Source organism: Miscanthus floridulus, chromosome 11, assembly GCF_019320115.1.
Source record: "Miscanthus floridulus cultivar M001 chromosome 11, ASM1932011v1, whole genome shotgun sequence".
In the NCBI taxonomy this organism is placed as follows: Eukaryota; Viridiplantae; Streptophyta; class Magnoliopsida; order Poales; family Poaceae; genus Miscanthus; species Miscanthus floridulus.
The window spans coordinates 48,987,381-49,059,469 of NC_089590.1; the positions used below are offsets into that span (position 1 = coordinate 48,987,381).

Sequence of the window (72,089 nt, forward strand, 5' to 3'; positions counted from 1 at the left end):
CTCGGTGGCGACTGTCTCCGCTGCGGCTGAGAAGAGAGGAAGAAGAAGAGAGAGAGAGAGCAAGGGCCGAATGGCTAGGGTTTTCTAGGGCGCCGACCGCGGCGAGCCTTTTTGATCCGCGTGAAACAGCCGCTCGGTCGTCGGATCAGATCGAACGCCTGAGATGCGCTGGGCCAAGTCGAGGCCCAGGCGGGTGTGCGCTGCCGAGGCGCTTTGCCGACCTAGGCCCAGGTTGCGGCCTGGGTGCGGCCTGGGCGAGACGCGCAAACTCGGGGCCGCCTTAGGCCGCTGCAGCGCGCGCTGCTGGCCGGGCCGCGCTGCTGGGCCGAACCGGTTTTCAGCGCGTTCTTGGGCCGCGCTGAGCTGAAAATGAAAAGAAGAAGAAGAAAATTTTGTTATTATTTTCCAGGAGTAATTTAAATGCATATTTTGATGAATTTGAATGATTTTGATGCAATTTTCTGTGCAAATTTTATCCAACAATATTTTGCTCAGAAAAACAGTAAATTTTTAGTGCTTCTGGAAAATAATAATATGAAAAGATTATTAATGTTTTCGCTGTGCATGATAATTATTGTTCTCTTTGATTAAATTTGAACCAACGGGATAATTTAATTTTAAGAGAAATGAATTTCTGATAATTTTGATGCGATTATGATATTGTTATTTCCTGACCAACGTTGTTAATAACAATATTATAATTTTTGATCCATGAGAAATTATGTATTAATTTTACTTCTGTCCAACGGTGATGTAAAATATTTGCATGGATGAATTATAAGTTTTAATTTGACCAACGTTGAGTTAAAGCATGGAATTTTATGTATAAATATTTCTTACTCTGGTGTGATTTCAGGAGGCAAATGCATTGTGAACATTGCCAACATCCCGACACTCAATGGAACCAATCACCGTGTGTGGCGGGAGAAATATGAATTGGAACTTACGTTGGGAGAGGTCGATTTTGCCATTACCTCACCGTGTCCTACTGAACTAGAGGACCCGGTGAGAGGTGACAATAAATCTGATGTTGATTTCGCTTCTCGAAAGCGTGATCATGCTGAAATAAGAATGAAATATGACCTTGAACATAGGCAATGGACTCTCTCCAACCGTAAGTGCCTGTTGGTAGCCAAAGCCACCATAGAAGAACAGATAAGGAGCTCAATTCCTGAATGTGCTACTGCCAAAGAATATCTTAAGAAAATCAAGAGTCAGTTTACTGGGACTACCAAGGCCACAGCAAGTTCACTGATTAAGAAGCTTGTGAATGAGAAATTCACTGGTGGTAGCATAAGAGAGCACATTTTGAAGATGAACACTACGGCATCTAAGCTAAAAGAAATAAATTTGAAGGAGGAGGATTTCCTGATTCATTTGATTTTTGCTTCTTTGCTGAAAGAATATGACACCTTCATTGTGAACTACAATATACAGCCTGAAAGATGGGGCATAGAAAGATTCATCTCAATGTGTGCTCAAGAAGAGGAGAGGATAAAGTCCTCACAAGGTGAATATGCTCATTTTGTGAAGGACAACAAAAGAAAGAACTTTAATGGCAAGAATTCTAAACCACAAGAGAAACCTAAGTGGGATAAGACCTCTTTCTCCAGTTCACAGGGAAAGAAACCCCAGAATTCTGAGAATCAGCAGTATGGTGGAGCTAAAAAAGATCAGTGCAAGCATTGCTTCAAGAAGGGACACTACAAGAGGGATTGTCCAGACTTTCTGAAATCTCTGCTAAAGAAAGGTGATGAATTTATTACATTTGTAGATAAATCTCTGTATTTATGTTATGATAAATCCACTTGGTGGGTTGATTCAGGAGCAACTACTCATGTTGCAAATTCTTTACAGGGGTTAAGTGGGACGAGAACCTTGCAAAGAGGAGAAAGAACGATTAAAGTTACAAATGGACTACAAGCCAATGTTAAAGCCATTGGATATTTTTCTTTAGAATTGAATAATGGTTTTGTACTTAGACTTAAAGAAGTACTTTATGTTCCCTCTTTGTGTAGAAATTTGATAAGTGTTTCGAAACTTGATGCTGATGGAATTGATTGTCATTTTGGTGATGGTAAGTGTAAGATACTGGTTAATAATAAATGTGTTGGTCTTGCCTTCTGACAAGACAAGCTTTATTTATTATCTCTTGCTGAGAATGCGAACAATGTATGTGATGAGAATGTGAATGATTCCCCATCTGTGGATGTAACTAAGAAGCGAAAGAGAATTGATACTGTCTCTTCGAAATTATGGCATTGTCGCTCGGGCCATATTTCGAGGGGGAGAATGGAACGATTGGTTAAGGAATCAATTCTCCCGCATTTAGAATTTTCAGATTTAGAGCAATGTATTAATTGCATCAAAGGAAAGTATGTCAAGAAAATTAAGAAAGATGCCAAATGAAGCATAGGAATTTTAGAAATAATCCACACAGATATATGTGGTCCTTTTCCTGTGAAAAGTGTGGATGGTTATGACTCGTTTATAACATTCACAGACGACTACTCTCGTTATGGCAATATTTATTCAATTAAAGAAAGATCGAAAGCATTGGATAAATTCAAAATATTTAAAGCTGAAGTTGAAAATCAGCACAATAAGAAAATCAAGATAGTATGATCAGACCAAGGTAGAGAGTACTATGGGCGACATACCCCATATGGCCAAATTCCTGGACCATTCACAAGGTTCCTACAGGAAAATGACATAGTTGCTCAGTACTCCACACCGGGGGAGCCTCAGCAGAATGGAGTGGCTGAAAGACGTAATCGTACCTTAATGGATATGGTAAGAAGCATGATGAGTTACTCCACATTACCGATTAGTTTATGGATGGAGGCACTAAAAACCTCCATTCACATACTTAATCGAGTACCAAGTAAATCGGTGCCTAAAACACCGTATGAATTATGGACAAGAAGGGAACCCTCACTTAACCATTTGCGTGTGTAGGGCTATCCAGCTGAGGCAAAAGTGTTTAACCCAAACATAGGAAAGTTAGACTCCAAGACAGTCAGCTACCATTTTATTGGCTATCCAGAAAGATCGAAAGGATATCGCTTCTATTGTCCTGACAGACATACGAAGATTGTAGAAACAAGACATACTGTGTTCTTGGAGGATAACATGATTAGGGGGAGCATGGTAGCATGAGAAATCAGCCTACAGGAGAAGCGGGTACATGTGCCCACTCCGATGGTTGAAGAACCATTCTTCACGCTACCTGCTGCTGTTGCACCGACAGTGCAGGACACTGTAGTGCCAACACCTGTTGCAAGTTCTCCCATAGCGACAATGAATGAACATGAGGAACCTGTCCTTGAGGAACCTATCCTTGAGGAACCTATAGAACCAAATGTTGCACATGAGGAAGAACTACAACAGCCAAATGTGGAACAAGTGCCGGAGGCACCTAGAAGGTCTCAAAGAATAAGACGATCAGCTATTACCGATGACTATAAAGTTTATGAAACAGAAGAATGTCAGATGGAGGATGATCCCACCTCATTTGAAGAAGCCATGAAAAGCGACCACTCATCAAAGTGGCTTAAGGCCATGGAAGATGAATTGAAATCAATGAGTACCAATAAAGTTTGGGACTTAGAAAATATTCCTAAAGGAGCTAAAATAGTAGGCTGTAAATGGGTCTACAAAACGAAATATAACTTCCAAGGGAATATAGAAAGATTTAAAGCGCGACTTATGGCAAAAGGCTTCACGCAAAGAGAAGGGATTGATTACAATGAGACGTTTTCTCCAGTCTCATGTAAAGATTTCTTCAGAATTATAATGGCACTTGTAGCCCACTATGATTTGGAGTTACATCAAATGGATGTAAAGACGGCTTTCCTAAATGGGGATTTGGAAGAAAATGTTTATATGGCACAACTGAAAGGTTTTGTCGTAAAAGGAAAGGAAAATATGGGATGCCACCTGAAGAAATCAATCTACGGATTGAAGCAAGCTTCAAGACAGTGGTATTTGAAGTTTGATAGAACGATAAAAGATTTTGGGTTTGAAGAAAATGTTGAGGACAATTGCGTTTATACAAAGTTCAGGAATGGAAAGTACATATTCCTAATTTTGTATGTGGATGATATCTTGCTTGCTAGCGGTGATATCAATCTACTAATGGAAACGAAAAAATTCTTGTCCTCAAATTTTGATATGAAAGATCTCGGTGAGGCCTCGTTTGTTTTGGGAATAGAGATTCACCGAGACAGGAGAAAAGGGGTTCTAGGATTATCGCAAAAGGCATACATAGAAAGGTCCTGAAGAAATTTAGTATGCATGCGTGCAGTCCTTCACCTGCTCCTATAGTCAAGGGCGATAGATTTAGGGAACATTAGTGTCCCAAGAACCAATATAAAATTGACTGAATGAAAGCGGTACCGTATGCTTCAGCTGTTGAAAGTTTACAATATGCTCAAGTGTGTACACGCCCTAACTTAGCTTTTGTTACCGGGTTACTTGGCAGATATCAAAAGAATCCAGGAATTAAACATTAGAAATTAGTGAAGAAAGTCCTGCGTTATTTGCAGGGTACGAAAGGCCTCATGCTTACGTATAGAAGATCTGATTCCCTGCAAATAGAGGGGTATTCAGATTCTGATTATGCGGGAGACGAAAGAAAATCCACGTCAAGATATGTATTTACTCTCGCAGGAGGGGCTATATCGTAGAAAAGCTCCAAACAAACCGTAACTACATCATCGACAATGTATGCCGAGTTTGTAGCATGCTATGAGGCAACAGGGCAGGTGAATTGGCTGAAGAAATTCATACCCGGATTGAAAGTGATTGATGATATAAATGAACCACTGAGGTTGTATTGTGATAACAATCCAGCGGTACAGTACGCTCACAACAATAGGTCAAGTGGTGCTGCCAAACACATTGACATAAAGTACTATGTTGTGAAAGATAAAGTTCGGGATCATATAACAAATCTTGAGCATATAAGTACAGAGAAAATGCTCGCGGATCCGCTCACAAAGGGCTTACCACCCAACGTGTTCAGAGAACACGTAGCCGGCATAGGTTTAAGGGAAAGCCTATGATTCCCAAACATACGAAGGGCCCAAAGAAAGTTTACATTTCAAAACGGAGAAGTGTATTGTGGCTGTTAGTCTAACGGCACTAATTGCTGTGACGATGGGACAGTTCTATGCACTAATCTGTGATGAAATAGGAAGAAAGCAAGAAAAATATGAATTGAAAGTTTTGAGTATGAAATTAAAGAACGAAGAATAGATGAGAGATCAAGGGAGAAAATGTTAGGATTGATCTCCCACCAGTTAGGCCCAACGGCCTAACTGGGCCTTGTCCTCGTGCCCTGATCGGGGGCGCCCAACCCTACATGGTTGGTGGGCCCTCGTCGCACAGCGCTATAAAGGAAAGGTGGGGGTCGGGACTCGCAGTACGAGGTTCACCGCGCCGCCAGTCACCCCACCGACATCCTAACCCTAGACCCGATCGAAAGAAGGGGCGCTGCCAGCGACGGGAAGCACCACCGACGCCGGCAACGCCACCGAGACGCACACGCCGCCGCCGAGGACGCCACAGCGCCGACTCCCTCTCCACCGAACGTCGCTGCCGGCGCGCAACGAAACCGCGGCTGGAGCTTCAACAACTACGGCATTCGATAGTTTGCAACCTATCACCCCTCTCTCTCTGTGAAATCCGAACACATATTACTACTATGCTAAGTATCCCGATCCGATGAATATACCTAAAACGAAACCTAACAGTGTTAAGATCCCTCTTACCTCTATATCACGCCATCACAACTGTTACTTTGGGAAATGGAAAGTCCACTTCCTTCTGGAATGACGTCTGGTTTGGGGACGATGCAATCGCTGATCGTTTCCCGGCTCTATACACACACTGCACTCGAAAGGACGTCTCAGTCAGCTCAGTGAACTCCAATCTTCAGAATGCTTTTGTAAACAGGCTCACAACACAAGCCGCGGTTGAACTTGGACGAGTCCAGCTGATCATACAACAAACAACGCTCGATGTAGATAGCGAAGACACAAGGCAGTCACCTTTCAGCTGCGGTCATGGCAAGCTCGATACTTCGGCAATTTATAAGCTGCTGAAGGCCTAGAGGACGGCTCTCCGACCCGCCTTCAGAGTTCATCTGGAACAACGCTTCGCCACCAAGGGTACAATTGTTCATGTGGCTTGTCATCAAGGGTAGAATTCAGTGCCGTGCGAATCTGTTTAAAAAGCACGTCGTTGACAGCCCGTCATGCACAATCTGTGGATCACCGCAAGAGACAACGGGACACCTCCTCTTCCAATGTGCAAAGGCTGCTTGAATTCTGGGCATCTCTAGGTGTACTGGTCCCCCAAAATGCCTTTAGTACAAATGAAATTCCTTCTACAATCAAAGTCGGCGCAGTTCCGCAGCAGCAGCATAACATGTTCGTGGCTTTATGCTGCTGGCAGCTCTGGAAGCGAAGAAATGGTGCCGTCTTCCGTGATGAATTATCCTCCCTAAGACAGCTATTGATTGACTGCTCATCTGAAGCCAAGCAGTGGAAAGCAAGGCTGCCAAGAAGGCAGACTCGCTGATGCATGGTGTAGTTTGTTTCAGGGAGCTTTACAAAGATCTTTGTAATCCTTGATGTAAATTCCGAACCCTCAAATCCTCCTACATATGTAAGTTGCCAAAGCCAAATTGCAATGATTTTCAAATAAAATCAGGTGGGGAATTTCCCCCGATGATTTTTTTTTAAAGGTGAAGCCTATATGCTTATTTTTACACATATTTTATCCTTTTAGTGATAGGCAATATGGCTATCTATGCTTATTTTTACATAAATCTTAAGATTTGTTGACTTGGTCTTTGTAAAGGTAGCTTTAGGACGTGAATATTCATAGAAATAACTATGCGCAAGCATTTGAATCGTCTTTGTTCAAGTTTCGCCAAAAAAAAGGCAATACACCTTTGGATACCGCTCCTTTTGTCAACAGATAAGGGGTTTTAGTTTTGGCATAAATCAAACTTTCTTTTAACTAAAGTTATATAAAATTCATATTGACACGTAAACAGAAGATAAATAGACATATTAATTCATATTGACACGTAAAATTCATAAGACATATATTCACAAAGGAAAAAAGAACTTCGCACCGCAGTGCAAAAGAAAAGGAAAATCAACCCGGCACATCGGGCAAGCCATATCCTGATATCCGCATGTCGATGCGGGACCCACAGGATACTCCGCAAGGGGGAGAGAAGATCTAGTCCAACTAGGATTCTTCCCATGTAATCTTAGTAGTAGTACTATTCAATAATCCTACTAGGAAATCTCATTGTAAACCGACTAGGACTCTGGCCTCCTGACTATATAAAGGAGGGTAGGGCTCCTGAGAGAAGGAGAGAGCAATTGTACAACACAATATTTCACAAACAATCCAACGCAAAGGCTAACGTCGACTGGACGTAGGGTTATTACTCGATCTACGATCGAGGGCCTGAACCAGGATAAATCGACTGTCTCTTGCGTTAACCATCGAGTTCAGCATACACCGAAGCCCGAACATACTGCCCCGGGTACCCCCGTGGTAGGCTATCGGTGGTAAAACATTGACAGCTGGCGCGCCAGGTAGGGGCTTTCGGCGACTTTGCATTCGAGAGCTCGGTGGACCTCGATAACATGATCTTCCCGACGGGATAAACTTTCATTTTCGGCTCATGGATCTGCGAGGCGGACAACTACGGCAAGCTTCAAGGCCATCTCAAAGATCCGAATCATTATGAAGAATTTCCTATTTCGACAACTATGACGGATCAGCTCACCAGAAGATTCGCGCAGCTCATAATATCCGATTCAAATCAGATTTCACGGCTACGCGCATCCGACTCGAAGTCAAGTTCCGTGTCTAAGGTGAAGTTTCATTCGAGTTCTTTCAAGAAACCGAGTTCTTTTTCGGCAGGATTCCAGAGCACAACCCAAAACAACTCGGATTACATTCAGAGTTCTTTCAAGAAGTCGAATTCTTTTCCGTTTGGGCTCGACAACATGGCAAAATCCTATCAGGGACAATTTAAAAGATCTTTCAATCCAATGCTTGGGATACCACTGACAGGAGCCCAGGAGGGACTTGTGCTAACGATAACATCGCAAGATTGTATCATCCACTGGCCAGGTTCCATTCCTGAAGATAGCGGAACCCAACTAGTCGGCACAACAACAACAGCTATTCTACCTTACCAAGAAGGAGACTTGATCTGCGACATCGAAACATCTACAGAAGTCATCAGCAACTCCGACAGTATGAAAACTAACACCAATAACAGAACGGCTCACGCACGGGAAGTACTCATGGTTCGACGTCCTCGGTCGCCATTAAATCCCCCAGAAGCACCCGATGTCAGGTCATCGGATGAATCAGAATCCAACATATCACCCTTTGCCCAGGGCTACGATGAAGAAACAGAGAGTCAGAAATAAGCTAGAGAAAGGAAAAACTAGTTGAAGCAAGGGCGCCAACACCGTGCTAGGTAGCGCAGGGAAGCCTGGATCAGATATGAGTCAGAGTTGGCTGAATACGACAGAAGAAAATCACAACGAGAAGTCGAAGGAAGACGCACGGCAAATACGCCTTACGATAAGATTCGAGAAGCATTAGAAGAATTCAGAGCAACTTCACATCTCGATGAGAAGTATGAACAGCTCCAAGACTTACTCCGGTCAACGATCCCAAGAACGCATGAAGATAGAGACCAATCAAGACTACCCGCCAGATCAACAACCCACAGGCAAGAAGATCAAAATCAAAGGAAGTCCGCCTTCGAAAGACTTGGGCCAGGTGGAAGCCATAACGGAGGAAGTAGGAAGGAACATAATCAAGGCCACCAATTTGAACAACCAAGAAAGACCAGGAGTAAGGTGCCTACCCGGACAATCTCGCAGAGTTATTCCCATCAAAACAATAGTTGGCCAGAAGGAGGTGCCGAATCCGAACGCACAATAGATTCCCCTGTTTCGCGAACAGGCTTGCATCAGTACGATTACCTCACAAGTTCAAACCGTCTAACCACTCCAAGTATGATGGCAAAACTGAACCAAGGCAATGACTCAGAATATATTCACAATCAATTGAACTAGCCGGAGGAGACGATGATATCAAAACCCTGTTCTTCCCCATGGCACTAGAAACTTTGCCCCTCCAATGGTTCGATAAATTGAACCCAGGATCGATCAGAAATTGGGAGGATTTGCAAAGAGCTTTTTGTGAAAATTTCACGGGTAACATCACACACCTGATCACTCATGCAGAACTGAAAGGACTCAAGCAAAAGGGAGGCAAAAGTCTTAGAAATTACTATCGACAATTCGGCGAACTACGGGCTCAAGTGCATGACATCACCGAACGAGAAGTAATTGAAGCTTTCTCTCACGAAATCATGGCTAGGTGGTAATTTCAAGACTTCTGCAAAGAAAATCCAAGAAACAATGAAGAATTCAGACGAACAGTAGAAAAGATGATTACTGCAGAAGAAAAAACACGAGAGAGGTTCCTGGATAGAAGCAACCAGGACAACCCGAAACAAAAAGCAAAATGGCTGAAAACATGCATGAGCATCCCGCCCGAGAGCAAAATAGCTGAAAAGACGCTTGAGCCCACCGATGAGGGTAGCTAAAAGCTAACACCCGAAACAAAAAGCAAAATGGCTGAAAACATGCCTGAGCATCTCGGCCGAGAGCAAAATAGCTGAAAAGACGCTTGAGCCCGCCGATGAGGGTAGCTAAAAGCTAACACCCAAAACAAAAAGCAAAATGGCTGAAAACATGCCTGAGCATCCCCGCCCAGAGCAAAATAGCTGAAAAGACGCTTGAGCCCGCCGATGAGGGTAGCTAAAAGCTAACACCCGAAACAAAAAGCAAAATGACGGAAAACATGCCTGAGCATCCCGGCCAAGAGCAAAATAGCTGAAAAGACGCTTGAGCCAGCCGATGAGGGTGGCTAAAAGCTAACACCTAAAACTAGTTGACCGAAATTAAGCTTCAAAAGACCCTCCAGCTCTTGCTACATCCAGATAGGAATACTTTTTCCTCAGAAAAGCACAAGCGCCACTCAAGAAAGCACTCGGATGCCGAAGTTTGTCAAGGCAACATTATATACCGAGTCGTTTTACATAGCGCAGACGAAAGGTTGCCAACACAAAGATTTACATCTAACAAGTCATAGCGCGGACAAAGCACTCGACGGATCACAAAAGAGGAAGAAAAGAAAAGTACTCGACAAATCGAGGGATTTCGTCAAGATAACGCGCAGAGTTGTTTACAGAGCAGAGACGAAAACGGGACAAAGTACTCAGCAAGTCAAGTAACTCTGACCACACTCGAGCAAAGAATACATCAACGAAAATAAAGAATCTTCATTTGAAGAGGAGTATAATATTACAAGAGGCTGGTCAATTGGATCAGGCATTGTCATCAGGAAGGGAAATATCAATATTAAGACTGTCTACAACCCTACTGGCTAAATCTTCAACCTCAGGCTCCATCCTCTCAACGACATCAAGGTATTCTTGACTATCAGCTTCCTCCGCTATCTTGGACAGAGGCGCCTCTGGAGCAAGGACCCAGACCTGGGCCAGCACATTCTTGGTACATACTTGAGCGCACTTCTTCGCGAACTCTTGGAAACGAGTCGGAATCCGAGGAATGAACTGAGCCCAAGATTGCCCGTCATTCGCTGGAGTTCGGAGAACATCAGCTACTGAATGAAAGGATTTCCACAAAATGTTCCAATTTTCAGTAGCCGTCGCCAGCTTCCTAGACAAGTCTTCAATAGTTTTTTGGGCCTGCACAAGATCTTTATCAGCTCCACGCCTGATCAACTTAGCAAGGGCAAGTTCTTCTTCAGCACAAGTAGTTACCTCCTCAGCCTTGTTATGACTTGTACGAACAAGAGCCTTCATTTCATCAATGCCCTCAGAGAGCTTTTTCCTTCAACTCAGAGAGCTAGACAAGACACCAAAAGTCAGCAGAAGGGAAAGGTTTGAATACTAAAAGAAACAAAAAGAATCCGGAATACCTTTACATTCTTTCTTTACGGCTTCCAAGCACTTCATGGCCTCCAAGTTCTTTGAAGCCTCCCGGATAGCAGCATCTTTCTGTTTCTCCAACTCCTGGGCAGCAGTATCTCTCTGTTTCTCTACCTCTACCACCCGGGCATGAAGAGCCTTTTCCTCCTTTTGATGCGACTTACGCTCAGTCTCCAACTCGGCCCGGAGGAGGTCAAGGTCAGTCTTCAGAGAACTTACCTCGAAGGACAACTTCTTCTCGGTTTCAGACGAAAAGAAGAAGCCGGTATGGTCATGAGAGAAAGTCTAAACAATTAAAGAAAGAGAAAAATAAGGTGTAAGGACGAAGGCAAAACAAATGGCCTAAGAAAGAGTCTCAGAAAAACTTACGTGAAGCTTCTCCCCGAAAGAAGTCGCAGAGGACGCCAAGCCCCCCCAGGCTGCGGTCAGCTCTGATAGCCGATGGGTGGCATCGAACTGTTGCACCACGTCACCGATAAAAGAGGGACCGCCGGAAGCAAGAGAAGGGGAAGAAGAGGCCGGCTGGGGCGAAGAAGGAACGACCAAAGCAACCTCTAGGGAAGCCAAAGCCAATCCCTCAGAAAGACCCGACGCGACTGCCACAGTCACCTCCGGGGCGGCCAAGTCCGCAACTTCGCCGGGTAGCTCTGAAGCCCCCACAACAACTTCACCAACAGTATGTTGCGAGTCTTGAGGCCCGGAACTCGATGGCACGGCGGAAGGCTGAGAAGAAGTCGATGAAGAAACGAGAGAAGATGAAACACTGAAAATTGATAAAAGAAAGCACCGGTGAGAACCAGAAGAAGGAAGACAGAAGCAAAAAGATGAAGCCAGAATCTACTCACCTGACCACTTTCTTCTTCGCGAAGCCAAAAGAAGGCCTCGCAGGGGGACCACCACGGCGAAAACGTCCCCGCCACCTGACGACGGGAGCGGGATGGCAGATAACGAAGCCATGGAAGAAGCCAGGGCTAGAGCCGTGAAAGAACTCTGCACTAGAGGAGCGGTAGAGCTCGGTACCGAGGCTACCAAAGAACTCGACATCGGAGCTTCAGAAGAAGTCAGCGCGGGAGCCTCAGAAGAACTCATACCCGACGTCCGGTTACTTCAAAAAGGTTCAAGACTAAAAGTCAAGACAAAGAAGAGAAATTCAATGCAACAGGAATATAAAAACAACTCACCGCCGCATGATGAGAGGTACTTCATCGTCCTCCTCTCCCTCAGCCAAGGAAACCAGAGCACCTGCTGAAAAAAGAATAAAAAGTACTCGGTTCAAGAGAGAAACAGGAAAACAAAGGAACAAAGAGTATTAAATGTGCTCACCTAAGAGCATGCTAGCAATAACTAGAGTACCTGAGAGAGTACTTGGTTTGCGAGGCTTCTTGGAGACAGGCAGGCCAGATGAAGACCCATCCGTTCGCCCCCTCTTCGGGACACTATGAGGACCACGAGGGACTAGACGAGGAACATATTCTTCATATACATCAACAAATCCGGAAGAAACTCCAGGAAGCACTGTGGAGGGTGGGGACTTACTAGTTGTAGAAGTTCCAGCAAGTTTATCCCCAGTCTCCGCCACGGTAGGGAGAACATCAAGAGGGGATCGGGTCAACAAAGTTCCGCCCAAGCTCCTATGAAAAAGGATAAAATAGTAAGACAAGGAAAAGCTAAGCAAAAATGGATGCAGCAAGAGTATATAAAGTATCCAAACAAAGAGATAAACAACTCACTGCTGGGGGCGGGTTGTTGGCAGAGAACTCGGAGACAGCGGGAGGAATAACGCTCACTCCTTTCAGCATCTTCTGGAGACGCTCGAGTACCTCCTTATCGGTCAGCTCAAGAGCTGGGACCATGCGTGAAGGATCCTCGGCCCCAGAATACTCGAAGCCAAGGTGCTTCCGCTCTTTCAAGGGCTGAACTCAGCGACGAAGAAAACTCGAAACAATACCGAAACCGGTTAAACCCTGTTGTTTCAGCATGCTAATCCTATCAAGGAGTGGCTGGATCACTTGAATCTCAATAGGTGAATCAAGTTTCTTGTCCCATCGGTCATTCACCACAGGACCAGATCCAGAGTGGACGACAAGGGAAGGGATCAAATTGGCAGCATAAAACCAGTGGGCATGCCAATCTTTTACAGAATCGACTAGGTCATAGTCAAAAAACTTAATCTTAAGACCTTGGCGAAACTGAATCCCGCAACCGCCAAGAACGCTGGTTTCTTCGCGGCGGGGTTGAGGTTTTAGACGGAAGAAATAGCGAAAAAGAGATAGAGAAGGAGGGATTCCGAGGAAAGCTTCATAGAGATGAACGAAAATGGAAAGATGGAGAACGGCATTAGGGGTTAGATGGTTCAGACTAACCCCAAAATAACCAAGAAACTGATGAAGGAAGGAGGAAGCAGGAAGGTAAAGTCCGACGCGGACAAAGGAAATGAAGAGGACAATCTCACCAGGACCCGGAGCAGGAACCCGATGCTCACCCAGAACTCTCCATTCAGCAATGACTTTGCTTTGGATCAAGCCATCGCTGACGAGCTCGCGCAGCTGATCTTCGCTTGTTGTTGGAGCCAGCCAAACTTTCTGAGCAGCCCTCATTGCCACGAACTCTTGGTTCTCGATCAAAGAAAGGGATGACTCCTCGTCCACGAAGGTCGCCTGGGACTTGCTCGCGATTTTCTTCCTACCCATGAACTAGCGGAAGCAAAAAGGTACTAGGGAAGATGAAGCTAGATGGTGGCGCTAAGGACGGCGGCGGCAATGGCGACGGCGAATGATTAAGAGCTAGGGTTTAAAGGCAAAAGAAAGGCAGTAAAGAAAAAGATGACGAAGGGTCTATAAATAAATTTTACAGCGTTAGAAATGGCCCACCAGGCCCGTTAAAATACCGTGTGAGAATGCAACGGTCCATTTACCAACGCCGCTAAAACGACGGAGGGCACAAATCCACACAACGGTACAATCCAATGGGCAGATTTTAGACTTATCCATCCAGCACCACGGCAGGGTTATTAGATCACTACAAGAACAACCCGTCAAACAGGAAGAAACGAAGGGCTACCTCACAAGGAATAAAAGAACCTGGTTATTTAAGAAAGAACTCGGTAATCTCATGAATGATAGGGATCACAGCAGAAAAGTAAAGGACAACTCAGAAGACAAGATTCGTTCCATTACAAGTGACTTCAAAAATAGAAGATTACAAATCTTACAAGACCCAACGAACTCGGCACCACGAAAAGCAAAGTAGCAAAGAGGAACACGGACATGACTAGGCTCTGGAATGACTACGTGTCCCAAATTGCTACTCGGAAGGACAAACCGCTATCGGCTACATTGTTTTCTTCAAAGGACGGACATAGTGCATCCAAGGCGGAAATCGACAGCACGACAAGACAACATGGAGCAGAGAAGGCCGGCGGGCATCTGTCTACCCAAGACCGATGTGATGCTAGATATGGTGTTGATCTGCACTAGACAGTCTCAGGACAGGCGACGAGGATCAACCCAGAACTGCCAGATAAAGGAACGAAGCCCACATCACAAGACTTCCTCCAACTACCACCACGTACATCCTGGCACAATGCTGTCGTGGGATTAGCCTACCTCTAATCCCTATCACAAGACTTCCTCCAGCTACGATAAGACACACAGGAACTACAAAATATGCCCGGGGGCTGCTCTACTTCACAAACTACCATGTTCGTGACCACGAAGGTTTTAACAGAATGTCCAATGGATGAAAACAAGCACTTTGGGACAGTATTTATAGATCAAAGGAGCGGCGCACATGGACTAGGAGTACCAACGAAATAAGCCTAACAAAGGACACAGTGAAAAGACAGGACTCAATAATGGATGACTCAGGCGAGAGGGAACAGTACTCGAAGACAGGCATATTCGGAAGAATATACCACCACAGTACAACCCATGAACAAAAGGCATTTACACTCAACCACCACCATACAACTACATCTGATAACAGCAGACTATCAAAGAATACGCCAAGACCTCGCATCCGAGTTCTTCCTGAACAAAACAACAAGGATATACGCTCGGAGGCTGCATGCTGTGAAACTACTCGGATGATGGTTTAATCCAAGACTAAAGGGCTGCTTCGGAAAGATGCCGCAAAACTACTCAGATGATGACATAATCCAACTCTCAGGGACTACTTCAGAACACAAATTTTCAAACAACATAAAGATTCAAGACCCTCCAACTTTTTGTTCCAAATAGCAAGAGGCTCGGGGGCTACACTCAGTGAGTGCACTTTTTCTTCGAAAAAGCGCACGTCACCAAAAGACTTCCTCAACGCAGACCACTTCAAGCGACAAAAAGAACCCGGAACGAGCCATATTCGAGTTCTTTTTGATAAAACTTCAACGAACAAACAGAATAACTTCAAGACAAGATCCTCCAGCTCCTTGTTCCAAATAGCAAGAGGCTTGGGGGCTACAACCAGATGGATGTACTTTTTCTTCAAAAAACAACCAGATGGATGTACTTTTTCTTTAAAAAAGCACTCACCACTCGAAGGTCCCAAGAAGCGCTACAAGGTTTCACTCCAGAAAGCACTCGGATGACATTTGTTCCTACTCAACAAGACTTGAAGGAGCAAAATGAGACTTTCAGAGCTCAACCATGAAGTGCTCGGGGGCTTGTCGATGCGGGACCCACAGGATACCCCACAAGGGAGAGAGAAGATCTAGTCCAACTAGGATTCTTCTCATGTAATCTTAGTAGTAGTACTATTCAGTAATCCTACTAGGAAATCTCATTGTAAACTGACTAGGACTCTAGCCTCCTGACTATATAAAGGAGGGTAGGGCTCCTGAGAGAAGGAGGGAGCAATTGTACAACACAATACTTCACAATCAATCCAACGCAAAGGCTAACGCCGACTAGACATAGGGTTATTACTCGATCTACGATCGAGGGCCTGAACTAGGATAAATCGACTATCTCTTGCGTTAACCATCGAGTTCAGCATATGCCGAAGCCCGAACATACTACCCCGGGTACCCCCGTGGCAGGCTACAACAACAACAACAACAACAAAGCCTTTAAGTCCCAAACAAGTTGGGGTAGGCTAGAGTTGAAACCCAACAGAAGCAATCAAGGTTCAGGCACATGAATAGCTGTCTTCCAAGCACTCCTATCTAAGGCTAAGTCTTTGGGTATATTCCATCCTTTCAAGTCTCCTTTTATTGCCTCTACCCAAGTCAACTTCGGTCTTCCTCTGCCTCTCTTCACGTTACTATCCTGACTTAGGATTTCACTACGCACCGGTGCATCTGGAGGTCTCCGTTGCACATGTCCAAACCATCTCAACCGGTGTTGGACAAGCTTTTCTTCAATTGGCGCTACCCCTAATCTCTCACGTATATCATCGTTCCGAACTCGATCCGCCTATGGTGGGGCGCCTTTGGTGTCACAGCATAGCAGGTCCCAAGCCCTGGTAAAGGAGGAGGGTTGTGTTAGGCGTGGCGAGCCAATGTAAAAACTTAGCCACTTAAATAGAGATGAAACCCGTGGTAGGCTATCGGTGGTAAAACATCGACACCGCACCTCCACAGGCAGAAGATCCTGATCGCCCTACATTTTTCTTTTTGTTACTCTCTCCGTAAAAAAAAGCAATCCTACGGTTCAAATTTTGTAAAAAAAATACAATCCTACAAGCCTGGTGTAGTGGTGCCATCACCTCCACACATTCCTGCCTTCTTAAATAATCCTACATAGGTCCATTAACTATATACAAGGGCATTTTGGTAATTTCACTAACTGCCATGGTATACACGCTTGGTCCCACAATTGCTTTTTTTGACGGAGGAAGTATTTTTCTTCTTTGTCCAGGGCTCCAGGGTCAGCTCCAAAGCCCAAACCTTTCTCCGTCCCTATTCTTCTTAGCCGCCATAGGCCCTATTGAGCTGCTGCCCGGCTCCTCCAAAAATAACTTCGACTCTAACTTCTCTGAAGAGGGAGCTTCTTTGAAGGAGCTGAAGCTCTTTAGAAAAATATTTTGGCAAAATGGCTCCTCCTATTCTTTTGGAATCGATAATGATATGGCTTGGGCGTTCGTCATGTCACTTTCCATCCGAACTTTACTCATCCTCATCCACTCACCCGCGTCACTTGCGTGACTTCCCATCCGGATCTCATGGCTCATCTTCATCCACTCGCCCACGTCGCTCGCGCGCGCTCTGTGTTGTGCGTCCCCGCTCGCGGTCGCAGGACAGATTTTGCCCGCGTTGCTCGCCGGCGGCGCCCTTGCCTGAGCCGCGCACCTCTGGCTCGTACTTGCGCCTCCCGTCGTGGCTACGCTCCATCCACCTGCCACGACCACTGCTGTGGTCCGTGCCGTCGACGAGCTCCGCACCGGCGACCTCCGCGCACTCCATGACATCGAGCTCTGCGCCGGTGTTGATCTCCACAACGATGAGCTTCATTCGTCCAAACAGCATAGTGACAATGCGCTTGCGCTAAAAACGTATATTTCAAGTGTTTCATATGTCTCAGAGGTATGTTGCAAAACGTTTCGTATGAATGTTGTAAAAGTAGATTGGGATGTTGCTATGTTGCAATGGCTGTACACGTACGTTGCAAACGTATGTTCCCAATGTTTTATCTGTTTTTTAGACGTATGTTGCAAGTGTGTTTATCTGGATGTTGCATATGTTTTACATATAAGTTGCAAACATTTTATCTGAATGTTGCGTATGTGTTGCAATTGTTTTTAAGTTTTTTTGCAAGTGTTTCATACACATGTTTTAAATGTTACATCTATCTTCAAACGTATGTTGCAAGTGTTGTATCTGGATGTTTTAAAAGTAGATCGGGTGTTGCATCTTCCTTCTCGCTTTTAGTTGCCTTGCCTTGGTGTCTCCTCCTCGCCTTTTCTGCTGCCTTGCATCCTTCTTAAACCGAGGAGGGGGCACAGCGAGGGCTAGCGAAGAGGGTGCGTCGGGGGCCGACGAACAGGACGTGCCGGGGGATTGTGGCGTGGAGGCGAGCGGACGCTATCCCTTTCCATTACGCAGGCAGATAGCGCTTCGGTCCCCCTTTAGTTTTCTATTTTACGCGGGATGCTGAGATGGTCCCATTGGTGGGCTACGACGCCAGCCTACGGTTCGGTTGGCTGGCGACTTCCGGACACCGGTGCCCCCTTCTACGAAAGATACCAAATGTCTAAAGTGTCCCTGTACATAATTTTGCATCAATTAATCATAATATTGGTTATAATTAAGTCTAACATATTTTTTGAGATTAAGTTGAACATATTTAAAATATTTTTTAATAAGGAAAAAATGAGGAAGACACCGTTTTGGGCCTAGGCCCATACGACCTGCATTTATCTCTCTCCTCCTGTCCTCCCTTCCAAGACCGCTCGCGCGATTCTGCTCGCACAGGCCGCCGCCGCCACTCGCCACCCGGTGCCTGCGCCGCCATTCTCCCACGCTGTGCTTGCCCTCTCCCACGCCGCCGTCGCCCGCACTTGGTGCCTGCGTCGCCGCTCTCCCACGTCGTGCTTGCCCTCTCCCTCGCCGCCGCCGCTCCCACACAGCGCTCGCTCGCGCCGTCGCTCGCCCGTACAGCACCGCCGGCTCCAATACCCCGGCGTCCCCAGACCAACCCAACGAGCGTGACCCTCGATTGCCTGAATCTGACGCCTCCGGGCTCGGGCTACAGCTCGTCAGTGCCGACGGGGCCGGAGGAATGGCGTGGCGGATGCTGCGAAGGAAGGTAAGATGGAACGAATAACTGAGGGCTTAGCCTTTGCGCGTGCGGAGCCCCGATTTTCCCTTCGATTTTTCCATTCATAAGCTCTTGTGGCCTCCGTGCTGACGTCTGCGTATTGCAGGATTTTCACACGGGTCTTGTGAATTTGGCGTTCCGTAAGGATCATGGGGTCAAAAAGCATTTCTCCAGTGGAACAATCGGAAATCTGGCCCGTAAGTTGATCATAGTCTCGCTCTCATTGTCATGTTTCAGTGGAAATCTCTCATAAAGTTATGGATTGGAGTTACATCTGCTTTGGCTTCCAAAATGCAGAGGTCTACCACGGTGATAGGCCCAAACGTTCTGCTAGTTGTATGCCCTCTAACCATTTCACTATCAGGTACGTTTACATATGTGCTTTGCATGACTACCTATACATGTTCTGCAACTATTCAAGACATACATGAAGCATCCAACACATGTATTTCAAATAATTGTTTGGTTCTATTAGAAAAGGGTTAAAGTGTGTTAGATCCATCAAAAATCGTCTCTGTGGACGGAACTTACTTTGACTTTATTGTTAATCTTCCAAACTTCTGAGTGGTGCCTGATGGCTGCAACCTTTGTATGCAACAATTTGCATCTCATATTGTTTGACCTTTCATGTGACCGCAAATTTAGAAAGTAAGTTGATGTGATACTCATCGGTGAAGCTCCTTTTTGTTCAAATTTCACACTTGATTTATATAGATGCTGTGTTGACACGTTGTATGCGACTACTAATATCTTATTTGGTGCTAGATAAGTATGTGAATTCCACCACACTTGTTAACACTGAAAACATGTCATGGTAGTGCTTCATATTTTGGTTTATCTCTGATTCTTAAAAATCATATATGTGACTGATGAGCACATGGATGTGAACTTTTGATTGTTTTAGATCATGAAGATTGTTGGGTGGTTTGAAGCTAACATCTCTCTAAAGAGAAAACTTAGAGGTAGATTGGATAAATGGACTTCAAGGCATGATGCTCTATTGTATTTTGAGCTGGCTTACATGGCATATTTTAAACATGAATATTTTTCTTGTCCTCTTATGATCAACCTTTGAGTTTATGATATAGGGTACTGTTCTGGTTTAACAAATGTGGATCACAATGATTAACATTATGGTTGAACAAATGAACAATTTATTTTCCTTGGTAACTACTCAATTCAGATTTCATAGTTTGCTCTTGTCTCATTCTTTATCCTTCTAGTCTCATTTATTTGTTTGTCTTTTGAAACAGTTGATGTTAATCGTTCAACATTGAAGTTTTGGCACCATTTTACTAGGATTCTTGCTACTGTTACTTTTATGTTGATTTCAGGTTTCATATGTCAGGTGACTATACCATCTTCTTTATAGGAATTTTCATGCAGGTGTTTATATGTTAGCATGGAGTCGGAAAAGGGAGGATGTTGTAGGTCTGAAAGCTCCCAAAAAGGAGAAGCGAGTGAAGAAAGAAAATAGAACGCAACCTCCTGTAGAAGCACCATATATTGCACCAAAACCGAAGACATCTATCAAATCGTTACCAGATAAAACTGTCGAGATTTTTGATGGGATGACTTTGCTTGACCTTTCTAAACGAACTGGTGCATATGTTAGTACACTTCAAGGCATACTTGCAGATCTTGGTGAAAAGGTTGAATCTGAGTTTGACTCTATCAGCATTGATCTTGCTGAGTTGGTTGCTATGGTATGTCTTAATTTTCTCTCTTCAAATTACATAAACTGGTATTTTTCTATCTGTTAATTGCTGAGGCATACTAGAAATGGGCTATAGATATATGTCTTCACTCCTTTTCATTACATCCTATGTCGCAGAGATAGGTCTGCTTAGCAAACTTGGTTATCTTTGAAATGCAGATTGATCAGTAGCATACCTTTGCCCCCATTCTATTATAATCCATCTGCAACAGTTTAAGCTTATATTATTTGGTGCTTTCTTTCAAATGATATAGAAAATGTGAAATATTGCAGGCTGTGGCAGTGGTTTATTCCATTAGCCGGCAATAGCAAAATTAGTTATGCATTACTACTGATTTTATTTTTTTATTTGAACCGACACATGTCAGGTTTCATTTATGTTGCATATTTCCATTTTCTGCATTTTTCTGGCAAGTTTTGCCATGATGTAACGTTTCAAGTATCGCTAGAAAAATTATGTTTCTTATAATAAGAGTCCATTGTGTTATGCTTCTTGCTCAGGAACTTGGTGTTAATACCAGAAGAATGCACACTGGTGAAGGCACGAATGAACCACGTCCTGCTGTTGTAACGGTAATGGGACATGTTGACCATGGTAAAACATCACTTTTGGATGCTCTCCGTCAAACATCTGTTGCTGCCAAGGAAGCTGGTGGTATCACTCAGCATATAGGTGCCTTTGTTGTTGAGATGCCTTCAGGAGCATCTATCACATTTCTTGATACTCCAGGACATGCTGCCTTTAGTGCCATGCGGGCTAGAGGTGCTGCTGTTACAGATATTGTAGTCCTTGTGGTTGCAGCAGATGATGGTGTTATGCCTCAGACACTGGAAGCTATGTCTCATGCAAAAGCAGCAAATGTTCCTATTGTAGTTGCAATAAACAAATGTGACAAATCTGGAGCTGATCCTGAGAGGGTCAGAATTCAACTTGGTTCAGAAGGTTTACTTTTGGAGGATATGGGTGGGGATGTGCAGGTTGTTGAAATCTCTGCAGTAGCAAAATCTGGTTTGGATAAATTGGAAGAGGCTTTACTCCTTCAAGCTGAGATGATGGACCTGAAAGCCAGAATAGATGGCCCTGCTCAGGCTTTTGTGGTGGAGGCAAGGGTGGACAGGGGCAGGGGTCCACTGGCAACAGCTATAGTCAAGTATGGCACATTAGTTAGTGGGCAACACATTGTTGTGGGGGCAGAGTGGGGGAGAATTAGGTCTCTTAGAGACACAGCAGGGAATATAACGCAGTCTGCAAAACCTGCAATGCCTATTGAGATTGAGGGGTTAAGGGGCCTTCCAATGGCTGGGGATGATGTTGTAGTTGTTGATTCAGAGGAAAGGGCAAGAATGCTTAGTCATGGGCGGAAGAAGCAGCAGGAGAAAGACAGGCTTCGAAAGATTGATGAAGGCATGGCAGAGGAGCTAGAAATTAAAGAAGAGACTCCTGAAAGAGTTGAAATGCCCATTATTGTCAAAGCTGATGTACAAGGCAGTGTTCAAGCTGTCACAGATGCTTTACGAAGTCTTAATAGTGCACAGGTATTTTCTCGTAGAGATTTAATGCCCTATTTCCTTCTTCTGGAGTTAGTGTCACACAATATGACACTATCCCGTTCTTAAGTTAAACTCCCAAGTGGCAGTTTGAATCTCTTGCTGGTTATTCTGTTTACATCATGCCATCTTTTTTTTGATTATAAGTTTGTAAGTTAATACATAGTACGTCCTCTGCAGGTGTTCGTGAATGTTGTTCATGTAGGTGTTGGCCCAATCAGTCAGCATGACATTGATCTGGCACAAGCATGTGGAGCATATATAGTTGGTTTCAACATTCGCAGTCCACCTAGTACTATCACTCAAGCAGCAGCAAGAGCCAACATAAAGGTACCATGTTCATGAATCACTACTTTCCTAATGCTAGTTGTGATTATATGCTTCAAGAAACTTTGTTTTGTTTCTTTGAGTTCTATGCTGTCATTGAGTTTCAGACTTTCAGTGCGTCTTTGGCTAAGTGTTCCATCCATTTTGGAAAATAGAACTTTAGTTAATCTTACATGGAAATTACTTTCTGGATTTGAATAATAGCCTGAGCTTCAAATCTGCTTGCTTCTTGTTGTATTGCTTCAGCACCTCATATGCATTTATTCTAACATTAACTCGAGTCTTCCCCAGAAAACATACTTCATTTCTAATCAGTATCATTTCACAAAGAGGCAATTATCTGTTGAAGTATTGCAAATCTGGTTTGCTATTGTTGGTCACATCATGTGTTGCTTTGATTGTCGTGAAATGGGATCCAACCTGTTGGTCTCGTTGTACTTCCATTTGCTGAAGTATCAACGACCACTATACACATTACTGGAGTTCCACGGACTGATTTAATTTGTTTGTATATGCTCAGTTGTAATCTTTGTATAATCTGAGTGAATTTATTTAGCTGACATGATAATGTTTATTCTTTAGGTTTTGCTTCACAAGGTCATCTATCACCTCCTTGAGGAAATGGGAAGGGCCATTGTGGAGAAGGCACCGGGAACTGCTGAAACCCAGGTTTCAGGTGAGGCTGAGGTTCTGAACATATTTGAGCTGAAAGGGCGCAGCAAGTCAAAAGGATCGGATATCAAAATTGCTGGCTGCCGTATAACTGATGGCCACTTCAGCAAATCCGGAACCATGAGACTGTTGAGGAGCGGAGATGTCGTCTTTGAGGGTCCATGTGCGTCCCTGAAGCGGGAGAAGCAGGATGCAGAGACAATCGAAAAGGGTAACGACTGTGGACTGGTGATTCAGGATTGTGATGATTTCCAGGTAGGGGATATCATACAGTGCCTGGAGCAGGTGATTAGGAAGCCCAAGTTCATCTCGACGCAGAGTGGTTCGGTTCGGATTGAATGCTGATATAGTAATCGTTGCGGCTGACATTGTTCCATTTTCTATTAATTCAGCTAGTTGTGCTGAACTGACCAAAGGTTTCGAGTGTAACAAGATTTTGTTCGCTAGCAACTTGTTGCAACTGCAACCAAAATCCTTTCTAAACTCTGATATGAGATAATTAGGACAAACAACTAAATTTAGTTGCCTTTGTAGTCTTTTGTGTCACGTCTTCATCATAAAGATCAGTGGATTGTATATTCCGGTTCATAATTTATCCAAAATTATGTCATGTGAATGCAAAGTATTTGCTATTGTAATCGCCACACCATTCAGTTTTCCACATTATGGATTCAGATTAAATCTGTTTCTATGTAAAACAATGTATGCGGTATTGCTTGTGCAGTCGTGCCCCTCTTTCTGAAAACACTGTCAACTCAACCATATGCTGTGAAATTTGAAGGTGCATCTATCTATAACTTGAATGTTGTATCGTGTTGGAATAGGTCATCAAAATTGCACTTGTTACTATCGGTTGAAAACGCTAGTTTCATGGGTGCAGTAAGTATTTTCATCTGCTGTCCGGATTTATCCAATTTCGAAGGAAACCGTTATTTCCTCTGCTGTTTTCGGCTACAGAGAATTTGGGACATGCATTTGGAGACGGTCAGACGGATGATTTCATCAACCAACAAAGAATATTTCATTGCCAGCTGTTCCCACATGAACACAGGATGAAAGATTTCTGGGTGATATAGCATGATCTTGATCACTGCGTGACTGCAACAGTCCTAGCCTGCTCTAGAATCCTGACCAGTGGTCTGCTGCTGCATCTCCGCCCTTCGTCCAGCGGCGTGTTTCCCCACCTGCATGCAGCCATGTCATTGCGTCAAAGAATGTATTCCATTTAGCAAAAAAGAAAAAAAATAAGAAAATAAATCTCGCAGATTTTCTACGGGAATCGCATAATTACTGCTACGCACCTGTCTTTGGCCAGAACATCTACTAAGAAGTCTACGAGCATGCCGGCGACGAGGTGCAGGCCCTCGGCAGCAGCGACGTGGAGCGGCGTCCTCTGATCGTAGTTCTTGCAGTTGGGGTCGACGCCGAACCTGAGCAGCCTCTTGAGCAGGACGATCTTGCCGTCCGTGACGACCCTGCACAGGTACCCTCCGGCATCTTCTAGATTCAGGGCTGCACCGTGCTTCACTAGGAGAGAGGTGATCCTCTCATGTCCTGATTTCAGTGCTAGCAGCAATGGTGAATTCCCAAACGTATCTGCAGTTTCAGATACGGCTGTTTATCATAGGATGTACAGGTAAAAGAATGTGTACTTTACAAAACATTTTTCCTGCATACCTATGCTGTTGACATTGGCTCCCCGCTGAATTAGGAACCTGACGATATCTTCATATCCTCTTAACGCAGCAACATGCTGTAAGGAGAGATTTTGGTAAATCGACTATTTTTTTTCCTAAAATTACATATGTTTTTACTTTTACACTTGGTTTTATCCGCAAAAGAAGGAAGTAATTTAAGCTATGCTAGTTGCTAGCCAAGCTAGCCCATATCTTCAGAAAGAAAAATGTGCTTCATGTTGCAGTCGGAATAGTAATTACAGTATGGGAGAGTTCACATACCAGTGCAGTCCTTCCGTCGTGATCGGGTTTACTCGGATCTGCTCCTGCACTGATCAGTCCTTTCAGACGGAACAAATCTCCATGGTAAGCGGCATTGTTCACTCCAAGGACCAGCTCTACTTCTTGCCTTGATATCAGGTACGTGATATCTGATTCCAGCTGCTTCCCCTTGGACTCGGTTGCTCGCCCCTACAGAACAATTTGTTTTAAGCTAAATTTTGGCCCGGGCTGCGAAAAAACATTACTCTCTTTGATTGACATGCTTACCTTGAGTAGGTTGCTCAACATCTGACGGCTATCCTTGAAGTAAATCTGCAGGATGCTGGTCAGGGACTGCTTGTCGATTCTCAGGAGGCTACAAAGCTCACAGACCCTGACTGTGTGTGGCTGTGGAACGCTGCACACTACAGAGACATCGCCGATGATGTCATAGGGCAGAAGCGCTGAGATGATCTCTGATAATCCACCTTCTCCAGTGGCCACCTCTTCCTGCAACAGTCGCAAACGGGGGTATATAGGATATTAGGATGACTGAAGGTTAGTTGTTTTTGCTTATGCAGTGGTGCAGCTCAGTTCTGTTTTCTCATAATTCATGTTTTTTTTTTCTTGAAAAATGACAATAGAATTATGGGCGTAAAAGTTCTGTTGACAAATCATACCAAGCATCCGTGTGCCACAATATAAATTTGATCCACCACAGTGCCTTGCTCTAAGATAACCTCCCCAGGGAGGAAGAATTCTTCATGTAACTTTACCACCTGAAAGGATCATGTAAGGATTTGAATGGAATACTATGCGTGTTCTATTCTATTTTGTATTACAAATGAAAGAAGCTTCTGCTACATTTGCAAATAAATCTTACAATCTGGCTAAGGAAGTCTTCCGAGCATCCATTGAACAGGTGCACTCTTGAAACCATGTCCAGATACAGTGTCTGGGACATCTGCAAAACAAAATACAAGTTCAATATTTTCAAATGAAGCTCTCTTCACAACTGGAACGAGGTTCTTTGCCGAGGGCCGGATACGCTCGGCAAAGAAGCCTTTGCCCTCGGCAAAGGCTTTGCCAAGAGTTGCTCTCGACAAAGGCCGGTCGGCACAGTACCTCACGGCAAAGGCTACTTTGCCGAGAGCCGCATCTCGGGCTCTCGGCAAAGGATTTGCCGAGGGTTAGCCGGCCGTCGGCAAAAATTTTCGCCGTGACGGCGAGAGGTCACGGTAAAGTTGGTCTTTGCCGAGAGCCTTAGCAAGCTCTCGGCAAAGAATTTCTGAATTTTTTTTCCAAAAAACTTTGCCGAGCGTCTGTCAGAAGAGCTCTCGGCAAAGAATATTGATAATTTTTTTTTAGACATTTTTTTGCCGAGAGCTATGGCTCAGCTCTCGGCAAAGGCTTCCTCTTTGCCGAGCGCTATGGTCATGCGCTCGGCAAAGCTGGGATTCTGTGTGTTCCAGTATTCCCAGCTTTGCCGAGGGCATGACCATAGCCCTCGGCAAAGCCACAGCCAGTTTTAATTTTTTTTTGTTTTTTGCATTTCCAGTCAACAAATAAACATATATATGACATCCACATCACAATATGTACATCCACATATCAATAACCACATCCACATCACATAATTCACATCCACATCACATAGAAGTCTCGAAGTTTGAAGTCACAAACAAATCTCGACACATAGACAACCACAAGTGTAAAGTTCGACAAGCAACATAAGCAAGAGGCATAGGAGGCGCCAAACTGGTCATAGCGACGGTCCGGGCTGAGAAGGCGCCGCGTGCAATCCTGGGGAGTTGACGAGGAGAAGGTTAGGGTTGTTCGACGCCGCCGACTGACGCTACACAAACAAAGAAGATGCAGAACATGTTAGACAACATAAATAGATAACCAAGCACTACATGTACTTTTTACCATCACGACCACACCACCACCAACCACGCGACACCACCACCACCACCACACCACCACCACCACACTACTACTACCACCACCAACAAGCACACCACCACGCCACCACCACCACCACCACCACGCCACCACCACAACCACACCACTACTACCACCAACAACAACCACACCACCACGCCACCACCTCCACCAACCACGCAGCCACCACCACGACCACGCCACCACCACCACCAACCACCATCACCACTAGCACTAGGTTTCACTAGGTTTCACTAGGTTTGACATTTAGAGAAACTAAAATATTTGTCATACTCACCGGAGTAGAATCAAGCTGAGGTGGAGGTGTAGCCTGCAGCTGACCGAGCAGGAACTATGGGACCGTTTCACCTTGGGTCATCGCAAGACCCCGCACGTAGGAGAGCACCTCTGCCATCTGCCGCTGATCCTGCTCCTGCTTGGCCTCTAAAGCTGCCAGCCTCTGCCGCTCGAGCTCCTGCTCGGCCTCCAAAGCTGTCAACCTCTGTCGCTGCTGCTCCCGCTCGGCCTCCATCGCCTACAGCTGTGCCTGCAACATTTGACGCCAATGTTTCAAGATTGCGGAGCTAAGGTATGTAAAAGTCAAAGAACTAGGAATGGAAGAGAACACTTACCTGGAGTGTCGACACCACGGTCGGGCGCTGGCGTATGGCCGGCATTGAGCTCGTGCTCGCTGTTCGGATCTGGTGCAGCGGAGGAACGGAGGTCGTGTCGAGGACACCGTCGCCAAGCCAGAACCGCCCGTGCTTCTTACCTTGCCCCACCCTCATCACGAGCTCTAGATCAAGCGGCTCCTCGGTGGTCGGGTCATAGTCTGGCCCGTGGACTGACCTTGCCATCTCTGTGTACGCAGAGATGCGAGGGGCAATGCTGGCGTTGGTGAACGACTCGGCAGGGACTTCCGGGGTCCAGTCGGTGGCGGGCGTCGCCTTGCCCAAGTGGGACAAGGCATATGCCTTGAGGTGACCACAAGGGCGGCCACCATGTGATGCCGACTGCGAGAAAGACAATAACATTGTTAGAGTTGTTGTAGAATTGAGTGTTAGGTTAGAGAAATGGTTTCGCCTTACCCAAGCTTCTGAGAATTCAGAGAGGTTGCGGCTGCCTTGATGGTGTGGTACTCCTTGCATCAGTAAACAGCGCTCGCATGCTTCATCATGCTCCTTCTTCTAGTCCTGGCTGAGCCACATGTCCACAATCCTCTCCCAGGCATCCGGATGCCGATTGCCACATGTCCACAATTTCTCTTTGTAGCACGGTCGTATGTCAGTACCCCGTGATCCCATACACTGATCAACTCATCAATCAAAGGCTCTATGAACACACCCATATGTTTCCCTGGGTGACCAGGAATTATTAGCGACAAGAATATGTTCTGACGTTGAAGAAGGACGCCGGGGGGGGGGGAGATTGAGGGGGATAACGAAGATTGGCCAACAAGCGTATGGGGCCGCCATCATTCCAAAAGGATTGAACCCATCTGTTGCAAACGCAACACACACATTACGAGCCTCTAGAGCTTTGTCAGCATAAATGCCATCAAATGTTTGCCATGCTTCACCATCTGATGGATGTACCATCTTGTCAGGATTATATCGAATGCCATTTTTGTGCCATGTCATCTGTTTCGCGGACTCCTCGCTCATGAATAGACGTTGGAGTCTCGGTATGAATGGAAGGTACCGTAGGACTTTCATGGGGATTCCAAGCTACTTCTTCTGCCCATCACTAGATTCTACCTCCACATACCTAGAGGACTTACACTTTGGATAGTACTTTGCTTCCGCGTGTTCTTTCCTAAAGAGGATGCACCCGTTCTCACAAGTGTGTATCTGCTCATACGACATCTTAAGAGCTTTGAGGAGCTTCACTGACTCGTACATGTTCTTCGGCAGCGCGTGATCTGCCGGAAGCAGGGTCCCAAAAACTGCCAGCATACTATCGAAGTAGTCTCGACTCATGATATGCATGGACTTTAACCCCATTAAACATCCAATGGCATCGAGTTGAGAAACATTTGTCTTGTCATGAAGGGGCCTCTTAGCCGACTCCATCATGTGATAGAATGCCCTTGCGGTTTCCTCTGGCTCCTACTCCTCGGTTTCGTCCGTACATCGTTCATCAAAGTGTGCTTCGTGGAAGTCATCCATCATGTCTGGTACCCCGCCATCACTATCAAACTCCTCCAAGCGTGGCCTCAATGCCTCATCTCTAATACGATGGCCTTCACCATGGCACACCCACCGGGTATAGTCTGGCGTAAACCCAAACTTGCAAAGATGTTCCTCAATGACCTTCCTGGTTTTCCTATTCTTGTTTGCACATTCGCTGCAGGGACACCACACCTCTGTTGCTGCTTGAGCACCCACACCAAATGCTTTGTCCAAGAAATCCTCAGTCTTCTGTATCCATTCACGAGTGACCTAATTCTGACTACGGCGGCCCGTGTACATCCAATCACGGTTATCCATCATCTACCATATATATAACAGAGTAATATAACCATCAATAGCATATGCACCGCTTGCCTACTATCTAATAGGTAGGGATAGGTCCTAATCCCACCCGTGGATGCGTAGATGAGGTTAGTTTCCATGCTCCGCTCTAATCCGAGATAGAATTTCGGCAGCACATCCCCGCTGTTCTCCCGATACACGTCCTGGAAGGGAGAGTGTGTATCCGAAGAACAACAGGGAGGTGCTGCCGAAACCCCATCTCGGACCGGACCGGACCATACAAACTAAATCATCTACGCATCCGTGGGCTGTCCAAATAACATGGACAATCCAAAACAGATACGGTCGCAGATATGCAGAGATCCACATACCTACGACCGTATCTCTTTCGAACGGGAGACGCCTAACTGGTTTACGTGATCTAGCTAGGGTTACGGACAAAGGGCTTATACCTAGGGTGGCGGTGGAGTGGAGAGGTGACACAGTGCAGGTAGACCCGAAGGAAGACGCTCGGGGTACTCCGGGTCCCCTCCGTCGGGCTCTTCTCTACAAAACAAGAAACACAATTTATAAGTTCAAAATTTCGGCAGAACCTCCCCTGTACGGGGAGGCTTCCAAAACCTGCAAGGAAAAAGACGGCACGATGGCCGACACAGCGACATATGGCACGATGGCCAACACATCCACAAAAAGCACGAAGGCCCACTAATCCAGAAATGGCATGAAGGCCAGCAACAGGCGGGAGGGGGGCTTTACCTTGGGTGGCAGTGTAGTCGGGCGACGCGGAGTCGGGATCACCCTCGTCTTCGGCTAGACGCGGGGAAAACGGCAACGACCGCTCGGCGTGACGCGACGACGCGGGGGCGTGACGGTCATCGGCCTCTCCTTCTCCCCTCCTTCTCCCCTCGTCTCTTCTCCCTTCCTCCTCCAAATGCTCTCTGCACGGCCGGCCGGGGGCGCGCGGGGCTGGCCGGGGATGCGCTGGCCGCGGGGGTGGGCCACCGGCGGGCGTGGCCGGGGGCACGCGGGGCCGCCCGGGGACGCGCTGGCCACGGGGGTGGGCCACCGGCGAGCGTGGCCGAGGGCGCGCGGGGCCGGCCGGGGACGCGCTGGCCGTGGGGGTGGGCCACCGGCGGGCGTGGCCGGGGGGCGGCGGCGGTGCCCGACCACTGGGCGAGGCGGGGGGCGACGCGGCCCCGACGACGACGGCGCTCAGCGGGCCGGGCTGCTGCTCCAGCGGCACGGGGATGGGGCGGGGGCGGGCTACGGCGGCGCGGTGACGGGCGGGGGCGGGGGAGAGGCTGTGGCAGCGCGGGGGACCGGCGGCGGCGAGAGGAAGGGGATGCGGGGCGCGCGGGCGAGAGGAAAGGCTGAGTGGGCCATGATTGGTCTATGTGGACTGGGCCTTTGCCGAGGGCCCAGATCCGGGCTCTCGGCAAAGTTTTTTTTTATTTTTTTAAAACTCTTTGCCGAGAGCCCTTTGAGGCTCTCGGCAAATACAAAAAAAAAATTGTTTTTTTCCCAATTTTTTTCTGGTGGCTAACAATAATATTTAAAAGACATATTTAAAATTTGGAGCTTTTTTTATTTTATTAGCTATATTTAATAAGTTTATTTCATTTACTTGAATTCTTCCCAGTAATTCAAATTTGAACTGCATGTGCATCGAATATTGGAATTGAGTGATTCAAAAAATCATATTCATGGTATTGCATGTGGTGTGAGACCGTATCCAGTGACAGATGCCAAATTTGGCGTATCATTTTCACGGAATACGGCGAGGAACTTGCGTGTAAAGTATTTTAAATTATATAAAATGGAAACGAAGTCCAAAATTCACGAAACTTGTCGAGGTGTCATTTCATCGCATGTATAGGCTATGATAAAAAATTGAGTGGGTTTCGAGCAAGTTGCGACGGCTTCCACAAAACTGCTGCTATGACAGCTTCGTCATACACAGTTGATGGTTGCTGCTGCTTGCTGCAACACTGCAATGGCCATCTCAAAACTTTATGCGTCATGCATGCAGCCAAAGTCACTTTATCTAGGCTTTACCTGCATTGCAGCGCAAGGACAAGTCAAATATCCATATCCTGCAGGGATCAGCATCAGCTGATTTCGGGCAGCTTACTTCTTTTTGCAGGCAGCAGCGTGCTTCAGGAATCCGGCAGTCCGTTTGGATCTCAGCTCAGGCATCGTTTATTTGGGACACGGGAAAATCGCCGGAATTGACATGACTCGTGCGTTCCAAACAGCACCGTGTACCTTTTGATCGAGGCATTGCCGAATTCCCATGAACAAATTTGGCGGCGACCAAACTAGCAACAGTTAATGCGAAATTTGCCTAACTGACATACTGGAACTCAGCCAAACTCATAATCTGTGGCCTGTGGGCTAGCTGCGGCGAATTGAACGAAGAACCAGCAAAATTCCAAGTAAATTTCGAGAACAGATTCAGCATCTAGGGCAGTTTCCTGCCGGTAACAACAAGCTGGTCAAAGCTCAATCAAAGGGAAGGTCAGTCGCTGTCAGGGTATCTTGCTAGTGCGCATCCTGCGTGTCGTCTTCAGAGCTCATAGTACCTCCTGTGATGCCACTGAACCCTCTTTGGCTCTTTGGCCCACACAAGATTAAGGAAGATCAAAATTAAAGGTGGTAGTGAGTAGTGACACCACAGGACGAGCCGATTAGTGTAGTGCTTTCACTAATCTGACCTTTTTTTTTGAGGTACTAACCTGACCTTTTACGTTGACACATGAATGGATATCAAATTAGAAGGATGACTAGAAGTCCAAACTAACCTTCCGACAACTCTTTTTTTTTTTGCGAGGAGGACGACATAGCACATATGTTAACATAAGATATATTTTTGTACTGTTTTAGTGTTTCTGTGTAGGAACGGACTTAGTTTTTGAAAAGAAACATACTTCTTTTTTGGTGATGCTCCGGGAATAAAGATTAATCTTTAGTCCCGGTTTGGCCCCCTAACTGAGACTAATTATCCCAGCCTATAGGTCAGCTCATTTCTTCCTCCCCGAGCCCGAGCCATTCCATTCAAACTCACTGCCTCTGTTCTTCAGCTTACTTTCTTGCTCTCTCTCCCCCTCCATTGGTGTTGCTCTTCGATTTTGGAGGTAACAAACTTAATCCTCTTATGTTTTATCAGTAGCTTATCTCATTTTGCGATGTAGATGCATGTGTAACTTTATATGTTGGACTTTATTATGATTTTATGTCATTTTTAGCTCAAAATCACATGATGATTTGCATATATGCTTGGATAAACAAAAGTTAAATTAGTTCATCAAAATCACTTGATAGTTTAGTATTGCTAGTATATGTAGCACATTTCATGGTTTAGTTAGATAAATAAATATTTTTATTTTTTTAATATATTCCTTTAGAAATGAGAAATTTACAATAGTTTGTAAAAATAAGTATAGAAAGTAACTTAATATGGTGGATTTGATTATGATTTCTATGTCATTTTTAGCTCAAAATCACATGATGATTTACAATAGTAAAATCACTAGATAGTTTGGTATTTTACTATTATACATAGTACATATTTCATGGTTTAGTTAGATAAATAAATAATTTTAGTTTTGTTTAAATATATTATTTTAGAAAATGTGAAATTTACACTAGTTTGCAAAAATAAGTATAGAAAGTAGATGATAACTGGTACCGGATCCTCGGCCTCTCGTTCAGTTGCGAAACGACTAAGGCCAAAACTCCCTCTCATTATCTGCGGCAAGTGTAAGCAGAAGATTGTGATGGAGTACCGAGTCAAGAGACAGGGATCCAACAAGGGTCGTGTTTTCTACAAGTGCCCGGATCGCGATGTGAGTTTCTTACACATTTGATTATTATGGCTAATTGACCTGCTTTTCTTGAATATTTTTGACTAAATATTTTTTAGCTTTAATTTCAGTGGAAGGGCAATGGATGCGATGGTTGGTACTGGGAGGAAGATTATGCTACATACGTGCAGAATTCGGGTGCGCTTGAGGTAGCGGCTGCTGATGATGTGGCAGTGAGCCAGCAGGAGAAGCTTATTGATATTCAATAGACGAATGATTTGTCTGTTTTAGTTGCGTACGGTAACGAAATAATTATGTTACTGAAGTGCATTGTAGTTTTAGTTTGTTTAGTGATAGTTGGGATTGCTTATGTTGTAGCCAGGCTTAGTTAATTAATCAACCATGTGTGTGTCATCTATGTTGTGTAATAAAATACTTAATTATGTTCAAGGTTTTCATAATTTGTCGTGTAATGCAGATTATGTCACGCCATTGGATGTACAATGCCGATCGCCGCTCCCAAGACTTTATTGAGGGCGTGCACTATTTCTTAGGTGTGGCCGAGGTAAATAAGCGAGATGGTTTCATGTGTTGTCCATGTGCCCTATATAAGAATTTAAAGGAATATTCAAGCTCAATGAGTCTTCATTCACATTTGCTTAAGTCAGGTTTCATGTCAAACTATATATGTTGGACTAAGCATAGAGAAAGCGGGGTCATGATGGAAGAAGGTGAAGGAGAAGATTTAGACATTGATGACATTATTGCTCAGTATGGTGCCTTTGATGATACTACAATGGGGGGAGATGAAGAAGAGGTAGCGGCAAAAGATGATCTCGGTGATGCTCTTGGCAATGCCATTCGTGATGCACAACAAGAATGTGAAAGTGAAAAAGAGAAAGTTAAGTTCGAGCGCATGCTTAAGGATCATAGGAAGTTGCTATACCCAACGGCCGAAGAGGGGCAAAAAAAGCTGGGTACAACACTGGAATTGCTACAGTGGAAGGCAAAGAATGGTGTATCTGACAAGGCATTTAGGAATTTATTGAACCTCATAAAGAAGATGCTTCCGAAGCCAAATGAATTGCCCACCACTACGTATGAAGCAAAAAAGTTTGTCTGCCCTTTGGGATTAAAAATCCAGAAGATACATGCATGTCCTAATGACTACATCCTCTACCATGGCAATGAATATGAGAATTTGGATGAATGCCCGGTATGTAAAGCATCGCTGTATAAGATTAGGCGCGATGATCCTGGTGACGTCGAGGGTGAACAACATCCTAGAAAGAAAATCCTTGCCAAGGTTATGTGGTATGCTCCTATAATACCACGCTTAAAACATTTGTTCAGAAATAAAGACCATGCAAAGTTGTTGCGGTGGCATAAAGAAGACCATAAGGTAGACAATATGCTGAGACACCCAGCTGATGGGTCCTAGTGGAGAGCGATAGACAGGGAATTTCTAGAGTTTGCAAATGAGGCTAGAAACTTAAGGTTCGCCTTAAGTACAGATGGTATGAATCCTTTTGGGGAGCAGAGCACTAGTCATAGCACTTGGCCAGTTACTCTATGTATCTACAACCTTTCTCCATGGTTATGCATGAAGTGGAAGTTTATTATGATGCCGATCCTCATCCAAGGTCCGAGACAACCTGGCAACGACATTGATGTCTATCTAAAGCCATTAGTTGAAGAACTTCTAGTTTTATGAAACAAACTAGGTGTACGTGTCTAGGATGAGTACAAACAAGAACACTTTGACCTACGAGCAATGTTGTTCGTAACAATCAATGATTGGTCTGCTTTAAGTAATCTTTCAGGTCAGACAAACAAAGGATATAATGCATGCACACATTGTTTTGATGACCTTGACAGTATATATTTGAAAAGATGTTGAAAGGTCATGTACCTTGGTCATCGTCGATTCCTTCCTTTGAATCACCAAGTAAGAAAGAAAGGGAAGCATTTTAAAGGTAAGCCAGACCACCGGAAGAAGCCTCATAACCGAACCGGGGAAGATGTACTCGCAATGGTCAAGAATGTGAAAGTAGTATTTGGAAAGTGACAAGGCAGCGAATCTGTTCCCAAAGATGCTAAGAGACACGCACCCATATGGAAGAAGAAGTCCATCTTTTGGGAGCTACCCTATTGGCAAGTCCTATAGGTCCGCAATGCAATCAACGTGATACACCTGACAAAGAATCTTTGTGTGAACCTATTAGGATTCATGGGTGTGTACGGAAAGCCAAAGGATTCACTTGAAGCACACCAGGACTTGCAGGGTATGAAAGAACGAGACATCCTTCATCCAAAGAAGACAGATGATGGACGTCATTACTTAAGTCCTGCTAGCTACACGCTTAGCAAAGAAGAGAGGGACAGCATATTCGAATGTCTAAGCAGCATCAAGGTCCCATCGGGATTCTCCTCCAATATAAAGGGTATAATAAATGTGCTAGAGAAGAAATTCCTAAACTTAAAGTCTCACGACTGCCACGTGCTTATGACGCAATTGCTTCCAGTTGCTTTAAGAGGAATTCTACCTCCACATGTACGTCTAGCCACCGTGAAGCTATGTGTATTCCTCAATGCAATTTCTCAGAAGGCAATTAATCTAGTGAAACTAGCTACTCTACAGAATGATGTGGTTCAATATCTTGTCAGCTTTGAGTTGGTGTTCCCTCCATCCTTCTTTAATATCATGACACACCTCCTAGTTCATTTGGTGAAGGAGATTAGTATTCTTGGACCTGTGTTCTTACATAACATGTTCCCCTTCGAGAGGTTTATGGGTGTCTTGAAGAAATATGTGAAAGTCCATTCTAAGCCTGAAGGAAGCATCGCCCAGGGCTATGAAACAGAGAAGGTCATTGAGTTATGTGTTGACTTTATTCCTGACCTTGCCCCGATTGGCGTTCCCGAATCACGACACGAGGGGAGACTCAGTGGTAAAGGAACTTTAGGGAAGAAAACATATATTGGCATGGAAGACGATTATTTCAATAAAACACACTACACAGTTCTTCAGAACTCATCATTGGTGCATCCGTACATCGAGATACATAAGGAGTTCTTACGATCCAAGTTTCTAGGGAAGACTGAAGCATGGATTAGGCGTCAGCACATGGAAAGTTTTAGTGCTTGGTTGCGAAAAGAATGTCAAGGCAATGACAATATTGATGAGCAACTATATTTGTTGGCTAGGCAACCATCGTGGTATATCCTCACGTACCAAGGGTACGAGATAAATGGAAATACATTTTACACAGTTGCCCAAGATAAAAGGAGCACCAATCAAAATAGTGGTGTTCGCATAGATGGCATAGATCTAAATGGGAATATACAAACATATTATGGCCGCATAGAAGAGATATGGGAACTAGATTACACACCTAATTTTAAAGTCCCTTTGTTCCGGTGTCAATGGGTGAAGCTGACCGGAAGAGGGGTAACAGTCGACAAAGAGTATGGAATGACAACAGTGGACCTCAACAATATTGGGTACAAAGACGAACCATTCATCCTTGCTGCCGATGTGAGTCAGGTGTTCTATGTGAAAGACATGTCTACAAAATCAAAGAGAGGAAAAAACGAAGACATCAACTCAATGATTAATGAGCCAAAGCGCCACATAGTTCTTTCTGGGAAAATAAATATAGTGGGAATTGAAGACAAGTTAGACATGTTAGAAGATTATGAAAGAAATGTCTAAATTCCACCCTTCATAATGAAGAAAGATCCAAGCATCATGTTAAATGATGAAGACACTCCATGGTTACGACAAGATCATAACCAAGGGTCATACGTCAAGAAGAAATTCACTGTTGTGCCCGCATGATACAACGATGCATGTTTAATATATTATGTTTTAGAGACAGATATTATATAATATGTTATGACTTCACATTGTAATATGTTTAATATATGTTTCAAAATTCACAAGTGTGTGACATAGTTTTAGAAAGTCTACATGAGATTCAAGAATTTGTGACTAGTGCTTGATAAAACTTTCTCAAATGGAAAAATGAGCTATGTAACAATTGTAGATCTTGCTTGGATGATCAAACTTGGTATTCAGAGTTTTTTCATCTGAGGTCATTTAGTGTCTCATTTGTGCATGTTTGACCAAGTCAAATTTGGTCAAATGAAAAAATAACACTTTGACTCTAGTATTATGAACTCTAAATGACTTCAAATTAAAAAGTTTTGAATACCAAGTTTGTTAAACTCATCAAGATCTACAATTGTTGTTTTGGTCAACTTTCCATTTGAGATAGTTTGGACGGTTCAAATTTGTGATTTTTAAATTTCAACACCTACAAACTAGTTTTCAGAACCCTAGATTATCTCAAATTGAAAAGTTTTGAATACCAAGTTTGTTCAGCTCATCAAGATCTACAATCCTTATGTAGGCCATTTTTTCATTTGAGAAAGTTTGAATAAAATATAGTTCAAATTTCACAAGTGTGACACAGTTTTAGAAAGTCTATATGAGATTCAAGAATTTGAGACTAGTGTTTGATAAAACTTTCTCAAATGGGAAATGAGCTATATAACAATTGTAGATCTTGCTGATATTATCAAACTTGGTATTCAGAGTTTTTTCATCTGAGGTCATTTAGTGTCTCATTTGAGCAAGTTTGACCAAGTCAAATTTGGTCAAATGAAAAACAACACTTTGACTTTAGTATTATGAACTCTAAATGACTTCAAATTGAAAATTTTTAAATACCAAGTTTGTTAAGATCATCAAGATCTATAATTGTTGTTTTGGTCAACTTTCCATTTGAGATAGTTTGGATGGTTCAAATTTATGATTTTTAAATTTTGACGCTTACAAACTAGTTTTCAGAACCCTAGATTGTCTCAAATTGAAAAGTTTTGAATACCAAGTTTGTTTAGCTCATCAAGATATACAATTGTTATTTTGGTCAACTTTCCATTTGAGAAAGTTTAGATGGTTCAAATTTGTGATTTTTAAATTTCAACGTTTACAAACTAGTTTTCGGAACCCTAGATTGTCTCAAATTGAAAAGTTTTGAATATCAAGTTTGTTCAACTCATCAAGATCTAAAATCCTTATATAGGTAATTTTTTCATTTGAAAAAGTTGTAGAATAAAAATACTACATTTTCTTTATTTTTATAGGTTCAACAAAAATTTTCTGTCATTTTGGTCAAAAACTGAGAAAAAATTGAAACATTGATGTTACAATAATATGATAATAAATTTCCTATCGAATGATATTAGTTTTATTAATTTTAAGTTATAAATATATTTTTGCATTAACAAAATACTTAGTTTTAGTAACATTTATATTCTATATTCATAAAAGAAATAAAAAACTTTAGGTTACAAAATTTTCCTATTTACAATAAATAATTAGTTAATCAATAGTATTTTTTAAAATAAATATTGCAAAGTATTGAAGTTGCTATAGAATTAATTGATTAACCTAGTATTAAACAAGGAGAATAAAATCAAAATGCCAGGCCTTTCCAATTACTCTGGCGGGCTGCCAAAATTTTCAGGCCTTCAGTCCCGACCCAGTCCAGGAACCAAGACTAAAGGGTGGGCGGAGTTGCCCGTGCCAAAAATACCTTTAGTCCCGACTGGTAACACCAACCGGGACTAAAGCTCCTTTAGTCCCGGCTGGTAAGCCGAGCCGGGACTAAAGGGTTGGACCTTTAGTCCCGATTCGGCTTACCAGCTGGGATTAAATGGCGTTTAGTCCCGGCTGGTGTTACCAGCCGGGACTAAAGGGTCCCGGCCTATATATATCGAACGGTTCCTACCTGTTCATCTTCTACTTTTCGATCTACACATCGATCTCGTCTCTGTCGCACCGTCGCCGTCGTCTACCCCCACCCGGCCGTGCCAATCCGCCCGCATCGCTTCCCGGCCGGCCTCGTCGTTGAGCCCCGCCCGACGGCCGTACGTCAAGCTCTCGTCTGCCGCGCCGCGCCGTCGTCGTCTCACCCGGCCGCGCGATCTCGCCGTCTCCGCCGTAGTCGTACGCCTCGCGCGAGGTGCAGCTCGGCCCCGTGGCCGGCCAGCACGCCCATGCCTGGCCCGCCATCCGCCCCAGCTAGTTTATTTAGATAGTTTTTAGATAGTTTTTGATATATATGTTAGATTAAAATGTATTAAAATTTAATTAGTAGTTTATTCTTAGTTTTTAGTTAGTTTTTAGATAGTTTTTGATATATGTTAATTAGATTTAAATATATTAAAATTTAATTAGTACTTTATTTAGATAGTTTTTTAGATATTTTTTTATTATAGTTTTTGATATATTTAATAATTATTATTCTATCTCTCTCTATATATGTGTTAGATTTAAATTTTTTTTGTAATTGACACATGCATATTTTATTAGTAATTCTATCTCTATATCACGTGCATATTTTATTTTAGTAATTCTATCTATATATCACTTGGATATTTTATTAGTAATTTTATCTATATCACATGCATATCTAGAGAGAGATTCTATATGTATACATATGTACTTATTTCCATGTGTTGAGAGAGAGAGAAAATTATATCTAGAGAGACATTCTATGTGTTATCACATGCATATCTAGAGATATATACATATGCACTTATTTCTATGTGTTGAGAGAGAGAGAAAATTGTATCATTCTATGTGTATATATACATGTACTTATTTCCATGTTTTTGGATTGAAAGTGTTTTTGATTCGATTCCAAAGCTTATACCTTATTATTGTTTATCCTTATGAAATATTATGTGTTATTATATTTAATTGGATTTAGTAATTCTATATGTGTTATCACATGTACTTATGTTATGTGCCATAGTAATTCTATCTATGTGTTATCTTGAAGATACAAATGGCTGCTCCGGATAATAACTTGAATGATGACATAATGGCGGATATTATCAATGCCGGCACCAATGCGGATGTAGATGACACGAGTCAGTACTTTGCTGATTATGAGGATATCCTGAATATCCCAGTGGTTGAAGATCAACAAATTGTCGCGCAAGAAAATACTGGCGAGGTATATTCGATTATCTATCATCTCTTATAGATGCATGCGTACGTATATTTGTTGTTAATCGTTGTGTTTCTACTCATGTAGCCAGTTTCTAGATGTACATCAACCATCGGCAAGAGTAGAAAAGTTCGAGGGCCAAAAAAGCCATTAGAGAGCCGTTTCATAATATCAGAATTCGACACCGACACTGGCAAACCATTGGGACTACATACTCAGACATATATCAATCAATGTGGGTTCATTGTAAGGGATAGGATCCCAGTTAGTGCTCGTGAATGGAAGCAGAAGATATCTGCTCCTAATATTAGTTTTGTATCTGATCGTGACAAGAACCTAGCTTGGAGAGATATCACTCAGCATTTCACATTACAAGCAGATGATGCTTTGAAGGAGCTAGTGAGGGATTGGACAATGAAGAAGATGGCAACATTGTTCCAGAGTTGGAAGAAGACATTGTATAAAAAGTTTATCTTAAAGAATGATACATTGGATTTTAATGCTAAGGCGTTTGTCAAGTTGGAGTCCTATTGGGATGACTTCGTACAATATAAGACATCTCAAGAGAGTGAGGAACATGTGATGAGGAATCAGCAGAATGCCTGACAGAAGCAATACCATCATCGCATGGAATCAGGTGGTTATAGGAGTGCTATTCCCAAGTGGTAGAACCTAGAAGTAGAGATTACTGCGAAGGGAATCATACCTGAAACAATAGAGAAGAACTAGCCTCAACGCATGAAGAATTGGTTCTACGCTCATGGGGGAAGCCTAGACCCAGACACTGGCAAGCTAATTTTTAGCCAAAAAATTGAGAGAGCAACACAGAGACTAGCTCATGCTAGGGAAGAAGCTGATAGTGGTGTTTTCAAGCCCAACAGAGAGAAGGACGAATTGACATATGCCCTAGAGAATCTCGAACACGGTGGTCGAACAAGAGGCTATGGGGCGGTTCCATGGCTACAAGCATTCCTAGCAGATAAGGATACCTACAGAAGCCGTCAGAGAAAGAAGTATGAGGAGGCAGAAAGAATCCATGTATTAGAGCAATTTGTTAATGAGTCACGACAAGCATTGCTTGAATCACGTGAACGAGAAAAATCTCTTGAGGCAAGAATATAGGAGGAGATCAAGAGGCAAGTGCAGCTAGCAATGAGTCAAATGCAATCGCAATCAATCCCGGGAGTCACCATTAGCCCTGTTGGTCAGATGAAAAGCAGTTGTGCTTCCATGGAGCTGCCAGTTATTCAAGATGACGCTGGGTTGCGCTTCCCTATTGATGACATTACCGAGCCTCTAACAACATGTGAGCTGCACATTCCAGATGGTAATAATGCATCAATCATGGTGGCTGTCGGGGTTGTATCTCTAATAGACCGAATGAAGACACCAAGAATCTATGGGTTAGTTATTCAACCTGGATATGCTAGCGTCTTGGTCGATAGAGTGCTCAAAGGTTACAACAATGTTCCTCTTGACATTGAAGGCGATGATGGGGAGAAGACACTAGGAGAAGCAGAGAAGACATTTATTCAATGGCGCAAATGCTTCATCATCATTCCTGGGGCACCACCGCTTCCCCTACCTCACCCTAGGTATGAATGAAAGTGAATGAAATATCATTTTCCATTAATTTTATATTGGCTTCAAAAATAATTGACTCACAACTTGTTTTTGTAGCAGGGTCTTCCCCCAGCCTAGCCCAATCATTCATTCCCCATCTCATCACAGCATCGCAGGGGGCAAGACGACTTCATCCCCATGGTGATCTCCAACTCCTACACCGGCCCCATCGCCTCCACAATGATCTCCAACTCCTATACCGGCCCCACCACCTCCACAATGATCTCCAATGCCTCCATGCCAGTCTCCAACACCGGCCTCATCGCCTCCACGCCAGTCTCCAACACCACCCCCACCCCCTCCACAACGACGCACTACAGAGACGTCTAAGGTCCCGGCGGCAAAGAAGACCCCAAAAAAAAGAGTTATTTCTCAAGAAATACTTCCTAAAAAGACTGATGAGCAAATAGCAGCTAAAGAAGACAAAAAAGTGAAAGATTTTTTTATAGATATAAAAAAGCAGAGACAAGCGAAGCTTAAGGAGAAGCCGTACTTTTACATACCATGAGATCTGCTGAGGCAGAAGGTCGAAGCTCACAAGAAAAAGATGCTTGAAGTTTGTAAGCCTCCGCCACTATCAGACTATGACCGCTCCCTCGTGAAGTCACATGATGCAGATAAGAAAAGGAAAAGAGCATCAGGGAAGGATGTCCCATAGCTCGGATAATAGAAGCAACCAATGCAAAATCTTGTTGTTGCTAATGAATATGGTTCCAACATAGAAGTCTATCGACCAGACAACTCTAGAAAAGTGTCGGTTCAAGACCTTAATGCTTTTTTTGAACTAACTAGTTTAACCTTGGATCAATTGATGGGCAAAGCTCTAATCCAGAACCTAGAAGTTGATACCTAGAAGACTTATAAATTTGGCAAAAGTCTGTATAACCCTGCGGCTCTGAATGAATTGGGTACGCAAATGTACTTGCTCAACAAGTGGTACATGCAGGCATGTGGTAGGGGTGAGGAGTGGATCTTTGTCAGATTTAGAGACCATCATTACTTCCATGGCGATGACATCTTACATATTAGTTTTAAAGAATTGCATCAACTATACCACATGGACGCTCTGGACAAATCAATCATTAGCTCCTTTTGTTTGTAAGTGATTTGTACTTTTATTTAATAAACTCACTTCCATGTGTATGTGTATATAATTATCCTCACATGTAACTTATATTTATATACATATTCCAGATGTTAGAGCTCCAAAGAATACAAGACACCAGCGTTGTCTTCATTGATCCTTATATCGTATTCAAAACCGATATTATTGTCAAGGAGCAGTGGGTATCTGAACCACAGAAGAATATCATGAGGTTCTTCGTGAAGCAGCATGACAAGACAACAATACTTTTCCCATACAACTTTCAGTAAGTGTTAATAATAATGTAGTCTACACATTTTATGTAATATCAATACAACTTATATGCATGTACGTGTGTGTATAAACCAATGCAGGTTTCACTGGATACTCATTGTCATTGAGTTAAACTTAAGTCGGTTAGTAATCTTGGACTCGTTGAGAAAAGAGCGGGCACTATACCAAGATGTGATAGACATTATCCAGGGGTAATTTCGATCTCTCACGCACAACTATTATTGAATAGACTTTGCCATAATTTATTAACGATCGTACATTATTGGTCGCACAGGGTTTGGAAAGAGTTTATTCGGCAACACCGCAAGGATTGCAAGGCACCACTTAATGTAGTTGAAATACCAGTAAGTTGTACTATATATACTTCCCCACATGTTTAATTACTATATCGTATTTCAATTTACGTGTGAGATGATGAGAATAATCTTCTTCTCGTACAGTGGTGTTTGTGGCAGCAACCAGGTAATAACTTGTGTGGATACTATGTTTGTGAATTTATCACTGCACACATAAGAAGAACTCCTGAAGATGTCCTCAGAGTACATATATATCAATTTTTTATTTATTTTTAAATGAATATATATATATATATATGTATTAATACTTTTCCTTTTATTTCAAATGCAAGACTGAATGGTTGAAACAAAGGGTCATGCAAAAAGACCATCTAAAAGCAGTTCAAGAGTCAATAGCAGGATTTCTTCTAGAAAAAGTGCTAAATCCCAACGGCGAGTTCTACTTTGATCCTAAGGAATAAATGATGTAAATTAAATGTTTATTGATATAGTTATTTTTGAGAACAAGATTATGAAAGTGTTGTATATATACATATATATCTATAATATATATAGTTTCATACTTTATTCGAATATAATAATGCTCGAGATGAGAATTAGATGTAATTATATGCGTGCGTGTATTTATATTAGCTACATAAAAATATATTATATATTAAACAAATATGTGTAACTGAACTGAAAACAAATTAAATAAAAAAAGGAAAAAGAAAAGGAACCTTTAGTCCCAGTTGGGGTTACCAACCGGGACTAAAGGGTGCGGCCACATTTGCTCGGCTGGAGGGTCTTTAGTCCCGATTGGTAACACCAACTGGGACTAAAGGTCCCTCTTTAGTCCCAACTCGATGACCCAGGACTGAAGGTCCCACCTTTAATTCCAGGATCGTTGTCCTGGCGCGGTAACCGGGACTAAAGGCCGTTACCGCCCGGGACAAAAAGGCCATCCTGTAGTAGTGTTGGCTTCGTACATAAGCTATCCTACAGAAGCCATCTTCATAAGATTTGGTTGTAGCGGTACCTCAACAATTGGTGCGGGTGGCCAAGGAGTTTTTTTACCCGAACACATGAGTGGCAGTATAGTCTTCGTACTGAGTGTTATTAATTAGTGTCTTTTAAAAAAAAATCTTTTATAAGACTATATGTATTCTTGTTATACAAAGGCCAGAAATATTTCAAGATCTTTGTATAATCTCGATGTAACGATCTTGAAATTAATAAATCTTTCCTTATCGAAAAAGTGTTTCTGCCCTATGTGTGTAAGAAGCGTGTATTAGGGCATTTAACTTCTAGAAATAGCTAAATGATGAACTAGATTGTACTCCCTCTGTTATAAAAGAATACAATTATGAGATTTATGCCAGTCAAACTAGCTCAAGTATGATCAAATTTATAGTAAATAGTATTAATATTTATATCTCCAAATAAATTTATTATCAAAATATACTATGTAACTAGTCTAATGATATTTATTGTGTATCATAAATGTTATTATTTTTATATAATTTTGGTCAAAATTTAAATCTTTTGACTCCTTAAAAACGAGAATTGCATTCTTTATGAGATGGAGTGACAGCATTGTCGGGGACCAATATTAGGGTACCCGAAGAGCAGGAGCTAAAGACCGTCAACATTGATTCATCCACGCGATCAAGAGTGCGACTACACCGCTTGCCGGATCACTTTTCGTCTGTCCACCAAGACCATGGGCCCTGCCTCGTCTGACCCTCAATGGATGGCTCCGCCTCGATGGGCGCTATGGCCGCAGGTCTCATCTCGTCCGACCCCTGAGGGTTGACTCCACCTCAAGCTGACTCCTGAGGGCTGGCTCCGCCTCGCCCGATGTTTGAGGGCAGACTCCGTCTCGCTCGACCCCCGAGGGCTTGCTCCGCCTCGTCCGACCCCCGAGGGCTAGCTCCATCTCGCTCGATGTCTGAAGGCTGGCTCCACCTCGCCTGATGTCTGAGGGTAGACTCCATCTCGCCCGACCCCCAAGGGCTGGCTCCGCCTTGCCCGATGTCTGGGGGCTGGCTCCGCCACGCTTGACATCTGAGGGCTGGCTACGCCTCGCCCGATTTCAAGGGGCTGGCTCCGCCTCGCCCGACATCTGCACGCTGCTCCTTCCTAATGACGCACGCAGATAAGGCAGAGCACTCAAGTCAACCGTAATACCGAGGACCATACCTTGCACGCCTACAGGAAAGTACCGTCAGGATATGACAATAAGGGCGCTTTAAGCCCTCCCAGGCATGTCAGAGCCTGAACAGTGTTGTAGGTGCCGACATTTGTCTTAGAGTGTTGTGGGCGCTGCCATTTGCCCTCGGGCGTGGATCCTGACGGAAGCTCATGACAACCACTATGGTCCAGGAGGAAACTCGCATCACCTACAGTAATGGACATGCGGTCACTGCGCCGTCTGCTCCCTGTATGGCCACGGATCGGCACCCTGGTCCGCCACGCCGCCCGCTAGGGCGGGATGGGACGTGACAACTCACTGACAATGCCAAGACATGACATCATCAGCGGACAGATGCCCAGCACGGAGCTATCCCTGGTACCGCCTGCCATGTCAACGGGGCTCGCACAGAGGAAAAGGAAGACCCGACATCTTTGAAGGACCTCATTTGCCTTTGGTATTTCTTCTTTCTCCCATCTATAATTGCTGCTCCCCCTTGGCCTATAAAATGGAAAGCAGGGCACCCCACTAAGGGGACCGATCGATTCAACACACCACACATCACGTCACACATAGCTGAGCAGTGACCAAGCTCTCAGCACCCATTCGGCCTTTACATTAGAGACTTGGGACCTTTCCCTCTCTCGCCCATTTGTAACCCCTACCATGAACTTTTTAGTGCTAATAACACGAGCAGCAGCCACGAACTGGACGCAGGGACATTCTGCCCGAACCAGTATAAACCTTGTGTCTTTTTAGCACACCATCCAGATTAGACGCATAATAACATAAATTTACTCGTTGGTGTTTACTCGAAACACCAATAGTTGGCGCGCCAGGTAGAGGACCTTTGCGCATTTCGATATTAACATTAGGCCTTGGATGGCTAGCCACGGTATCAGCTGGGTCCCGGGCGCACATGTACGCTTCGAGGACTTGGACTTTATCATCATGATGGGAGGAGAGTTGGCATTGGCTCACGCCGCCATCCAACCTCTCCCCTCCATCGACTTCGACTACGGGAGGCTTGAGCGCCAGCTCGGTGTCTCCCTGGGACCCAAGCCGTCCATGGAGGACCCACACTGCCTTGCCTTCTCTTACACCAACGACATGGCATGGATCATTGGTGGGGAACCTCTCTCTTCGGAACACCTCATATAGAGCGCCCCGACAGTGCTTCCATTTGGTCTCCGCAACGCCGCGGGGACTATTAGCCACCTTGTGGCACAATGCATGATTCCACCTCCCACGAGCGACGAATTCTTGGGTGTGATTGAACATGTCATAGAATCTTTCCATGACCTCCTTATAGAGGAGCCAGAGTCGCCCTCTGGCTCTAACTCTAGCAGGGGAAGCCATCACCCCTCTCACGAATGTTTCATGACGAGTACCCCTGAGGGACATGTCAAAAGCATCCACAAGGAGGAGGCTACCCCGGCGAACAACCTCAGCGATGAGGCCGAGGGGGAGACAGTAGCCCCACCTCGCATGTGGGTGGAGTAGCTAAAAGCTCGACATCGAGAGATCGAGGAAGCGTGGCTCTAGCTTGAGCAAGAATGCGTAGAGCTCGATCAGAAAATCGAGCGCCACGGAGACGGTGGGCGCACATGCGCCATGGCCCATGACATGAAATGGAGGATCATCGCCAATGATGAAGCCCTCCCTCGGTTCGCCCAAGCAAGCCAGAACATCACCGCTGCGGCGGCCCTGCTCCATGGTCTTCCAGAGGCCGCGATGCCCAAGGATCGTCGGGCTCACCACGAGATTCGCACGCTGCTCGAGCATGTGGCGGCACAGCAGGTAGAGAGCTCATTGTCTTGGCGACGCTAGCCTAATGCTAGCCAGTGCATGCCCTCTGAATGCCCCGACAGGGATGCATCGGTCCACCAGGTGCCATAGGGTGGCAGGCAGCGTGCTGCGATCCTGGTGCATCAGCGTCTCGGCCACAACCATGACGCGCGCAACACCCTCAATGCTCGTAGGCGTACTCACAATGACCCAGGAGAGGGAGCTAGCCACGGCTATCACCCTTGCTGTGGCAGACGCTACGACAGCGGTGAGGGCCGAAGCCTGAGCCCTGGCCTACTGGGGCCTCAGACCTTCAGCCGACACATCCTCAACGCTGCCTTCCCACCAAGGTACCGGCCTTCAACCAACATCCATAAGTACTCTGGGGAGACGAACCCCAGACTATGGCTTGAAGATTATCGGCTTGCCTACCAAGCCAGTGGTGCGAATAATGATGATTTCATCATCTGCAACCTTCCACTGTTCTTAGCTGATTCGGCATGAACATGGTTGGAACACTAGCCATCCAACAGAATCCAGAGTTGGGCGAACCTGAAGGAGATCTTCGTGGGGGACTTTTAGGGCACATACAAGCACCCTGGGAACCCATGGGACCTCAAAAACTACTGATAGAAGGCCAGTGAGACCCTCCATGGGTACATCCAGCGTTTCTCCTGGCACTGCAACAAGCTACCTAACGTCGCCAACACCGATGTTATAGGGGCTTTCGTATCTGGGACCACTTGCAAGTCTCTAGTTCACAAACTGGGACGCAAGGGTCCACAGACCACCAAGGAACTCCTTGACATCACCACCAGCCATGCCTCGAGTGAAGAAGCGGTTAGAGTGATCTTCAATCGCCTCAATGGCAAGGCGAGGCGAGACAAGGACGCTGGCGAAGGTGCCTCCAACCATCCTGCCAAAAAGAAGAACAAGAAGCAATGGCGCGTGGGCTCTCTCATGGCCGCCGCTGACCATAGGGGTGGTCGGAAGCCCGTAGAGGGCACTCTAAACCACTTCAAAAAACTACTCAAGGGGCCATGCCCAAACCATGCCTTCTCCGTCAAGCATCTGTACAAGGACTGCACCCTCATGAAGCGGTTCATGTTTGGAGGATCCAATAAAGTGGAGCATGGGAAGAACCCTAACCCTACCACGGACGACGCTGAGGGGAAGGATGATGACTTTCCAACACCGGATGGCTGCCTCATGATCTTCAAAGGATCAGAGGCCTATGACTCCAAGCGCCGCCAGAAGATCGCGTGCCGTGAGGTTTATGCGACCGAACCGGCCACACCAGCCTTCCTCTAGTGGTCTAAGTCCGCTATAACCTTCAATCGGACTGACCACCCAGAGAGCGTCCCACAGCCAGGGAGATACCCACTCATGGTTGACCTAATCATTGGCATGAAGCGGCTCACCAAAGTACTAATAGATGGAGGCAGTGGCCTCAACATTATGTACGCCGAGACACTCGACGCTATGGGCGTTGACCGAGCGTGCATCCGGCCAATCGGCGTGCCCTTTCATGGCATCATGCTTGGAAAGCAGGCCATGCCGCTTGGGCAGATCGATCTGCCCATCACCTTCGGGGGTCCATCCAACTACATGATGGAGACTGTCGCTTTTGAAGTGGTGGGGTTTCATGGAATTTACTACACCATCCTAGGACGACCATGCTACGTGAAGTTCATGGCCATCCCCAACTACACCTACCTCAAGCTGAAGATGCCGGGCCTAGGTGGGGTCATCACTGTCGACACCTCATTTTAGCGTGCCTACGAGTGCAAAGTCGAGTGCTGTGATCACGCCATAGCAATCGTCGCCTTCGGAGAGCTCGTGGCCCTCAGGCAAGAGGTCGCTGAAGAGGCACCCGACCCAAGTGGTCAACCAGGTCCTTCAAGCCAGTAGAAGGCTCTAAGGAGGTCCTCATGGACCCTGGGAGCACCGAGGGAAAATAGTACGCATTGGTACCACGCTTTCCTCTAAATAGGAAAGCATGCCCGTTGGCTTCCTCCACGCCAATAGAGACATCTTTGCGTGGAAACCCTTGTACATGCAGGCATTCTAAGGAAAGTCACCGAGCATACCTTGAAGATCCACCTAGGCTCCAAGCTGGTAAAACAACGCCTATGTCGCTTCGATGAGGGGAAACATAGGACCATTAGTGAGGAGATAACAAAGCTTTTGGTGTTCGGATTCATCAAGAAAGTGTGCCACCTAGAGTGGTTAGCCAATCCTGTTCTTGTATGAAAGAAGAATGAGAAATGGAGGATATGTGTTGACTACATGGGTCTCAACAAGGCATGCCTAAAGGATCCATTTCCTTTGTCGTGCATAGATCAAATAGTCGACTCTACTTTAGGATGCGAAACCCTCTGCTTCCTTGACGCGTACTCTAGGTACCATCAAATCATGATGAAGGAGTCTGACCAGCTTATGACATCTTTCATCACCCTCTTTGGATCGTTCAGCTATGTCACAATGCCGTTCGGTCGGAAGAACATTAGGGCTACATACCAGTGTTGTATGCTCAAGTGTTTTGGGGACCTCATCGAGCGGACCATTGAGGCCTACATTGATGACATCGTGGTCAAGTCCAAACAAGCTGACCACCTTGTAGCCGATCTTGAGCAGACCTTTGCAAAACTCTGAGCAAACGGCATCAAACTCAGTCTCGAGAAGTGTGTTTTCGAGGTCCCAAGGGGCATGCTGCTTGGTTTTATCATCTCCGAGCATGGAATCAAAGCAAACCCAGAGAAGATCTTAGCCATCACAAGGATGGGCCTGATTTAAAATATAAAAGGGGTGCAACGAGTTACAGAGTGCCTTACCACGCTCAGCCGCTTCATCTCGCACCTTGGCGAATGAGGTCTCCCCCTTTATCGACTTCTAAAGATGGCCTACCACTTCGAATGAACATCCGAGGCCTAGGAAGCACTTGACATGGTCAAGCTGCTTCTGACAAAGGCCCCGATCTTGGTTCCTCCTACCAATGGAGAACCCCTTCTGCTCTACATTGCGGCCACCATGTAAGAGGTCAGTGCCGCCCTGGTAGTGGAGCGAGAAGAAGAGGGGCACGCCCTCAAAGTATAGCGCCCTATGTACTTCATCAACGAGGTTCTATCCAACTCAAAGACTCGCTACCCCCAAATCCAGAAACTTCTATATGCCATCCTCATCACCAAGAGGAAGCTACATCACTACTTCGAGTCACATTCGGTGACAGTCGTGATGTCCTTCCCCCACGACGAGGTCATCCAAAACTAGGATGCCTTTGGAAGAACCATGAAATGGGCACTCGAGCTGATGGGTCAGGGCATTACGTATCCCTCTCGGATGGCCATCAAGTCCTAGGTGTTGGCTGATTTCATCGCGGAATGGACCGAGGTCCAAATGCTGCCAGCGGTCGTCGATCAAGAATATTGGACGATGTACTTCGATGGTTCACAGATGAAGAAGGGCGTCAACATAGGGCTAGTCTTCGTGTCACCCCTCAGGGTACGAATGAGGTACATGGTCTATCTCCATTTCTCCTCCTCCAACAATGTGGCTGAATATGAGGCGCTCATCAATGGCCTACGTATTGCCATCGAGTTGGGCATCCGACCCCTCGACGTTCAAGGAGATTTCTAGCTGGTCATCGACCAAGTCATGAAGGAGTCAAGCTGCCATGATGCCAAGATGGCCATGTACTACCGAGAAGTCTATTATTTGGAGGACAAGTTCAACAGCCTCGAGCTCAATCACATCCCAAGGCACCTCAATGAGGCGGTCGATGCGCTTGCAAAAGTAGCATCTGGCCAAGAGCCAGTGCCAATGGGCATCTTTGCCAGTGACCAGCATAAGCCCTCAATTCGCTACGAGGGGTTAGAACAAGGTGGTGATGGTCCATCCAATCTAGGCCCAGGGGCTGACCAACTATCGACTACATCTGGTCCCGAAGTCATAGAGCTCGAAGAGGACCCAGTGATAGAGCCCGACCCTCTAGTCGACTGGAGGATGCTCTACCTCGACTACCTCCTCTGTGATACCCTACCAATAGACAAGACAGAGGCTCAATGGCTCGCATGTCACGCCAAGTCCTTTGTTCTTGTGGAGGGCAAACTCTACAAGAGAAGCCACACCTAGATCCAGCAGCGCTGCATCCCCATCGAATAGGGGAAGCGTTTGTTGAGTGATATCCATGGTGGGGTCTGTAGTCACCATGCCACGCCTAGAACCCTGGTCAGAAACGTATTTCGACATGGCTTCTACTAGCCCACCACTGTAGCCGCCACCGAGCAGATCATGCGCACCGCCGAAGGGTGTCAGTACTACACTCGGCGGATTCACCTACTGGCCCAAGCACTCCAGACGATCCCTATCACATGGCCATTCATGGTCTGGGGGCTTGATCTGGTTGGACCTCACTAGAGGGTGCCCAGAGGCTACACCCACCTGCTTGTCACCATAGACAAGTTCACAAAGTGGATAGAAACTCGGCCGATCTCCGCGATCAAATCTGAGCAAGCCATGCTGTTCTTCCTCGACATCATCCATCACTTTGGAGTCCTAAACTCCATCATCATAGACAATGGCACGTAGTTCACTAGAAAGAAGTTCCTTCGATTCTTCGATGAATACCACATCCAGGTCGATTGGGCCGCCGTCACGCACCCATGAACGAACAGGTAGGTCGAGTGCGCAAATGACATAGTCCTACAAGGCCTCAAGACTAGGATCTTCAACTAGTTGAACAAGTTTGGTGCATGCTGGGTCACCGAGCTTCCTTCAGTACTCTAGAGCCTAAGGACAATCCTAGTTGAGCCATCGGCTACATGCCTTCTTCATGGTCTATGGTTCCAAGGCTGTCCTCCCAACCGACCTTGACTATGGCGTGCCAAGGATCAGGGCATACGATGAATAGAGAACCAAAGCATCCCATAAGGATGCCATGGACCAGCTGGACGAAGCACACGACATCGCCCTCCTCCGCTCGGCCAAATACCAATAGGTGTTGCGATGGTACCACAGTCGACGAGTGCGGGGTCAAGCCTTCAAAGTCAGAGACTTGGTCCTCTGCCCCATATAGAGCAACAAGGACCGCCACAAGCTCTCCCCACCATGGGAGGGACCATACGTCGTTGCGGAGGTGCTCCAGCCAGGTGCCTACAAGTTGAAGACCATCGACGGTGAGGTCTTCACCAATGCTTGGAACATCGAGCAGCTACGTTGCTTGTACCCTTAATAAATGCACATTTTGTCTTATCAGTTTTGTTGTCCAACTCCCCAATTTTTCAGTGACACCTGACCCCAGCAACATCGAGGGGTCGGATCTCACTCAGGGGCTAATATGAGCATATCTATCCAGCAAACATTTTTAATGCCTTTCCCCCTTTTTACGTTAGGACCTAGGAACTAGGTTTATGGGAACAAGCTCTGAGTATAACTGGTCGGACTACAGGATACCAATGCCCCAGCGGCTACAATGTCTTTGCTCACCAGCGTAATCAGAATTGGCCCTCCCACACTCTGAGCTTTTATGACCTTAACAACAAAAAGGGTCAAAATGCACTAACTCTTTATGCAAAAAGGGAAGAAGAGCTAAGAGACTGTTTGCTACATCAAAATTCAAGAGCTTGTCCATTTGTCACAAGCTTTCTTCGATTGACCTATCTGCCTAACTAAATTCTTGCGTAGGATGTCCTCATTCTCTATTTCTACAGGAAAAACTTGTCTTAACAAGTAACACGAGTCGATCGGATGGCTTAGCCACTAATGAGAATCAGGTAAGGAGCTGACTAGATCACGCTCGTATCCGATGGAGGCTTTCCAAACCCATCACTCTTACCATCAAGGTAAAACCGGTGCCCAGGTCGATCGAACGTCTCCAAGCCACCACCGAGAGACAAGCACCCTTACTTACTTTACGTATTAATTTCGATACCGAGCCTCCGACCCCAGCAATGGCAGGGGATTGGACGTCGCTCAGGGGCTGGCGGGAGTGTCTATTTGCTAGACATTCTATTTGCTCGACCCCTCCTTGCGTTTAAAAACTAGAGGCACGGTGTGCAGGTGCAAACTTTGAGTAAACTTGGTCGGACCACTTGGACCCTATGCCCCAGCGGCTACGGCCTTTTTCCCATCGACGTGATCAGAGTCTTTGCCTCCACACTCCAAACCTTAACCTCCACCTTCTCAGGAAGGGTATGGAGGGGCCTACCTATGAAATCTCCATCAAGGAGAGGCTGTTAGGTCGCCCATGTCGATCGAATGGCTTGGGACGTTGCCAAATGATAGATACAGAAGAATGGGAGGCTCATGAAGGTTACACTGGCCTCATCACGAACATCGGACCTGAACCCTGCATGGACATATCTGATAAGAACTCCCAGAACCTGTCACTCGTGCCATCGAGGTAACATTACCGACCCCCGCTATTTATTTATATGATCATTCATTCAATCATTCATACATTCATCTCATACATCCAAGCATCGCATATGCAATTGCTGCATCACAACGCTTCACGTCGCATCATAAAGTAGTAGTCGTCTCATTCGATATGAGCGGCAACCGACTGAGGTTCAAAGGCGAACCCACGAAGGGCTCGAGGTAGCCTCATGTCAAACAGAGCTAGGGGAGAAAAACTAAGATGAGGCCCAACGACCTTGCTTGACCCCGCTCAGAAGCGGATAGAGACATCTCAACCTTTCTCGTTCGATTCTAACCTCGAGCCAAGCCCACAGAATCTCCATCGAGGAGAGGCCAATGGGCACCTGAGCCTATTGAATGGCCCGGGCATCTCCTGGGAGGCAGATTAAGAAGTAGTGGAATGCCACATGAGGGCTCTACTGACCCCGTTAGTGGATGATGGACCCAGATTCCATTCAAATAGGCCCGTTAGCGAGCTCACCGAGCGCGACATGCGAGCCATCGAGGCAAGTGTCATTAACTCAGCCCCTCCAATTGTGGAAACCAAGGATGGGCCGAGCCATCGAGGCAAGTGTCATTAGCTTGGGGGCTTGAGCCGCCCGATCCTAGATCAAGAGACTGAGGTTCGAAGGCCGGCTCGCGAAGGGCCCAATGCCACCTCATGTTGAACAAAAGCCATAGGAGAAAACATAGATGAGCCCCAGCGGCCTTTGCTCATCCCGCCTAGAAGCGGACAAGGTCATCATAACCTTCTCATTCGATCCAAACCTCTAGCTAAGCCTATAGAATCCCCATTGAGGGGGAATCTGTTGGAAGGCGGGTTAAGGAGCAACAGAATGCCACACAAGGGCTTTGCTGACCCTGTCACAAGCGATGAAACCAGATTCCGTTCGAACGTGCTCGTTAGCGAGCTCACCAAGCACGTCACTCGGAGCCATTGAGTCAAGTGACGTTAACTCAAGCCCTCCGGTTCTAGAAACTACGGATAGGGCGATGGTCACAAAAACGAGCGGATCCTCAACCAAATCCTTGCTATGCGCAGGGCTCGAGGAAGGTTGGACTTACAAGGAGACCGAACACATGGTCGTAGAATGATAGCTAAGATCCTAGGGAGGGGTACATGCGAATACAAGAGATGCTTTCTCCTACTAAGTTTCGCTATCCTCTCCTCAATTTTCAATGACATCCGACCCTAGCAACGGCAAAGCGTCAGATCTCACTCGGGGGATGATAAAGGTATAAGTACACCTTTTCTGAAATAGTCACCATGTCAGACCTCTTCTTCACGCTAAGCCTAGCGGCAAGGTTTGTGGAAATGAACAACTGAGCATCCAAGGTCGGACTGCAAAACACCTACGCCTCAGCGGCTATGGTGTCTTTGCTCACCAGCACGATCGAAGTTCTCCTCTTACACCTCGGGCCCTATGGTCTTAATGAACAGAAGGGTCGGAATACATGAACCCCTTTTTCGCATACAAAAAGGGAAGGGAACAAGTTCAATAAAACAAAACGAAGTTATGAATTTGTTTTTATGATGCATAAGGGTCGGCAATTGTCCACAAATTACAATAATGTTCATCCGACCTATATGACTAACTAACCCTTCTGAGAGAGAACTATATCTTCAACTCTGTCCGCCAGGTCCTGCCTAAGAGGAGCCACCGTCGTCTCTATCTTGTCTAGCTTGGAGGCTTCATAGCCAGGTGCAAAACTAAGGCTCATCGTCTCCAAGTCGATGCTGTCCGTGTAATGCCAATGAGCAATCGCAAAGGCTTGGGTGATCCCAGCATGAAGAGCTTCCCTCTCGAGATGGCGCACCCGTGCTGTGATATCTATGGCACGGGCCACAAGCGAGCTGGTCCCCTCTGACCGCACCACCTCCAGGTCATCATAGACCACTACAAGGGTAGCGCTCAGGAGATCATGCTCGTCGCTCTCTGCCTGAAGGTTCCTCCATGCCTCGGTGAGCTCCATAGCCAGCCCGGCAGAGATGCCTTCAGCCTCCAGCCTCTAGGTTATCACGGTTCTGAGCTCAGCCTAGAGGGAGCTGATCCTCTACTATGCCTCGTTGCGCTCTCGGATGGCCTGGTCGCGCTCCTCGTGGGCCATGCCATGCTCCAAGTAAAGCCTCCCCATGGTCTAGAGTAGCTCGTCTCGCTTCTTGCCTAGCCGGGTGACCACCTCAGCATCCTAGCTCACCCTCTACTCTAGGGCTACGAGCTTCTCCTCGGCAACTAGCTTTAGGTCCCACTCCTTCTCAGCATCGGCCAAGAGGGCAAGGATCCATTGGTGGGTCTCAGCATCCCTCTAGAGCAGCTGGTCTCACTCCCTCCTGACTCTGGCAGCCTCCTCTTCATCTTGCCGCACCCTCGTCGATAGGTCCTGGAATGCCTTCTCAGTTTTCTCCTCATGCCGATGGGCCTTGGCCTCCCGCAAGCCAGAGACTGGCCGCCTCCTCAACTAGGGGAGTCAGCTCGGTAACCTTCTATTGGGTAGTAGCAAGCTGGGTGCTCACATCCCCACGTAGCTGGGCCTCTTCGATGAGGCGGTCCTAGTTCTCCTTCTGCTCATGAAGGAACTAGGATTTCTCCTAGTTACGAGCGATAAGAGACTAAAAAAATAATGGTTAGAACATAAAATACATGAAGAAAGAAGAGGGCAAGAGGCAAGATTAAGTGAATACCTAGCTAGTGGGAATGACGACATCGTGTAGGGCGCCCCTGGCGTGGTTTAGAGCCTCCAACACAGCCAAAATCCCCTCGTTGAGACTCCCACTTTGTGCTCTTAGAAGCATCATCGAGCGAGAAGAGTTTCGATGTCGGGTCTTACGGATTTGTCCACTAGAGTAGAGGCTTGCCCCGTGCGAGCGAGTGGCTGCCTCCCGATGTTAGGGCCATGGGTCGCAAGCCCCCGCTCATGGAAACACACGAACAAGATGATGTAGCCATTGGGCAGCGATGGTACGTCCTCCTCACCGGGCAGTCACCACTCCTCAGCAGCGGTCCACGCATAGAGAAGGCCGTGGTGGACAAGGCCCTCCATGCGCTAGAGGGTAACATCAGAATGGCACCATAGCTCCATTGGAAGATGGGGTGGGTGGATGCGAACTCAACGATGGCTAAGACGTGGATGTAGAGAACTTAGGCGATTGGCGGTGGAGGTTGCAGATGCGAAGGCAAGGAGGCAAAGTATGAAACCCTGGGGGTGAACCCTTTGGTTTTATAGGGGCGACAGATGCGAGGAAACCAACTATCCACCTAGATCTTTGTGCCTCCCACGATCTGCCACAACGTCACACCGTGGGATACGCGCACGTAATCCCTATCCTTTCCTTCAGAAAACTCACCACAGTTTTGCCTCCTCGGGCAGACCAGGACTTGTTACGAGTAAGAGGAATATGGATCAAAAGCACATCTATGGCCTGTCTAGGCCTAGGAGTCTAATGGTTGGCCCATCAATGGGTCCAACTGCCGCTCCAAACACCCCTACGACAAAGGGTGGAAAGAGCTAGGCCTCGCAAGCGGCCGGTGCCTAGGCGCGCAAGCGCCACGGGCATCTCGGCCCACGATTAAGTCTCAGTCAGGCTTACCCTGACCGGATCCCTATGAATAGGATACTGGGACCCCAATCAAACTATCTAGCTAAACAACCACCAAATCTCACGATCATACCCGCGAAGGGTCCGATAGCGAAGATGAAATCACCATCTTTAGGGCACTCCGTGGGCCATAATAGAGGTCCAGGGCTCTCAGAATCCTCTCTTTCGGAAAACCCTCTGAAGGAGTATCCTACTCCTCCACAGGCTCAGGGGCTACACCCACCGGGTGCGATCACGCGCACCCGCTGGCAAGTCAAAAAACCCCCCGTGCAATTCTACTCGAATCGCCCGGGGGCTCGGGGGCTACTGTCGGGGACCAATATTAGAGTACCCAAAGAGGAGCTAATGACCGTCAACATTGATTCATCCACGTGATCAAGAGCGTGACTACACTGCTTGCTGGGTCACTTTTCGTCCGTCCACCAAGACCATGGGCTCTGCCTAGTCTGACCCTCGAGGGATGGCTCTGCCTCGGTGGGCGCTGTGGCCGCAAGCCCCGTTTCGCCCAACCCCCAAGGGTTGACTCTGCCTCAGGCTGACTCCCGAGGGCTGGCTCTGCCTCGCCCAACGTCTGAGGGCAGTCTCCATCTTGCTCGACCCTCGAGGGCTAGCCCCACCTCGTTCAACGTCTGAGGGCTGGCTCCACCTCGCCCGACCCCTGAGGGCTAGCTCTGCCTTGCCCGATGTCTGAGGGCTGGCTCCGCCTCGCCCGATGTCTGGCAGCTGGCTCTACCTCGCCTGATGTTTGAAGGCAGACTCCATCTCGCCCAACCCCTGAGGGCTAGCTCTGCCTCGCCCGATGTCTGAGAGCTGGCTCCACCTCGCCCGATGTCTGGGGGCTGGCTCAGCCTCGCCCGACGTCTAAGGGCTGGCTCCGCCTTGTCCAACGTCTAGGGGCTGACTCCGCCTCGCCCGACGTCTGCGTGCTGCTCCTTCCTAACAACGCGCATAGATAAGGCAGGGCACTCAAGTCAACCACAATACCGAGGACCATACCTTGCACGCCTATAGGAAAGTACCATCAGGATATGACAAGACAGGCGCTTTAAGCCCTCCCAGGCATGTCAGAGCCCGAATAGTGTTGTAGGCGCTGACATTTGCCCTCGGGTGTGGATCCTAATGGAAGCTCATGACAACCACTATGGTCCAGGAGGAAACTTGCATCACCTACAGTAATGGGCGTACGGTCACTGCACCATCTGCTCCCTGTATGGTTGTGGATCGGCACCCTGGTCCGCTGCGCCACCCGCCGGGGCGGGATGGGATGTGACAACTCGCTGACAATGCCAGGACATGACATCATCAGCGGACAGACGCCTAGCAAGGAGCTATCCCTGGCACCGCCTGCCATGTCAGTGGGGGCCGCACAGAGGAAAAGGAAGACCCGACATCTTTGAAGGACCTCATTTGCCTCTAGTTTTCTTCTTTCTCCCATCTGTAATCCCTGCTCCCCCTTGGCCTATAAAAGGGAAAGCAGGGCACCCCACTAAGGGGATCGATCGATTCAACACACCATGCATCACATCACACATAGCTGAGCAACGACCAAGCTCTCAGCATCCATTCGACCTTTACATCAGAGACTTGGGACCTTTTCCTCTCTCGTCCATTTGTAACCCCTACTATGAATTTTTCAGTGCTAATAACACGAGTAGCAGTCACGAACTGGACGTAGGGACATTCTGCCTGAACCAGTATAAACCTTGTGTCTTTTTAGCATACCATCCGAGTCAGATGCGCAATAACACAAATTTACTCGTTGGTGTTTACTCGAAACACCGACAAGCATCTACAAGTGACTCTCCATATCCTTCCTAAATGTTAGGAATAGAAATTTTGGTGAAAACTACTCTACAATAACTTTTCTAAATGGTCATCCAAATATAGCCATCGTTTATTCTGGATTTGTTGCTAGTCAAATATAAAAGACGAGAATGGCTCTTTAGAGTGCGCATGAGATATAGAAAAACTGTTGGAGAGTGAAAAGATATAGAAAGTGATTTTTATGCAGATGACTCTCTAAACGATGATTTAGAGATTGAGATTTAGAAAGATTCTTGAGATGCTCTGAGTACCTAAAAACATTTCTCAAGTTGCATATGCTGACGTGCGTCAAGTTGGCTTTTGTACTAGCAAAATACTCATGTTGGCATGTGTTATACTCCCGTCAGTAAAAAGGTTTTGCACCACTGGCCAACATATTTCATTAAATACATTCATAATATTGAAAAAATTCTAATATGATTATAAGCATATTTTTTGAGAAACATCTACACATATGTCTTTATGTTAGCAAATTAAACATTTTAAGTATTTGTCACCTGAAGAGAGTATGCCATAGGCTTTTGGCAGACATGAGAGAATCTTTCAAACCATATATAGTTACAGGCCTGTTTAGAACCCATGAATTTTTCTTTGTTATCATTTTATTTTCATGTGAGATTGAACTAATTTCTATGAGAATTCCAATACGATTCATGATGAATTTTTTGTGTTCCAAACAACCTCTAGACTATCAGTAATCCAAAACAACTCAATCTTTTGTGCCACTTGGCATATAAAACTTGATAGAAAAAAGTCGCACAACACCTTGCATCAAAACCATGTCCCAAATATTCTTGGGCCTTTCCTGCATGGTTAAGAGCCTGTTTGGATTCTTTGATCTAAAATTTAATCGCTAAAGTTGAAGATAAAAACTTTAGACCACTTTAGCTCACCTGTGTGGTCTAAAATTTTTGTGACATGGTCTAAACTACCTTATGTTTGGAGCCTCAAGAGTTAAAGTGGGATAAAGTTTAGTGGCTAAACTTTAGATCATGGGATCTAAACAAGGCTTAAACATTACCACAAATATAGTGGTCATATACAATCATATAACAATGCTAAATCCAGCTGGTTAGCATTTCCTTCCAAGGCATAGCAGCATCAATTCAAAAAAGACACAAACGGCAATTCATTTTTCCTGCACAACGAAGGATCCATAAGGGAAAAAAATTTCGTCAAGGTATATGCACTCTCTAGCAAAGACAAATGTTTGCAAACAAACTAGTGCAATTGGGGGTGGGGTGGGGGGGGGGGGGGGGGGGGGGTCCTTTTAGATGCACCAGCGTCTTAAACTAGCTGCGTTATGCCGGACAATTAAAGGCAAGAACACTGGTGGGGAAAAGAAGTGGAGGGGAAATGGATGGCCATGGGAGATTGTTCCACTAATGAGTGCCAAATGGGGATTAGATTAATTACACCGGGGAAATTAGTGAGATGTTTGATGAGGGGAGTTTAGCTTTTTGAAGCTGTGGTTTGGGCAGGTAAAGTGTTCGGATTAGGACGAAGTTGTAGTGCATCCGACACTCACTACTTGAGGGGTTTGTGCTTTGTTCCTTTGGTTTTATAATTAAGCATGTATGTGCGAGCATGATAATGCTAATGTTTTTTGCTTGCACTAGTGCAAACTTGATTGAGCAATAAGCTAATGCGTGGTGCACGGATTCTCCTACTAAATGCAGCAGGGATTTGATATTCTGTTTAAACCACTGTTCGCCTAAACGGCCATTTAGCCCGTCTAAACACCGTGTAAACGCTACACGGTGATGCGCCGTTTCCGTTTAATCACCTGTTTACCCCGTTTAATTGGCCGTTTAGCCCGTTTAATGGGCCGTTTTGCCCGAATAATGGCTAAACGGTAGGTGACCGACTGTTTACCGTTTAGCGTTTAGGAAAACACTGGTTTAAACTGTTGCACATTGCATTGCATATACTACTCCAATCTATCTGTTCTAAATTATAAGACGTATTGACTTTTCCTATGTACTTAGATATATACAATGATAGTAAAAACAATATATCTAGAAACAAAATATATCTTATAATTTGAAATGTAGGGAGTACCTGTTTTGCCTATTACATTATGCTTCCTAACTTTCGTACACCTTTGATTTTATATACATGAACATGGAGATAATAACATTACGTTTCAAGTTATTCTTCAAACTATCCAGGGAACAAGTATATGGACATGGAGATAGTAACATGCATGTGACAGAGCAAGAAATGTGTAGATTTACCATATAATTGTGGCCTATAATTGTCGCGAAACACAAGGATTTTCTAACCATAATATTATTATGATTCCATAAAGCTTTATAATTCAATCCATAGATCAAACGAAAAGGACAAACGCAAAAGCAGCATCCACGAAAATTGATTCCACTTTCTTCCCAAAGGAGAGGACGACCACCTCAGTCCACACCTTCTCATCCTTTGGTGTCACTACGTCAAAAAGCATTTCTAGGGGCGGTTGTAGATCATTTGTAGGGGCGGTTTGCCCAGCCGCCCCTACGCAAGGGTCTCTACAAATCATACATTTGTAGGGGCGGTTCCAAGGCCGCCCCTACAAATCTATTTGTAGGGGCGGCTCTTATTACCAGCCGCCCTGGCTGGAAACACCAGCCGCCCCTACAAACAGGTATTTGTAGGGGCGGTTCAATCTAGAACCGCCCCTACAGTTCGTTTTCTCGCAAAAAAAAAATCAAATTTTCAATTCAAAATCGCTTTGCTGGACGTCCCACAACCAACGTTCCGAACCGCGTTCGCGTTGCCGAACGCCCCGCGACCAACGTTCCGAACCGCATTCGCGTTGCTGGACGTCCCACAACCAACGTTCCGAACTGCGTTCGCGTTGCCGAATGCCTCGTGACCAGCGTTCGCGTTGCCGAACACCCCGCGACCACGACTACAAGCATAAGAGTATTCTATAAACTACAATTACAAGTCCAATTCACATGAATATATACAATCCATCATTAAATATACAAATTCCATACACATTGATATCAACGTCCTAGAGCTAGCCTTTCAGTCTCACGAAGGTGTTGGTACTGAGGATTTGTACCTAACTCAAACTCTCGGTCATGGTAGGCGCCTCTGACGTGTACAATCTGGTCCAATATGAAGTTGCAAAGGTCGCCGACGAGCTCTAAGAGTTGGTCATCCTTGTATGGGTCTCTTTTCATTTCTTTCTCTTCTCTCCACTACAAGAAAACAAGTTTCGGTTTAGTATTTCATACCATTTATGAAGTTTTTATACTACGGGTGAAGAGGTTCAAACTTACCCTTAAGGGGTGTCTCCTGTAGGCACCGGTGTTACCCATCATAGAACATATATAGTATCCACAATGTACACTCCCAGGCTTCTGCTTGGGGCACTGTGTGTTTTGCATATGAAAATGTTAAGTAATGCTTTTGACAGCCATGTAACGGAGTACTGAAGAAGTAAGTTACACTTACCGCACATAGTGTTTTTATAGCCAGCTTTTCCTTCCTTGCTGGATCATGCCTTCCATGATGATTAGTGACATAGAACCTAAATGCCATGTTCGAATTATTTTAGCAAATACAACTTGTTAGTATCCAATTTGAACGTTACAAGTATGTATACAAACATATAAGCTAATGAGGATTGTCGATATGTATACATCTTGAGAATCGATATGAAGTCTTTGTATGTCACCGTGTCCTTATCTAATGAATCAAAAACCCATGCCATGCTCCTCCCGACATCGACGGCTATACAAATCCAGTGGTTGCTGCATGGATTTAATCATAGAACTAGATAAGCCCTTTTGCATCGAATGAAATATATCGAACAAAGCTTTAAGTATAGAGTTGAGCTTACTCGAAGTTGTATGGTAGCCATATAGTAGAGTGGTGTTGGAGATTTTTGAAAGCCAAGGCAATGTATGCCGCAACCTTAAGGGACTCTTCCCTTAGCTTCGCACTACGGATGAGCTCTTTCTCCTAAAGAGTCTTTGCAGCTGCTAGCTCTTTGGCATCCAGTGTCCACCGTTTAGGGTAATTAAAATTTGTTTGGGCTATAGCTTGAGGGTCTATATACCCGGCTTTCACACTTGACATTTGTTTGACAATGTGCACTTGCATTCTACAAATCACGATGTGGGTTAGTTACAACAAAATTCAAAGATTACATTCATATCATATCGGGAGGACAAGGACTTACAAGCACCACGTGCGAATTAGATTCATCTCCATTTCTCCCAGGTGAAAGCATGTGTGCATGTCATTGAAGTCAAAGATAATTTTCCCGGCTGGGCTTCCAAATGTGCCAGTGGGAAAGCATGCTTTTATGATATCTATGCTCGTTGGAAGAACATGCAAGTACCAATCATGGAACCTTCTCATTCCAAGTGGTAGGCGATGGATGTCCCGGTTTGGTAGGAAGGGCTTGCCTCTTTCATATTTTTTTGGGCAATCCTTTGACCATTCGATGGCATCAACATTTGGATACTGCTTTGCAATTTGGTGGAGTTTGCTACTGACGGCCTCCTCAGAACCCCGTGATGGGACTTTTTTAACTTGGTTTTTAGGCTTGAACTGATCATGGGAATACCACTTGGACACCGATGAGACGTCTTTGATTGGAACATAAACTGGCCTTATGTGGATTGGAATCTTCTTTCGGAGTTCCCATTCAGGCTCGTCCTCATCTTCTTGTGCATCACCTTCTTCAGGAGGCACTCGTTGTTCATATATCGGTTGTGCTTGTTGAGAAGACTATGGCATCTCATGATGCACTTGCCCGGTACGAGCTGGAGAAGGTTGTGGCATCTCATCAGGCACATGCTCGATAGGAGGCGGGGAAGAATGTGGCATCTCATGAATGTGGGGGTCACGAGATGGTGAAAATATCTCCCCGGCCTCAACAACTCGCTCCAAATTTGGGAGAGGGGGAGGCGGCGAAGAAGCAGTCAATATAATGTCCTGTTTGTGCCAGAGGATGAACTGCCCCATAACGTCTCTGAGTAACACTAGCCCTCGGGAGTTGCGTAGTCCATCCTCCACTGCATGAACTCGGGCTTCACTGTATGCACCTCGACCATAGTGTAGTCCGGTGGTATCTTATTATTGTGGTGTAAGCCACCGGGAGGATGTGCCACACCCGTTGCCACCTCCATCACAGTGTTCTACCGACCACTGAGAAACACCAAGGTGCAACTAGTAGGTTCCCATATGAGATCGACTGGGGTTGTGGCTGCAGTGGAACCTTGGCTGCTTGGAACTTTCGGAGGGCTACCAACTAATGCCAGTTCTCCTGGCAGCATCACTAATATACGTGGCTCCATAGACATTCCTTGCTCCTCCAGCGCCTTCGCAACTAGAGCCTTCACTTGGAGCTCAAGACTAGTCTCCCAGTCTCAGCCATATTTCTTGTACATGTGCCTGTCCTCTTCGAATCCTTGCTTTCAGGTCATCCTTTTCCCTAGCCACCTGGTGCGGCCTGTGTGCTCCTTATTTCCCAAGCTAAGGCTAAGCTTGTCCCTCTCTCTAGAAGGATTGAATGAGCCCGTCTCTTTGTCTTTAGCATATTTCAGTATCCTTGATACCGCCTCTTGGGTCTCCGGCTTATCAAACTTAAGATTACTGCCAGATGGTTCTGTACTCCTCATATATATCCAGTTCCTTGAGTGTACCTTCAAGTTTGTCACATCGATATTCCTAGCAGCTATGGCCTCTTCATCCATCTTCCTAAACTGCTCTTCCTTGGCATAGTAGCCACTGGGGCCTAGATGATGGTGGTGTTTATTCCTCTTCGCCAGCTTGGTGTTACGGGCACTGAGCTCTAATGCCTCTAGTGAAGTCTTCTAAGCCACGAGCTCCTCCCATTGACTAGGAGTTATTTTACCGAACTCATTGAAGGGAGTTAACCCCTTTTGGATATACTTCATGTTGAGCTCCGACCTCCAACGTCGAAATGACTCTCCCATCATCCTGATAGCATTTTTTTACCAATTCATGCTTACCCTCCGGAAATCTAAAATTGACCTTCAGCTGCCTATCCCATAGTGCATTCTTTATGTTCTCTGGTATCTCTTTCTAGTTAGGGATTGCTGGGTTCAATTTATCTCTTATTAGGGCCCTGATCGCATTACAGAATCGTCCTCTTAATTCCTTTGGCTCAAGGATCTCCCCTGCTGGCCCAACCTCTGTTATCACATAGCAAGCCTTATCTGGATATAGATTTCCTTTTCTATCCCCTTGTTTCCTCTTAGGCTTGGTAGTCGTGGTTGTGTCTTGAGTTTGTGGAGTAGAGGCATCATGATCTGTCTCTGTGGTTGTTGCCTCTGCTCTCCTTTCCTCTACTCCGTCTTGTCCAGCGAGATGTCACGGACGTCGACGTCGTCTTTTCTGAGTTTTAGGAGGGATCTATATATAGGACAGGTCAAAGTGTTAGCAGAGGTAACACAGCCAAAGCTTTAGCAAAATTTACAAGCTAAGGCTTCTTCCCTACCTCCTTGTTCGGGTCAAAATCCTTGTCCAAATCTTCCTCTGTTGGCCTCCTTCTTGCTTCAGGTGGGAAAGGATCCTTAGGACTTTCATATCCCTCTTCTGACTCATCATCCTCTTCTTCTTCGCCTTCAGCAGCCTCTCCTTCGGGGCCTTCCTCCTCGTCACACTCCTCCTGAGTAAGCATCACTTCTAGATCCTTTTCTACCTCATTATCGAACTGTTCCTGAGTAAGCTAGTCCTCTAGTGCTTGCTCCTCAAGGGTTGGCTGCTCATCATGCTTGAGGCATCGAGCTGCATTGTCTGTTGTCTGCGACATTATTTCGCGCTTTGTTCTAAAAGATGCAAGAAAGTGTGCTTTAGCTACGCAACAAGGTATAAAAAATCAAAAAGGTTTATAAACCAAAGTAGTCCTATAAAACAACAATATAAAAAATGAGAAGTAGCAGTGGTAGAGGCCTCAGAAATATGTCAATCATCATCTGATCTTGAACTTGGAGCATCAAGGCATCATAACAGAGAAGAGAGGAGAAGGTAATATAGGGGTGGCTGCTAATGATGCCAAGTTCCTCACAAGTTCTTGATCATCAGCCCATATTCCATATAATGTATGGACTTGGACAATTTCATCATTGGCAAAACAAAGGAAAGGAGAGGAGAGGGGAGATTTGGCAAAAAAAGCAACAGCTGCTTAGCAAACATAGAGCAGTAGCTGATGGCAAAAATAGCCAAAAACAGCAGTGGCCCACTGGTCCTATGCCCCCAAGCACGCAACTAGTAGATCAGCAGCAAGCTAGAAATTAAACAAGAAGATTAATTTCACCAAATTGATGTAGATGTAGCTGGCTAGCTGATTAAAATCCCAAGTTCATTAAGCAAGGACGAGCAAGATGCTAGGCAAGCATATCATCACACAGGAAGTTCACAACTACAGCTGGAGGCATTAGCAGTACTCCAGTAGCAGTACATAGCAATACTAGCAGCTTTAGCTAGCTAGAGAGACCGATCGACCAAGAAGATGATCGACCAAGAAAATGCAGCATGAACTAAGGAACTTTCTAGCACTAGCATGAAGGTCAGCAAGAAGAGGGTGCTGAGGTAACTGTTATGGAGGCTTAGATGTGTCAAGAATTAAAGTTACCAGATCATGCTGATAAGAATGGAAAAGTTGCTGTGATGGTATGACAACATGTTAGATAGAGTAAGACAGCTAAAGAGCTGGATCTTCCAAATTCACAGAAGGAGAGAAAGATAGCAGAAAAAGACGCCTCAAAAACATGTCAATCATCATTTGATCATGAACTTGGAGCATAGTGGCATCATAACAGAGAAGAGAAGAGAGGAAAAGGGCTAGTAATGATGCCAAGTTCCTCACAAGTTCTTGACCGTCAGCTCATATTCCATATAATATTTGGACTTGTGCAATTTTATCATCGGCAAAACAAAGGAGAGGAGAGGAGATGGGAGATTTGGCAAAAAAAACAACAGCTGCTTAGCAAACATAGAGCAGCAGCTGTTAGCAAAAATAGCCAAAAAACAGCAGTGGCCCACTCATCCTATGCCCTCAAGCTGCACATTTGATAGATGAAAATCTGAACCATATAAAAATATATAGTTAATAGTACTGAATTGTAGTTTAGGATAGCAGCAAGCCAGCAACCATAGAATGTAGCCAGGAATAGCAAACTACAGGTATCTATTGGGGAAGAACAAAGCAAACTATATAAACTGTTGACTGAAATGAGCAGTTCACTGAAAATGGGTTTAATCTGAATTTTTAGAAGCAATAGAGCAGTGAAGTAACAAAACAATAATAACTATTAAATCAATCAAGTAGCAAGGACTGGTCAGGCGCTGCAAGTAGTTAATCACTAGCCTTGATATTAAACACATGGTATATGTATATTAAACAATCATTATTGATTCTATATATCTAACAAAAAAATGGGTAACTCAAGATAAGGTACAACCTCTTTTTATGAGAACAGTCGACTAGAGCTATCAGGCAAAACTAAATAAAATGAATTCTCAAATGTTACAAAAACAAGTTAGCTATCAGGCAAACTGAAATTACCAAGAGCATTGGTAGATTGAAATAAAGATCATACTCAACTGATTGAAATTATCAAGAGCTATATACGAGTGATTAGCTGGAACAATGAAAAACGACAAAAGTGAGGTTTGCTACAAGTTTGAATAGATGCAGATTGCACACTGGCATAATTGCTAGCAACTGGGCACACTGTCAGACAAAACAATAGTAGTAGCACTGCAATTCATTCCTAGCAAGATCTATACAGCAGCTATAAATGACTTAGAAAGTGGAGCACATGATTTGTTTGGACTACAAGTTGCCATAACTACGTAAAAAGGCATGTCCAGTAAAGCTATCTCACCAATTTCGGCAAATGCAGGTGTTAGGACTGCAGCTGGCCACAAAGGCAGAACACTAGAAGCCGGCAACAAAGGCAGAACACTTCATACAACTGCCCAAACAAAGGCAGAACACTAGAAGCACAAATAACTGACATTTTCAGCAAGTGCGGGTGTTAGGACTGCAGCTGGCAACACTAATTTAGCGAGGGCAGGGCCAGCAGCTGATCGACAGTGTTTAAGCAGAATAGCTTTTGGTTACCTGCTCCTATGGTTTAGATAGATGTTAACTGCAGCCTACAGGCTGGAGCTACGGCTGGGCAGCTGGGTACTGAACATCCGAATATAGAGATCTTCCTCTTAAATCAAGGAACTAGAAATTGGATATACAAAGACAGTGAACGACCAGTGCTACGATTGAAAGATGATCAGAGGTGCGAAAGCGTCTCTCGGAGAAGCAGCACCTTTTTGCTGGGTGTGCGTGCATGTTTACATAGGGTTGGAATATACCCAACCGTGGATTACACAAGGTCCTTACTACTGGCAATATGCTAGAAAATAGAAGGCAACATCATAAAGTAAACAAATAAAAACAGCTGAAATTTAAAAGGAAAAACTTGCAGGAACTCTGGACAAACAAAGGAACCAATGAAGTGTTTTGAATGACTAGTATGGTGCATCAGACTAAATTTAAGTAGGTCATAAATACCACATATCCATCCCACCAAACTTCATTACAACCAACCAAACTAATATCCAAACCCTAAACATGCAAGTAACATTCCAGTACACATATTAAGGCAAAGAGGCTTGTGTTTGCAACACAATATGAGAACATAACCAAGCATGAATATTTAAAACAACAGAAAAATTGTCAAAATTATCATCTGTGTTTCCTATTTTCTCCACTTCAGTCAGTTAATATACAGCATCTTGCTTTTTTTCTCCATTTTCCTATGTCAATATGCCAAAAGTACAACGCCAAAGATATGTCTAGGCGCTAGTCAGAGGCTGCCTGCTTGCCTTGTGGCTAGTAATTTTTTGAAACATGGGTCAAAATTATCATAAAACTACATATTTAAATTTGAATATAGAAGTAAAGATTCAAAGTGTCAGTTTCAAGAGCTGCATATTCAAAAATTGTATCATAGGACTGCATGTTTGGTGTGTAAGGTATGTCAAAACTAAAAATTCCACCACCCAGCAAAAAATCTGTATTTATGTGATACATTTTTTCCCGAACAACGCAGGAGAGCTGCATGTCATTTCATTGAGAGAAAAGAAATACAGAGACAGGCCAGTCGGCCTACTGCCAAAATATCATATGGATTATAGACACCCCCACAATCATAAAAACCTGATGCTTATAGCCAATCCCTAAATTCAACATCCTCATAAAAACTCTAAAAAGATGATAAACTACTGGACTCACACAGCAAATTTTATAGATATATGCATATGAATTTGTAACTTACGGAAGCTGCATACTTGTGAAGATTATTGAAAACCAGAAAAACAAACTAGCTATCACTAGTACCATCACTGGTAAAGCTCACCTAACAATGTGCATAAATGTAGACAACTACTGAATTCACTGAAACTTAGAAACATACTACTTTGTTTTTAAGCAATATCATGCTCTATAAGCCTAGGCAGATGTCATAATCGAAACCAGAAAAACTGCAGCAAAACAAACACAGCACGAAACGTAGAGCGACTGGGGTTTACTCACCGAGGAACGAAGAGATCAGTCACCGGATCTCGAGCTGCTGTTGACCCCGTGCAGCCTCGGCAGAGGAAGGTTCTGTCACCGGGGGCCGAGCGCCTAGGGCCGGGTGCGGGACCGGTGGCGTGGCCGGCGACGGAAACCCTAGGCATGCAGGGGCGGGCGCCGGGGGCCGGGTGCGGGACACTGGGGCCGGGCGCCTAGGGCCGGTTGCGGGCGCGGGGGCGGGCGCCAGGGACCGGGTGCGGGTGTCGGCGTGCGGGGGTAGGCGTCGGGGGTCGGGCGCGGGACGCCGGGGGGTCGGCGCGCGGGGGAGGGCACCGGGGGCCAAGCATGGGACGCCGGGGGTCGGCGCGCGGGGGCGGGCGTCGGGGACCGGGTGCGGGTGTGGGCGGGCACAGGACCGGCGGCGAAAACCCTAGGCAGCCTGACGGCGTCGGAGGAAGAAGACAGCGCCCAGACGATGACTCCCGTGCACTTCCTCCTATTTATACTAAGTACCATTTGTAGGGGCAGTTCCTGATCCAGCCGCCCCTACAAATGCATTTTTAGGGGCGGTTCCTGATCCAGCCGCCCCTACAAATGCATTTTTAGGGGCGGTTCCTGATCCAACCGCCCCTACAAATATTTTCTATTTTTTAAAATTATAAATTCTATATTTTTATATCATAAAAACACAAAGTAATATAAAAAAATTGTGTATATACACAAATATAATATTTTGTATTATTCTATATGTGAAGAAATATAGATATAAACAATTGTAGTCAAAACAATATAGAAAACAAAAAAAACAAAAATTAAAAATTTGAATTTTAAAACTTTGAATATAATTTTATGACATTAAATGAAATAAAATGAAAATGTTGTAAACATAAAAGTTGTATAACTCATCAACATGTACACCTTTTATTTTGGTCATCTTGTCATGTGACTTTATTTGAACGATTCAAATTTTGAAATTTAAATAATTTCAACTTGAAACAATATTTTGAAAGAGTAAATGATTTCACATGAAAAACTCATAAATACCAAAGTTGTAAAGGGTAGTCTCACACACATGCATAAAATGTAGTCTCATACACATACAAAAATATGTAGTCTTACACACGTACATAAATATATAGTCTCACACGCATGCATAAATAAAGTCTTACAAAAACACACTTACACAAACACTCCATGTTCAACAACTAGCTAGCCCGCTGTAACGACTTTCCTTTTGACACCTTGTTGTTTCCATGGCATTATGTCTTTGGGGAGGTTCTTTTTCACAACACTGATCTTCTTAAGAAAGTCTGTGAATAGCGACATCTCATCGTAGTTATTGTAAGCTTCAACATCATCCACGCCATCAACTCCAATAATGTGTTGTTTACCGGAGGCAACCACGTGCTTTGTCTTCTTCTTCGGGGGAAGGTTACTTTGTGGGTCAGACATATAGAAAACTTGTGTGACACATAAAGCGAGCACCCAAGGGTCATCTTGGTAGCCTAGATTCTCGAGGTCCAAGACTCTCAATCTGATCTCATTTAGTTGGTGTTATTTGATCCAGCAGCATCAAAACAGGACCACCGTTATATCCCTTCCATAGTCAAGTTCCCATATCTCTTTAATGATGCCAAAGTATTGAATCTTTCATCCTAATCCATCGAGAGCCTCTATTTGAACGCTGTTGTTTTAGTTCACATATTTACTATCCTTTGCGTGGGTATAGTACGTGTACCCATTGATGTCATAAGCATTCCAAGATGTCACTTGTCTCGATGGCCCCTCCGCCAACCTACTGATGGTAATAGAGTCTATGGTTTCTCCAGGCGATATGTTTTGGTCCTTCAACCATGTAGTTAGTCGTTGCTTGTGCTGTTTCATGACCTAATCATCCGAACGGCCATTTCTCTCCACCATAATGATAGCCAAGTGTTCATCAATATACGGTTGCATCAGTTGTGTACTCTGCAAGACACTGTAATGCGCCCGACTCATCTCTTTGTAATCATGGTCGATGAACACTTTTCTACCACTGGTGCCCTTCCTAGCCAGCCTACCCTTGTGACGAGAATCAGGTTTACCAATCCCTTTCTGTACTTTTAGGTACTCTTGACAGCACTCAATGACTTCTTTAGTACTATAACCCTCTATCA

The 72,089-nt window shown here is 45.1% G+C and overlaps 3 protein-coding genes and 1 long non-coding RNA gene across 5 annotated transcripts; 3 read left to right on the forward strand and 1 right to left on the reverse strand.

The window, feature by feature from the left end:
- Positions 1 to 18,427: 18,427 nt before the first annotated feature.
- On the forward strand, positions 18,428 to 23,783 carry LOC136493060 (uncharacterized). 2 transcript variants are annotated; one of them, XM_066489092.1, is made up of 7 exons: positions 18,428 to 18,816; positions 18,935 to 19,025; positions 19,126 to 19,192; positions 20,201 to 20,534; positions 21,047 to 22,081; positions 22,274 to 22,423; positions 23,003 to 23,783. In XM_066489092.1, exons 1-7 carry the CDS (start codon positions 18,790 to 18,792, stop codon positions 23,435 to 23,437), a joined length of 2,139 nt encoding a protein of 712 aa, XP_066345189.1. In that variant the 5' UTR covers positions 18,428 to 18,789; the 3' UTR covers positions 23,438 to 23,783. The 2 variants fall into 2 exon arrangements, with proteins under 2 accessions (XP_066345189.1, XP_066345190.1); XM_066489093.1 differs by having other exon boundaries at positions 20,215 to 20,534.
- Positions 23,784 to 24,179: 396 nt separating this feature from the next.
- LOC136491909 (potassium channel KOR2-like) lies at positions 24,180 to 27,505 on the reverse strand. Its single transcript, XM_066488113.1, has 8 exons — positions 27,335 to 27,505; positions 25,913 to 25,993; positions 25,710 to 25,808; positions 25,318 to 25,539; positions 25,051 to 25,239; positions 24,770 to 24,845; positions 24,394 to 24,688; positions 24,180 to 24,276 (listed from the first exon to the last, which is right to left on the reverse strand). Exons 1-8 carry the CDS (start codon positions 27,503 to 27,505, stop codon positions 24,180 to 24,182), a joined length of 1,230 nt encoding a protein of 409 aa, XP_066344210.1.
- Positions 27,506 to 43,340: 15,835 nt separating this feature from the next.
- On the forward strand, positions 43,341 to 44,039 carry LOC136492924 (uncharacterized). Its single transcript, XR_010768238.1, has 4 exons — positions 43,341 to 43,467; positions 43,551 to 43,620; positions 43,717 to 43,815; positions 43,905 to 44,039. It is a non-coding gene; the product is annotated as an uncharacterized lncRNA (long non-coding RNA).
- Positions 44,040 to 48,919: 4,880 nt separating this feature from the next.
- On the forward strand, positions 48,920 to 49,306 carry LOC136491910 (uncharacterized). The gene has a single exon (XM_066488114.1). The coding sequence runs from the start codon at positions 48,920 to 48,922 to the stop codon at positions 49,304 to 49,306; it is 387 nt and encodes a 128-aa protein (XP_066344211.1).
- Positions 49,307 to 72,089: the final 22,783 nt, after the last annotated feature.

Excerpts from the sequence above, each read along its gene's own strand:
- LOC136491909 (XM_066488113.1), bottom strand. The coding sequence starts at position 27,505 with ATGGAGGCCGAGCGGGAGCAGCAGCGACAGAGGTTGACAGCTTTGGAG. Across the intron at positions 25,540-25,709 it reads TTGTGGCACACGGATGCTTG|GAAGAGGTGGCCACTGGAGA; the intron begins GTATGATTTGTC and ends CGACTGTTGCAG. Across the intron at positions 24,689-24,769 it reads AGCCAATGTCAACAGCATAG|ATACGTTTGGGAATTCACCA; the intron begins GTATGCAGGAAA and ends CTGAAACTGCAG.
- LOC136493060 (XM_066489092.1), top strand. The coding sequence starts at position 18,790 with ATGGCGTGGCGGATGCTGCGAAGGAAG. Across the intron at positions 18,817-18,934 it reads GGCGGATGCTGCGAAGGAAG|GATTTTCACACGGGTCTTGT; the intron begins GTAAGATGGAAC and ends TGCGTATTGCAG. Across the intron at positions 19,193-20,200 it reads TCTAACCATTTCACTATCAG|GAATTTTCATGCAGGTGTTT; the intron begins GTACGTTTACAT and ends TCTTCTTTATAG.
- LOC136491910 (XM_066488114.1), top strand. The coding sequence starts at position 48,920 with ATGGTTGACCTAATCATTGGCATGAAGCGGCTCACCAAAGTACTAATA.